The sequence below is a fragment of the Gossypium hirsutum genome, chromosome A01 (assembly GCF_007990345.1).
Source record: "Gossypium hirsutum isolate 1008001.06 chromosome A01, Gossypium_hirsutum_v2.1, whole genome shotgun sequence".
NCBI lineage: Eukaryota > Viridiplantae > Streptophyta > Magnoliopsida > Malvales > Malvaceae > Gossypium > Gossypium hirsutum.
The window spans coordinates 37,188,944-37,261,032 of NC_053424.1; the positions used below are offsets into that span (position 1 = coordinate 37,188,944).

At 34.0% G+C, this 72,089-nt stretch overlaps 1 protein-coding gene and 1 non-coding gene across 3 annotated transcripts; one reads left to right on the forward strand and one right to left on the reverse strand.

Moving 5' to 3' along the window:
* Window positions 1-27,748: 27,748 nt before the first annotated feature.
* Window positions 27,749-36,667, forward strand: LOC107917777 (probable ubiquitin-like-specific protease 2B). 2 transcript variants are annotated; one of them, XM_016847085.2, is made up of 16 exons: window positions 27,749-28,109; window positions 28,948-29,258; window positions 29,345-29,435; window positions 29,526-29,575; window positions 29,866-30,063; window positions 30,156-30,231; window positions 30,510-30,618; window positions 30,796-30,852; window positions 31,011-31,142; window positions 31,330-31,530; window positions 31,627-31,682; window positions 31,759-31,852; window positions 33,666-33,756; window positions 34,391-34,510; window positions 34,853-35,275; window positions 35,550-36,667. In XM_016847085.2, the coding sequence occupies exons 1-16, from the start codon at window positions 27,971-27,973 to the stop codon at window positions 36,489-36,491; spliced, it is 3,090 nt and encodes a 1,029-aa protein (XP_016702574.1). In that variant the 5' UTR covers window positions 27,749-27,970; the 3' UTR covers window positions 36,492-36,667. The 2 variants fall into 2 exon arrangements, with proteins under 2 accessions (XP_016702574.1, XP_016702575.1); XM_016847086.2 differs by having other exon boundaries at window positions 28,948-29,225.
* A 23,024-nt stretch (window positions 36,668-59,691) lies between these two features.
* LOC121207622 (small nucleolar RNA R71) lies at window positions 59,692-59,798 on the reverse strand. The gene has a single exon (XR_005902718.1). It is a non-coding gene; the product is annotated as a small nucleolar RNA R71 (small nucleolar RNA).
* Between the last annotated feature and the right edge of the window lie 12,291 nt (window positions 59,799-72,089).

The window sequence follows — 72,089 nt, forward strand, 5'->3', positions numbered from 1 at the left end:
ATGAATATTCACTTTTCAAGCATATATTTTAACATCTTTCAATTGTTAAAGCTCATATCTTCCCATACTTCCATAGTCATTTTAATAAGCAATTATTTCAATCATTCCTCTTTCTCATATCCGATAAATCACAATTTGTGTGAATAAAACATGCTATATCATGGCCCTAAAGCCAATCACATGTTCCTCAACCAAATTTATCACGAATTTCATACGTCACAAGTATAGGCCAAAAAACACAAGGTTTTCACAAAATCTTTCTCGTGTAAATCATGAACTCACAATTTCATGAAGTCAATGCATATAGACTTTACTGTACCAATTCGTAATACTTACATACTTTTTCTCTTCTTTCCATTGAATTTCCCATTGAACCACTTGGAATACTAAAGGATACTCAGGAATCTCGTACACACAATACCATACTAGTGTCATATCCCAGATATGGTCTTACATGAAATCTCGTATCGATGCCAAAGCCTAGCTATGGTTTTACATGAAGTATCGTACCGATGCTATATCCCATATATGGTCTTACATGTAATCTCAGTAACCCTAATGTCATGACATTTGTATCCTATCTATTCCTAAGGTTCAACCGGGGCTTTCTCTGTATCGAATATCTGTCGATCATTTCCGTAGTATCGTACTTAATAGCATTCATATTTTATTTCAATAATATAGCATTTACCACAATTATGTCAATTAAGTATTTATACATATATAATTTAATGCTTATTAAACATACGAACTTACCTCGACATAAAAATGGCGAAAAGGGCCTAACCGTCAAATACTTGTTTTTCCCCTGTTCTAATTCTGAACCTTGTTTTTCTTAATCTATAATATCACATTTAACTTAGTTAAACATTATACTATTCAAATCAGCCCAAAATCACATTATGGCAAAAATTACATTTTTGCCCCTAAAGTTTGACATTTTTGTAATTTAGTCCCTTGGCTCGTAAAATGAAATGTACTTAATTTCTTCAATACCTATGCCTAGCCAAACCTTATACATGCTTATAGAAGCCCACATTTTTTTTATTCACATTTTAACACCTATTTTATAACTTTTTTATAAATAGGTCCTTTTAGGCATTTTTATCAAAAATCACTAAGCAAAAGTCGTTTATCAAACAACTAACATGCATTTTCTACCATTAAACATCAAAATACACAAATATCCATCATGGGTAAAATTTTAGACTTTGATTATGTCTTAAATTAGTGGTAGAAATAGATAGATCATGTTACAAGGATTTCAAAAACATAAAAACCATTAAAAAGGGGACTAGAACAGACTTACAATCGAGCTTGAAAGCTTGAAAAACCCTAGGCATGGTCTTCCCTTGTGAATTTCGACCATGGGAGGAAGATGGATAAAAATTGGCTTTTAATTTGGCTTTTTAATTCATTTAATTACCAAATTACTAAAATGTCATTAATGAAAAACTTTAGAAACATAGCTAACCATGTCCATTTTTGTCCAACAACTTAACCAATGGTCTAATTACCATTTAAGGACCTCCAATTTAAAATTTCATAGCAATTAGACATCTCCAGCATGTAGAACTCAAAATTTGCACTTCTTTACAATTTAGTCCTTTTGACTAAATTTAGTGCCCAAACGTCAAAATTTTCGAATGAAATTTTCACAAAATCATTCCATAAAATTTTAGAAGATAAAAATATAATAAAAATAAATTTTTATACTTCAAATTTGTGGTCCCGAAACCATTGTTCCGACTAGACCCAAAATCGGGCTATTACAACAATTGTATGCTAAATTTAGCAAGAGTGAATTTTGGCTTCGAGAAGTTGGTTTTCTTGGACATATAGTTCTTCTGAAGGCATTAGAGTGGATCTAAATAAAATATCAGCTATTGTTAACTGGAAACCCCCGAAAAATGTGTTTGAAGTCAAAAATTTTCTAGGATTAGTCGATTACTATAAGAGGTTTGTAAAAGGATTCTCGATGATAGCTTCGTCAATGACACGAATATTGCAAAAAGATGTGAAATTTGAATGGACTGATAAAGGTCAGCAAAGTTTTGATTGGTTGAAAGCCCTATTGACTGAAGCACCAGTTCTGGTTCAACCTGAATTAGGTAAGGAATTTGTAATATACAATGATGCGTCATTGAATGGTTTAGGTTGTGTCTTGATACAAGAAAGTTAGGTAATTGCCTGTGCTTCTAGACAGCTAAAACTATATGAAAAGAATTACCTGATACATGATTTAGACCTAGTAGCTATTGTATTTGCACTAAAAATCTGGCGACACTATTTGTTTGATAAAAAATGTCAAATATTCATTGATTATAAAAGCTTAAACTATTTGATGTCGTAGAAAGATTTTAATTTTGAGATAGCATAGGTGGCTTGAATTGTTAAAAGATTATGATCTGATTATTGATTATCATCTGGGAAAAGCAAATGTGGTTGTAGATGCTCTAAATAGAAAGTATCTGTTTGCTTTGTGAGCAATGAATACCTGATTGTCATTGTTTGATGATGGTTCAATCTTGGTTGAGTTGAAAGCTAAGCCAACATTTCTATAGCAAATCTATAAAAACTAAACCGGTACAGTGTGAATCGATTTCTGATTCAGAATTTCAGATTGGATCCGATGATTATTTATTATTCAAAGGCAGAGTATGTGTACCAAAGAAATCAGAGCTTATACAGAATATTTTGCATGAAGTCATAATGGTACTATGTCTGTTCATCTGGGGAGTAATAGAATGTATAATGACTTGTAAAAGATGTCCTGGTGGCCGAGAATGAAGTGTGATATCTCAGAATTTGTATCTAGATGTTTAATATGTTAGCAAGTAAAAGCTTAACATCAGGTACCTTTGGGATTATTACAGCCAGTTATGATACTGGAATGAAAATAGGAAAAAGTTACTATGGATTTTGTATCAGGGTTACCTCTATCTCCGAAAATGAAAGATGCTATTTAGGTAATCATTGATTGTTTGACGAAGTCTGCACACTTTATTTTGGTACGTATCGATTTCTCCCTGAACAGATTAGTAGAGTTATATGTTTCTAAGATTGTTAGGCTACATGGAGTGCCAGTCTCCATTATTTCAGATAGAGATTCCCGGTTTACATCCCGATTCTGGAACAAGTTGCAAAAGGCTTTAGGTACACAATTACATTTCAGTACTACATTCCATCCTAAGACTGATAGCGAATTCGAACGTGTAATACAGATTTTAGAATATATGCTTCGATGTTATATTTTGGAATTCGAAGGTAATTGGGAAAAATATCTACCATTAGTCGAATTCACATATAATAATAGCTATCAGTCAAGTATAAATATGGCACCATACGAAGCTCTGCATGGTCGTAAATGTTGAACCCTGTTGATCTGTGGTACGTGATATTCGTAACAGGTTTTAAAATTTTTTTAATGAATCGTTCTTGAGAGTAACTTATTATCACGATTAAGGCAAGTGTACCTATCGAACAGTAGTATAGATAAGCAAGACCGGATTGTCGAACCCAAAGGAACTACGAGTACTAGTATTTACTTCTTTTTTATTATCTAGACTAAAAATTAAGAGGTTTGGTTATCTAAACTAATTACTAACTAAGAATGCACAGAAAGAAAACTTGGGAAAATACTTTTAGGAAAAATCGATTGATTGAGACAATACCTAAGGAAAAATCCACCTAGACTTCTCTTGTTATTTGACTCTGAATAAGAAGATTTATTCATTTGACTTGATCCGTAGAAATCCCTAAGTTATATTGTTATCTCTATCGATACTAATAACGTCTAACCCTAGGTTGAATAATTAAAATCTCTTTCTAATTAATACCCTAGAATTGCATTAACTCGATCTATGGATTCCCCTATTAGGTTTCACCCTAATCCGGCAAAATCTTGTCACCCTATCTCTAGGCGTGCAATCAACTCCGCTTAATTACGAAAAATTTACTCTTAGACAGGGTCTATTCCTCCTCTGAATAAGAGCGTTAACTTGAATGAATATCCTGGAATATTAAAACAAGAATTAAGAACACATAATTAAGAACAAATCAAATATTTATCATACAATTCAAATAATAATAACAAGATCCGTCTTAAGTTTTGTTCCTCTTAGGTATTTGGGGGTTTAGTTCATACTTATGAAAGAAAACATCTCAAAAGCATAAAGATAACAAAACATAAGAAAACCCAAAAACTCTTAAAGGAACTTGAAGGGAGATATTCAGTTTTGATGATGAATCCAGCTTCTAAGATGGATCAATCAACTTTCCATGAGTAATTCCTTGTTTCCTACTCTGTGTCCACCTCTTAAGTGCCTCCTCAGGTGTTTAAATAAGCTTTTGGATGCCTAATAGCCCTAAAAATTGGCCTTTTCCGAATAGGACTATACTTGGGCTTGGCAGGGACACGCCCGTATGACACTTCCGTGTGCGATTACTCCATCCCGTGGTCAAGGTTGTTGAATAGGCACGAGCGTGTAGTCTACCCGTGTAGGACGTGCTTCAATCCTGCCAAATGGACACGGCCATGTGACACGCCCGTGTGAGGAAGTCCAGGCCGTGTTGATTTTCCACGTGGGTCCATTTTCTCCATTTTCGACCCGTTTCTCACTCTTTTTACTTTCCTATGCTCTCCTAAGTATAAAACATGAAATTGAAGGATTAGGAGCATCGAATTCACCAAATCTAAGGAGAAACCATTCACAAATGGGCTAAGCATGGGATAAAAATATGTATAAATTACGGTTTATCAATTTGATCTGTGAAACTGAAGAAAAACTGAAAGTTATTCGAGATAGTCTGAAAGCAACTTCTGATCGTCAGAAATCCTATGCGGATCTTAAATAAAAAGACATAGAATTTCAGGTGGCTGACAAGGTATTTTTAAAAGTTTCTCCTTGGAAGGAAGTTCTTCAGTTTGGTCATAAAGGAAAAATGAGTCCACGATTTATTGGACCTTATGAGATCACTGAAAGAATCGGACCTGTTGCGTACCGATTAGTATTACCGCCAGAGCTTGACAAAATTCACAATGTTTTCTACATGTCTATGTTTTGATGGTATCGGTCAGATCCTTCACATGTTATCTCCCCGACAGAGGTTGAGATTCAGCCTGACATGACTTACAGTAAGGAACCGATCAATATTTTGGCATGTGAAGTAAAAGAATTAAGAAACAAAAAGGTAGCTTTAGTGAAAGTTCTCTAGCAATGGCAGGGTATAGAGGAAGCTACCTAGGAACCGGAGGCAACAATGAGAAAGCAATATCTGAACCTCTTTACTGGTAAGATTGTCGAGGACAAAAATTTTTAAGGGGGAGAGTTGTAACTGCCCGTTTTCAGTGAAATCGAAACAGTGGTTTCGGGGCCACAAATTCGAGTCCAAAAAATTTATTTTCAAATTATTTTATGGTCTACCGTATGATATGAATATCGTATAAAAATTTCGTTAGGAAAATTTTACCGATTACAAGTCTAATTAGATGGAACGGACTAAATTGCATAAAATGCAAAGTTGAGTTCTAGTAGCTATAGGTATCAAATAGCTATGGAATTCAAAATTGGAGGTCTTTATATGGTAAATAGACCATTAAGAGGATTTAGTAGATAAGTATGATGATTCATCCATGGAAAATTAAATAAAGAAAAGGACTAAATTGGAAAGATGTAATAATAAAAGATGATATTTTAATTAAATAAGAAATATCATCATTTTATATCATCTTTCCCAAATAAAATACATGGAAACCCTAGCTAAGAGAAGAGAACTCAAGCAAGATTATTTGGCTTAATTGGGTAAGTATCTTTGTCCCGTTTTTAGTAATTTTTATGTTTCCGAGATCTTAATAGCTTAATTTAGCTATCTCAGGTATTAATTTGCAAAGTTATCAAAATACTAGGGTTTTACCATGGATGAATATAGTTGAATTATGAAATTTTATGGTAGAAAATGAAAGGTTGTTGATAGATAAACAACTTTTGTAAAGGGAATTTTGATGAAATTATGATTTAGGGACTAAATTGAAAGGTTATAAAATTCATGGAAAAATTATAAATTTTGTGAAATACATGGGCTATTATTGTTTCATGTAAAAGTTGGCTAGGCTTGGAATAAGGATTAAATTGCATGAATTTCATTTTCCGAGCCTAGGGATGAAGGGCAAAATGGTAATTTTGCCTAAGATGTGAATTGGACTGAATTGAATATTAATTATATTAAATTGAGCTAAATTTACTCGTATAGATCTGGATAGACCAAATATGGAGTCAGATCGTGGAAAAGAAAAAGTGTCGGATTAGTAGATTTTGTGTACACGAACAATTGTTGAGGTAAGTTTGTGTAACTAAATTGTGTATATATATATGTTTCAGTTTAATGTTGTATATGTGAATTGTATAAATGTCATATGTATGAAATTGATCACATATCCGATAATGTCTGATAAATAACAAATCTCATTTGGATAAATGAGATTCGATGGATACAGGGTTCCCGAATTGGTTGTGGCCTTACATATGTTGTGAACACACCATAGCTCGAAAGAGCGTCCTGTTACTAGCTCTTATGAGCATCCCGATATATGGCCCACTCAAGCTTCCCGTTATATGGTTCTTGCGAGTTTCCGGTAATAGCTCTTCGAAGCATTCCGATTGGTTATGATCCTGCATGTGTTGTGGACACACCACATCTCTTATGAGCATCCCGATATATGGCTCTCCGGAGTTTCCTAATATGGCTCGCTTGAACTTCCCGATATATGGCTATCCAGAGCTTCCTAATTAATGACTCTTCGGAGCTACCCATTATTGGCTCGCATGAATTTCCCAATTATGGCTCTTATGAACTTCCCGTTATACAGCCCAGAGAAGCTTCCCATTACATGGCTCACCTGAGCTTCCTATTATATGGCTCGAGAGAGGACTTCCTGATTATGTGCTCAAATGAGCACTCTCGAATATGAATTGATGGATTTCAGATTTGTACACTTCATGTGTACTACCCTTGTATCCATCGATATTTTAAATGATTCAACGAGTAAAGTTCTGATGTGAGATGATATGAATTCAAGATAAATTACTATGATAAATACTTGAAATACAAAGATATGATATGTACATGTTCATGGACACTTGAAGTGATAAATACATGTATGTGGAAATTGAATATTGATGAGATCATTCATGTTTCTTGGTATTTATGTGAATTACTTTACTAACATGCTTGATGAGGATATGTGCTAGGCAATTGGCCAAATAGGTTTGATCATATTTATTGCTTACCTTAAATGTGATTTAATTGGTAAGTTAAATTCTTGTTATACGAACTTACTAGGCTTTAAAGCTTACTCTATTTTTATTTCCTCTGTTTTATAGTAACTCAAAAGCTCAATTTGGTTGGAAGCTGGTCGGAGCAACATCACACTATCCCTCGGCTCATCTCGATACATTTAGTAAATCAACTTTGGTTATAATGGCATGTATAGGTTAACTTGGCCAATGTTGGCATATAAATGTTTTGGTTGTAACTAGCCATTGGAGCGGCTTGTAATGGACATGTTTTGATGTGGATATAAAAAGCTATATTGTAACACCCTTTACCCATGTCCGATGCCGGAACAGGGTACGAGGCATTACCAGACTTAGTTGTTCACAAACATGCAAAAATCGAGCTACAAAATTTCTTTTAGTTCAAAAATTTTCATACATATGCATAATGTCCCATACACGGGCCTACAAAGCCCTAAACATGCATTGAAAGTAGGTAGGAACTAAACTGAGAACCTTAGAAAGTTTTGAGAAAACTTAGAAAATTTCTTTCCATGAAACAGGGTCACACGTCCGTATGCCTTTTACACACCCATGTCCTCAGGCCGTGTAACTCTCTGTTTATGACGTCAGCATGCAAATCAAACCACACGGCCAGGCTGCACGCCTGTGTCTCCAGGTCGTGTCCCTCACACGATTGAGACTCACGACTATCTCTCAACCCGTGTAGTCAACCCTTAGGCTATTTTCCAAGCCTTTATGTTACCCATAAACCCTTACAACCTTATATATATTAAAACCACAAATCATGGCATAATTTTAGTGATTAAACAACTTTTATTAAGACATATTCATAACATTAACATGTCCGCTTACAAACAATGCATCTACTCATATAGTACCAAGTCTAGTTCCTAAATTCATATTCATAAGACTTGTCATTTTGATGATCACTTTTACCATTATACTATGGTTACCAACTTATCCATCAAGCACTCATGTTCAACCATTATCACGTTGTTTTTATAACGTGAAATTACTACATGGCTATGACCAACTCAATTGTTCATAGAGCATTCATCCAACACACATGTCATATTACCAACCAAGCATGGCAAACAAACAAAACCACATCATAAACATTAAACATGACATGAATAGATAGGTTTACAAGCCATAATCAATATGAACCACATCTCATGGCCATATACATATAACTCAATATAAGCCAATACATTTGGCCAAAGCATGATAACACATGTCAATAAACTAGATCCTTATACATGCCACTCACTTGAAATTTCTAATATATGCTCCATTATTTTGAAGGTAGTGACTTGATGGTGTGATGCTGCCTCCGACGATCTCCAACCCTGAGCTAACCTGACAAGCTAAAAGAAATGGAAAGGAGGGAGTAACCTTCACGCTTAGTAAGTCCATCTGAAAGTAATAAGCAATTTATCAATATGCTTCCACCAATTCTTACAACATGATCTCAAGGTAATACTATCATAATTACCTTTTTACCTATGTTCAGGTCAAGCTATTTTCTCGAGTCACAGTCACTAAATTGTTTATATCTGGAGCTACGGAACTCAAAATTACGGTTTGATAATTTTATAGAAACTAGACTCACATATATTCTTACCATGAAATTTTCAAAATTTTTGGTTTAGCCAATTAGTATAGTTTATTCTTCAAAGTCACCCCTATTCTGCTATTTGACAGCTTCAACCATTCTGTACTAAAATTAATTATCTTCTCACACAGGATTCGAATGATGTTCCCATTTGTTTCTTTTGAAAATAGACTTATTAAGGATTCTAATCATAAAAATTGTAACCCATAATTATTTTTTTACAATCTTTAATGATTTTCCCAAATCAGGACAAGGGATTTTAAAATCATTCTGACTCTGTCTCACAACAATTTAAATATTTCATAATATGAAACTCCTTTGCTTACAATGTTTCTTCTATGTGAAACTAGACTAATTAATATTTAATTTCATTTTTTATTCAGCCTCTAACTAAATTTACACAAGTTTTGGTGGATTTTTAAACTCAGACTACTGCTACTATCCAAAACTGTTTTAGTATAAATTAATGATACTAAGTTTATCACACCTTATTAATTCATTTTCACCACATTGGTAAAAATACATGTTTATACATCATAAGTATAGACCTATAATCACAAGGTCATTACAAAATCATTCTCATAGGCATGACTTACCTATTTACATCCTTACCAAATGTACACCATGAACCGAAATCATTTCTCATAAGTTTGGCATACATACATGTGTTACTCAACATGCTCATATACTTACTCATATTCATTCCTTATTAATCATACAATATGAATTGAATTCACATCTCATCAATTTCATGTAAGTACCTGTACCACTCACCACATGGTCATAAGTTCTCTCGTTTCGATATATACCACAAATCTCCCGTTGAACCATTTGGAATACTACAGGATATTCAATAGCCCCAAACATGGGATAAGATGCCGACGCCATGTCTCAGACATGGTGTGACACTGGCTAGCACATCAAAGTCAATGCCATGTACCAATAAGGTCTTACACTCACTTTCATATATCGAGGCAGATGCCATGTCCCAGACAGGTCTTACACTGGTTCTCATCTATCAGTGTCGATGCCATGTCCCAGACAGGTCTTACACTGACACACAACAAGCTGACGCCATGTCCCAAACAGGTCTTACATTAGCTTGTATATCTTGAGGCTGATGCATGTCCCAGACATGTCTTACACTAGCCCTCGTCTCAATGTCGATGCATGTCCCAGACATGTCTTACACTAGCACACATATCACCCAATGTCATGGCATGAATATACAAATCTATTCCTAATGTTCAACCGGGAGTCTTTATTACATTAATTTCTCAACATGCATACTCATATTCACAATCAAAACAATTTATGCAATATCAATTCAATCACACTTCAAAACAATATAATTGTATTATTAACATACAACTTACTCGTTTCTATGGAATATCATATTCCATCAAATTTCTAATGTATTCTATCTTCACATGAATGTTGTTAACGTTTGGATCACTTTCGTCATAGTCAATATCACCAACATATAATTCAATATAACCAAAGCAAGATAGATTTCAAGTATATTAACAATAACATGAATAACATGCTTATTTAGTCACATGGACTTACCTCGAATGCAATTTCGGCTAATTACTCCATTTTAGTCCATAACCTCGTACTTTTCGATTTAAGCTCAAATCTCGATTTTCTTGATCTAACATGATGAAAGTCACTCATTTAATCATTACATTAATTAAAACATTCTTTAATTCATAATTTTGCAAAATGACTGTTTTGCCCTTATACTTTACAAAAGTTATGATTTTGCCCTTAGGCTCTTAAATCGACTTTTATCGAATTTCCTCCTTTACTAAGCCTAGCCGAATTCTTTTTATAACTATAGCAACTCACAATTTCAATTATTTCACACATTTACAACTTATTTTACAACTTTACAAAATAGCCATTTTTAGGTGTTTTCATGCAAACTTCCTTCGCAAAAGTTGTTTATTACTCAACCAAGATCTATTTTCTTCCATAAAATTTTAGCTAACAATATAAATGCTCTTATGGAAAAACCCTATACTTTCATCCATTTTGCAAAATAGTCCCCTCAATAGCTAGATTAAGCTTTAGGGGTTCCAAAAACACAAAAATTATCAAGAAAGACCACCAAGAAGACTTACTTGCAAGAGTTTAAGGTTGCTGAAATTTTTAAGCGTCCATGGCTGTTTTCTTGAAGAGAAATTGGTGGAGAAAGAAGGAGAGAGATTAGAAAATGACAAATTTTCCTATTTGTTCTATTTTATTCAATTTTATCACCTAATTTTACCAAATTGTTGACTTGTCTATTTCTTTGTCTCCAATGGCCGACCACTTCTCTCAAAAGGGTCTATTTGCCCTTGAAAGACCTCCACAATATGATTCATAGTCAATTTACACCTTTAGCTAATAAAACAAGACTTTTTCACTTTATGCGATTTAGTCCTTTTTCACAATTAAGCATGCAATCGCTAAAATTAATTCACCAAAATTTTCATGCACCCTCACGATCATGCTATAACCCATAAAATATTATTAAAATAATTTCTTTGGCCTCGAAAGAGTGGTTCCAAAACCATTGTTCTGACTAGGCCCAAAATTGGGCTGTTACATATATCATGCTTGATATGTGTTTGAAATGGTTGATTGATAGAATCTTATTGGTATATTAATGATTAAATTGAGTTAGAATATTTGGTAAAATATGCATATATGTGAAATAGGTAAGTAGGTAAGTTTGTATACTTGGTTATAAGAGGTATTATATCATTTATAAGACTTAATTTTGAATGGATTTGAATGTCTTGAATTGACTTGAGAATATGTTTAAGAGTTAATGTAGGTGGAAAACAAGTTTGGGTGAGAAATATGGCTAGGAAATGACTTTATTTATTCCATACAGGCTTGTGTCTCAACCATGTGTGACACACGGCCTAGCACATGGGCATGTGTCTTGGCCATGTGTCCCTTGCATCTTAAAATTTTCAAAATAGAATACTCAAAATTTATCCCCTGCATCTTAAAAATTTCCAAACAGATGCTCAAAACCATCTTAGGAGCATACTGACTATGGTGCACAAACTCTGCCTCATAGTTAGCCATAAGCAAGCTACCTTGCACAAGATCCAAAAATTCTTACTTACGAGCTTCCATATACTGCTCGCCCATGAACTTACTTCTAAAAACCTCAATGAAGTAATCCCAAGTTAAACGATCAGCTGTCATACCTCTCTTAACCGTATTCCACCAACCATGCACCTCCCCATCAAGTAGTGACATGGTACAACCCAACTTTTCCTCGTCAGAACAGGACATCTGTTTGAGGATCCTTTCAACTCTTTCCAACCAATACTCAGTTATGATTAGATCAATCCCTTTAACCCCAAAAAACTCTTTACCATCAAACACCCGAAAATGTTCAAGCGGTAATTCATGGTTCATTGGTGCAAGATTGACAGATGTTGGAGCAGGGTTAGTACCAGCAATCCACTAAAACGCTCTAATTATCGCTTCCATCAAAAGGCCTACACCCTCATCAAGTATATTCACTCTATGCAGCGGTACAGGAGGTACGAAAGATGTACCATCCTTTTGAGCACTAGCTTTAATATTGACACGTCTAGAAGGCATACCTAATAATCTAACATACACACAAACAAATAAACAAATAGTGTGAGTGGCAAGGTGATGATCCAAGTCTCGTTCCTGCAAGCAAGTTTAGGATTAAAGGCAATGCTTTTTGGGTCCTACCCTATATGCATCACAATCAAAAGGCATCTTATACGATTCAAACATTCAACATAGTTTAATCACTTAGGTTTCCAAGATCTATGGGTTGCGAAACCCCAATCAACACATCAACAACAATCACCGAAGTCTGAGAGTTATTAAACCTAGAGCTTTGATACCACCAAATGTAACACCTTATATCCAACTTGGTGACCAAACCCGAATACAAGATGCCACGCCACCGTCTTATGTCATATACAAGTAAAAGATCAATCTAAACGAAACGTCTTCCATTTTAGTATTTGTTTAGGTTTTAAATTGATTATACTTGTTAGTTATCAATGTTACATGCTAACCATACATCAAGAAGTCTTATAATAATAATTAAACATGCATAAGGTCCATTTGACAAAATTTCCCAAAACTGATACATAGGTATTGATACTAAAGGAGTGGTAATGATATTTTCTTTAAGTGGTATCGGTACCATATGAAAACTCATTACCAAACTTGCATTCTATTTCTCACCAAAATTCCCAAACGTCGAAAACTATCAATACTTTTCGCAAAGTATCGATAAATTTACCCCGAGTACCGATACTTGAGCTAAGGTATCGATACCAATTCTATATTCTAACTCCCTACACTATCAAAGTTACAGAGTTATCGTTTCATAAAACCAAATATCGATACCTCTGCTCTAGGCTATAAAATCTCAGCATACATCAACATTAAAACCATTCAAACTTAATCCTAAAGAACATGCTTTATTCACCTAGTTAAAAAATCATCAAAATATCCGAAATAGTAGTCCCAATATCATGTTCAAGTCCACAAACTACAAAACATAAATAGCATGCAACCAACCCAAAAATTGACGTAGCATAATCGATATAAAATCTACCACATTGGTCTATCACATTGTCGTTATTCCTCAAACATAAATAAGCATATAACACCAACTAATATAAGCTAATTAACCGACTTGGATCATCCCTTGAAGGCCACACCACTCACACCGACACTACTTATCTACAATGGTTAAAAAAGAGTGGGTAAGCTTAACAAGGTCAGTAATTCCTCAGAATATCCACTACTCAAACAATTCATCATGCATCAACCAAACAACTTATAGCATTTTTCCAAAACATCTTCAACTTAGAGTCATAACTTACAAATTTAATCATCTTTCATGTATCCCTTTTACATATTTATATACAAATATTTAGCTGCATATTCCGATGCCAATTAATCACATAAAGTCACATAAAATCCCATTTAAACACAGTTTATAATAATTTGCATAGCATCCACATACTTGTTTAGGCATACATCACATTGCACATATATACTACTCTTTTTAAGATAATTTGACACTTGAGCTATTAAACATAAAAGTGAGCTCTATCATCACTCATTGGATACATGAATCTCCAACACACCATACATAAACTCATAGAGTCAAACATATCCCATAGTTATAGCTAACACTCTCCAACATACCAAACACACATATCCTGGTGAATGGAGCTTAGCTCGCATTCCCTTATCTCTCCTAAAATTGTCCTTGGGCTTCAATGCTCTAAATATCACAACACATATAAGTGAGTACTCACAATCCTATGGCATGCCAATTATATCCAACGGTCTCATTAAGTCACAAGCCTAAAATATCTATACTATCATTAAATATTACTTTATCGATTATTCATACATATTTGTTGTATAACCATATCATTAGCACATTATACACACTATCACATGGCATGAATAACATACCTTCATATTTACCGTCACAATAGTTATCATAACATGTTCATATTTCATCACATCATAATCCTCCTTATCACAATTCACAAACATATTCATCACGCATTTAACATGGGAAAAAGAAAACTTACACTCAAAATTTAGAGAAGGGGCTTAGGTTACCCCTAAATTCCCAAATACACAATGAATCTCTTGCGAACAGCTATTCCAAAACACTCACCAAAATATATGCTTTTGTCGAAAACCACAAACTTAGAAAAGCTTTTCTTTGCCTTTATCTCTACTCATTGAAGGTCCTATTGACTCTAATGCTTCAATAAGACAAACCACACAAACACACAGTGAACAATTAGCCATCAACTTCATTAAAATAGTCACAAACATAAGCTTAAGCTACTTTATCTTCTAACAAAAACTTCCATTATAGAAAACTTTAGATTGAATATCTCGACCTACACTTAATCTTTTCACTCGAAAAGAATTTTGTTCATCTACATATTCATCTACGGCTAGCTATCAACTTTTAAACTACAAAAAACTGCACTTTTTAAGGAATCAAAATATTTTGACAAGTTTTGGCGTTTATGATGAAAATTCATTAAAGCTCATGAATTTCTTAACGAAACTTCAAAGTAACTTTAGAAAGCTTCTAATTAGGTTAAAAATAATTGAAAATCACTTTAGAACCAAGTTTTTATCCACAAACTCGAAATTCACAATTAAAGACACGATTTTTAGTTTTTATTTAAATTATGCGTTTCAATGGCTAAAAATTTAGTTTAAAGGACTAGATATCATTTAAAACTCATAGAAAGTTGAATGGTTACGTTCAATGGAAGAAAACTGAGCTTTGACGCAAATCTCAAAAACTTACGTTTTGGAGAATATGGTGAGGTTTGGGTGATTTTCTTGGTTTTTATGGAGATTTAAGGTTCAAGGGTGTTAGAATTCAAAGGTAATTAGTAATTGAAGATCAAAAGAAATTAGAAGAGTAAGAGGAGAGCAAAAATGACACAAACAAAAAGAAGAGAAAATTTAAACATGAAAGCAAATTGGAATTGAGGTTTATTGGGTTAATTTTAAAATTCTGGTCTATTTGCTTCATAAAGACTCCCAGTTTTGACTATTTTACAATTCAGTCCTATTTCAAAATCAAGGATATTTAAAACTCATTTTCAAAAATTGACTTGATTTTATGAAAACCATTGTCGAAAACATTATCGATTACCAAACTTATAAAATTTCAAGTTCATATAGGCCAAAATACCTAAAATACCCCTAAAATTCCTAACCCCTATTTTGAGGTGTGACACTATATGGGATTTAATTGTGATGAGAAGATGATTCTTGACTTGTGATTATCCACTGAATGTATCAAAGTTTAGCATTTGTCGTAAACTATCGTGTTAAGTGATTTTGGTGTGTTATCGGGGGTATATGTAAAACCTTCAAGCTTGGCAAATGGTGCCCAGGTGTGTTTTCAGAAGGATGATATCCTAGGGGCTAGGCACTTGGTGCCAAGGCTTGTTTTTGGTTTGATTAGCTCATTTGAGTTTTCTGGCGTGTTTCGGGTGGATGATCGCATACTCGTATATGTTAGATTGTTCATCGGGCAAATTTCTAGTAATAGATTACTTGTTATTGAATTATATAAATGTTTGTATAATTTTCTGATTTTATCATGACTTGATATCAAATGGTCTCATGTGATTGAACAAATTATACAACTCATATATGTTTATATAAACTCACCTGTTAAATAATGGTGGTTGACAAGATTGTTGTTTATTAATCATGATAATGTATAAATGTTACATTTATACGGTAAGTTTTATCGTTTTAACTGTTGAACTTGCTAAGCTCTATTGAAACTTACTTGTGTCATTTTTCCTGTTCTTTGTAGATAATGTTTTGTGGAATTAGGCAATCGGATCAACATGAAGACCACACTATCCAGATATCTATTGGTAGTTTTTGACATGTTCACCTTTGGATTATATGGCATGTAATAGGTGTGTCTTCTGTATGTTTAAGATACTTATTACAAGCTGTACACATTGTACTTGTATGATGTTGTTTAAGTTGGATTTTAGCTTACTTCTGTATATGCCTTTAGTTTTGGTTTGTACATGCTTTTATAAATATGTCTTTGGTTATTTGGTACATGCCTCATGGAAGAGTTTGAAATATGGTAAATTAGGATGTGGATGGATTGAACAAATTGGTAGGCTTAGCATATGTTTAATGTATGGACTTGTGATATTTTAATGCAAGTTGTTAGCTTTGTAATGTGGATTTGGTTTGATAATTGAATTATGGTGGCAATGAAGGCATATTGGTTAGGCACATAGGTTGAATGTTTGGTATGTTTTGAGCATGTTTAAATGTGTTTTAAAGGTATGAAAATGGTTTTTTTTTGGTTTGGCTTGGTACCTAAGAATTGAGTGAAGTGTTGCCATGTTTAGGAACTCACTTAAGGTGCACACGGCCTGGGGCACGGGCTGGCACATGGTCGTGTGCCACACACGGTCACACCACATGGCCGTGTGTCATCTTGATTTTAAGTGTAGGATTTTCCATATGGCATCAGGCTGTTACACGACCTAGAGACATACGGTCTGGAACATGGCTTGTAACACAGCTGTGTGACCTAAATTTTGAATTTACACGGTTTGGCCACATGGTCATGTTTCTAAGCCACACGACCTGGACTCTGTCACACGGCCTAGCCACATGGCCGTGTGACCTTGTTTCCAAAATTTTCAATATTTTCATGCTTTTATGTTTTGTTACAAATTAGTCTCTGATTGTTTCCAAACTATTTTTAAGGTCCCATAAGCTCGATTTAAAGCCTAAAAGTGCATATATGTTCTGCTTAATGTTTGGATTGAATGTTTATATTTAAATTAATATTTGGATGGTTTTGTGAGTCATTTGATTGAATGTGTGTCATAATACTCCGTAACCCTAATCCCATAACAAGATGGGTTAATAGTGTTATAGTTTGATTGCCCTAATTTGTGTACAGGAGCCTCTTATTTATAAGCTAAAATATGTGCACCTTATGCTCCCCTGGTACTAATAAATGTGAGATATCAAACAGTACCTTAAAATCTTGTCAAATACGGTTGCTGACGTCATCATTGCTTGTGACCTACGTTCAAGCTACGTCTCAACACTTGAGTTGCTATGTCTCAACACAAGGTTGCTATGTTGCAACATAAGAGGCGTGTCGCACCATAGACTTTACATGTCATGACACAACAGTCCTTTTGTGGGCTTGGAAGTGCCTATCATGCTTTCGTGGCTCTGGAAGCTTGTGCAATACTCGTCCCAAGTTCCTACGTCAATTGGGCCTAGAATTAAGCATTCTGCACACTTACATAGCCTATTAGTCATTCTCAAACCTGAGTTTGCCTTATGGGTTATTGAAACATTAGAAAATGCGTAAAAACGCTTATTTTACTAATAATTAAATCCTAATCTACTAATACTAAAAATGCAATAATTAATTATAAAATGCCTAGAAAACAAGCTCGTTAAGTGCCAAAATATAATTAAACTGCCACTACAACTGGCGGCAGGTCAGTAATCAATGTTCCTATTACATTATATAATCAATTTGCATATTATCATTATTAACTCACATATAAAACTAATGCCACATAGCATAGTCCAAAGCATTTCCATTTCACATATCATGTTTTAATTGAATCATACTACTTCCTATTTTATTCAATTTTGTCCACTATCTCGATATTCAATATCAATCACCACAAATCAATTCATATGACCCTTATATACTCACCTCGATACTCAATCATGCAATTAAGATGAATATAAAAACAATTAAATTGATCTTGAATCATAATAAATTTTGTGTCACTTGTCGACAACTTTCGCTTTTCCTTTCCCTCTCAATGGCCCGACGTCATCTTTAGCTACATATGATAATACGACAAATAAATAATATCAATTTTCATCCAATTCACATTTAAATACAAAGTCAAGCATATTTTTCATTTTAATCAAGTTAATCCCTAAACTCGGGATTTGTATTTTTTTCAATTAATAGCTTTAGACCAAAATTTGATTTCATATTCTTTCATTAGGGACCTTATATTTTCAATTCCTAGCATAAATTCATAACATGTTTTCAATTTATTCAATTCGGTCTCTAATGTTACAAAGTTAACAACAAAGTTTATTAAGCTTTACGATTTAGTGTTTATCATAATCTAAACTTAATTTCAAGTTTATTTCATCAATTTCTAAACAATAGAAACTTATTAAAAATTCAACAGTTGAACAAATTGATACATGGGGTAGCTAAATCAAGCTCCCATGATCATAAATCTATAAGAATCAAAGAAAAATAGCTTAGGACTTGCTTGAATAGGTGGTCGAATGTTTAAAGCATCAACAATGGTGTTTCTCTTTCGTTTTTTTCTTCAGTGGACAATGGAGAAGATGATGAGTTATCATCTTTTCTCCACTTACTTTCGCATTTATACCATCGTTAATTACCAATTAACCTTAATTAATTAAGTTAATTATGTTTTATTTTATTAATTATACTATTAATGTAATTTAAGTGGTCATCATCAATATCATCCACTAAGTCATGTTATAAATTGGTTTATTTATTATTTTGGTCCTTTAGATAATGTTTATCTAGTTCCCCAAGCCTTTTCTTAATTAAAACTCTATAACAATTAGACTTTTACAATTTAGTCCCTAAGCCTTAATTAACTACTTTTTCGGCTAAATTACTTAACTGAATTTTAATATAATTTTATATTAACTCCATAAATGTTCCTATTATATATTTACAGACTTAGTTTATAAAAATGAGATTCTAAAATCGTATTTTCTGACATCACTGGAAATCGGGTCATTACACAATCTATATTATTTCATATCATCCTTTGCATATTATCACACTTTCATAAGTTACCAATCACATAATACTTACCAAATCATAAGACAAATAGAGGTACTACAACGAAACTACTTTGAAACAAGCCATACACACACACACAAAATTGAATTCAAATCATGAAAGCACAAATTGGGATCGCTACTCATTTACAACTTTTGCCTTTCCTTTGTCTCGAAATGGCCTGACATCGTCTTTAGCTATGTACGATAATTTAATTATAGAAATGATATTAGTTTCCACTCAATCACATGAAAAAAATATAATTTAACATAATTTGCATTCTATTCATTTTACTCATTATATATGAATTCATATTTTTTATATTTAATATCAAATCAAAAACCAAAGTTCAAATTATTTCATTAAGACCTGGTACACCTAATCTATAGCATAATTTCTTAATAACTTTCAATTTATTCAATTTAGTCTCTGATATCATAAATAAACTATATAGCTTAATTGAATTTCTAATCATTCCCAACATTTTTCTCTACTTTTCAACTTAGTCCTAACATGCTCAAAACTCATAGTTCAAATTCTAATCAAAATCAAGCTCAATTTCATCAATACCAATTAATGGCAACTTGATAAACATTTATCAATTGAAAAATCTAAGGCATGGGTAAGCCTAATCAAGCTTAGATGATCATGAAAACATACAAATTTCAAAAGAAAAACATGTTTAACTTAGGGATTTTGGACTAAATTGTAAAGAAAGCAAAAAAGGAAATTCTTTCTTTCTTTTTCACTTAGACAATCAAAGGAAGAAGATGATGGCTTTAAATTCCATCCACTATCATATACTATAAATGCTAAGATGTGTTGTTTAATTAAGCTTAATTAATCATTATTAGTGGTTTAATAATAATATGTTAGTTTAATTAATCAAGCTATAATTAAGATAAATGGATGTAATAATATCATTCCACTACTATCCTTCAATAATGGTCAAATTTATAACACCCCAAACCCGACCTAGATTTTATGGTCGAATCTGGCGATGTCACACTAAAGTGTTTTTTGAAATCTAAGACTTGTCGTTTAAAAAGTCCTTTCTTTAACTCGCCTCTTTGTGTAGGTTGAAAAGCTATTTCAAAGCCTTATTGTTTATTCATAATGTGGTTGTACTTATAAAGGTTACTTTTAATAAAATGTTATTAATTTTGGAAACAGTTTATTAATCGCAGCAATTTTGAAAACGAGTTATATATCTGTGGTGGTCTTGAAAATGTTTTGACTTTTTGGAAACTCACGTTTTCCTATCACTAGCAGTTATAAACCAAAGTAACTAAAAACCCAAATTCAAAATATAAAATTAAAGAGGCCTTATTACATAATAAAACCTAAAATAAAATCTCAATTATAATATTAAGAGAAAACTTCGTGGAATGGCCACCTCTGAGTCCTCGTCGCTTCGGTCCATCTAAGCTTTGGGATTCCATGCACGGTTAACAGATGGGTTAGTTTACGAAAACTCAGTGTGTGAAATCCCATAAAAGCATACAGTCAGAGTAAACACAACTTAGGTTTAAGCCCTCAATTTCAGTTAGGGCCTTAGCCCATTCCAGAAACAGTAGCAATCTGGGCCTGAGCCCATTACAATCACAGTATCAGTGAGGCCTAAGCCCCAAACAAAATCAACACAGTATGCAATCAAAAAATCCTACCCAATCCAGCCTTTACACACCATCTCCGTACCAATCCTACACACCATGTGGGGATTAAATCGACCCATCTATCCTTACACACTAAGTCATACCGGTTACGGCACTAAATCAGTATTGCAGCAAAGCTGCCAGTATAGTAGACTTAAAGCCATCAGTAGGTCCACAGTCGTCTTGCACGACCCGTGCGACCATATCAATATAGTACACTTCCTCTAAAATCATATATCCCACCCCACCCCATGCAATGCAACATAATATCATACATAGATGCAACATACATATAACATGGCATGCTCAAATACAGTCATACACATCGTAGAACAAATCTATCAGTTTACCTTACTAGGGTATTCCAGTCATTTTACCCTGTAGGGGTATTTTAGTCATTTTATCACATAAGGGCTCAGGTACACTTACTGACCCAACAGAAGGTCACAGTCGTCTCGAGCGATCTATGCAACCTTAACAGTCAAACAATGAAAATGGGCCCAAGGCCCATTATGCAGCCCATGTGGGCCCACACGCTTGTATGGCCCACATAGCCCAAATTGGCCCTAGTCGTGTGGTTTACACAACCTAGCTCAATAGTAACCACACATTTGTGTGATTGCTTTCATGTGGGGCCTACGGGCCCATTGGCCCTACATGGCCCAGTTTGGCCCAAAATGGCCCAATACCAATTCAGCCCATGAAGACATTCATGGCCATCTCATCGATCACACGGCCATGTTTTGTCACACGGCCTGGCACACAGGCGCCCACACGTCGTAAGGTATCGACAACCCACTTTTTGGCTTTTCGACTTTCCAGCCTTTGCAGTTTCACATCTAATGGCAATGTTACACACACCTGTTTACGAGAACTCGCCAAAGTCCATAACCCCCAACCTATATTCAATCAAGACCCTTGTTTAGTCTTATAATCAATCAAGGTTAAACACCCCCAGTTAAAAACTCATTTCAAAGGCATATCGAAACTCACCTTGATTGAATGAGTGTGGTATCAGTCTACCCAAAACGCTGACAAAGATTGCTAAAAACAACCTCCTTGATGGTTATTTGCATAAAAAGTGAATTTAATATTCAAGATTGCTTATACATATGAGTTGAATCCATGTATCAGCCTATAGAAAACGCAAACCCAAAACAAGAGAAAAGCATATTCGGTGAATACCAATCCAAGCCAACATATTCCAGTTCAGATTCAATCACTACGAACAGTATTACCTTCGGTCAAGAACGGATGAAAAGGTTCCAATCGTTTCCACAGCGCTAGAGAACTCCTCCACTCTTCGCGAATTACTTAAGACCCAAAAGAACATCATAACAAAAGAAAAAGAAGATAAGAATTGTCATCTAGAGAAATAGAGGAAAAAAGTCGAAAGAGCAGAGATACCCAGACATACCAATCGATATTCAGCCAATGGAAACTGTTGAGTGAAAGGGAAGAGAGGTTAGAATTGAGAGAGAAAAGAGATGGTATCCACCACGGCTTGAGAGAGTGCAAGAATAGAAGAGAATCAGCAATGAAAGACAAGCAATATTCGGCTAACAAGGGAGGTAAGGTTCGGCTACCCAAAACCAAAAATAAGTAAAGGCAAAGTACTAATTACTTTAAGGAGAAAAGTGAGGGAGAGAAAAGAGGTTGGTCAAGCAAAGCACAATATTGGAGGGTAAAAACCCAATTACCCGAATGGACACTAATGGTATTCAGCTACCAACCACACAATACTCAAAAGAGAGAAAAGGAAAACAAGTGATAAACGTTTCTAAAATGGAGAGCAAAATTCAAACCCTATTTCGGCACAAGAGTAAAGGTCCTATGACCGAATTTGCACAATGAGAAAATGCCACTTTTGGCCAACTACTACTATCCCCAAGTTCCACTCCCTAAATCTCTCTTACAATCTCTCAACCTACCTATTTGAATCTCTTTCAAACTCCTCCACAAATTCGGCTAGTAACAAACTTATTCAAACTTATTCAAACTCTTGGTGTTTCGGTCAAACACAACTTCCTCCCAAAGCCACCCGCAAAAATAAATCACTCCCTTGCACACTGTAGGATTCAAACTTCAAACCTCCTAGAACCACTCTACACACCATTTCCCCTAAACCAGTAGGCATTTTATGACATGTTTTACCCACATTTAGTTAAAAGCCTACTGTCTAGAGACATTGCTTATTCCTTTAAAAACAAAACTTTTTGCACTTGCTCAAGCTTGAACCCAAGACTTCTTAGACACTTTCCAGCACGCTTAACCACTGAAATAAATACAGATTTGTGTCACTTCCTTGCACAATTAAATATTTATGTGTAGTCTCTTAACTACACCCACTCAAGACTTAAAACTTCTAGGCCCAAAATTTGGGGTGTTACAAAATTACTCCAAAGTCCTTAAGTTAATTACTTATTACATCCTCAAGCATTTTCTAAATTAAAACTTAATAGTGATTGCACCTTTTACAATTTAGTCCCTAAATTTTAATCAATGATTTTCTTACTTTAATTTCTCAACCACTCATTAATATATTTTAATACTAACTTCCTAAATCTTTTTATTCGTATTTTCATTGACTCGATTTACGGAATTGAGTTTTAAAATTGTATTTTCTGACATTGTCTAAAATCGGGTAATTAAAGAAATGATTGATTCTTCGTGAAACTCATGATAGTCTGTTTGCTATAAATCCTAGTGGTGCAAAAATGTATCGTGATCTTTGAGAGATGTATTGGTGGCTGAGTATAAAAAGAGAAATTGTTGAATCTGTTGCAAGGTGTTTGACTTGCTAGCGAGTTAAAGTCGAACATTAGGTTCCCTTAGGTGTACTTCAACCTATTTCGATCCCCGAGCGAAAATGAGAACAAATCACAATTGATTTTGTTATGTGATTTCCAATTTCACCGAATAAAAGAAATGTTATTTGGGTCATATTAGATTATTTAATGAAATTTGCTCATTTTTTAGCGGTGAGAACAAATTGGTCACTTCAGAAGCTTGCTAAGGTGTATAGTCATGAGATAATAAGACTCTGTAGTGTGCCATTGTCGAGTAATTCAAATTGAGACCTTTGTTTCACATCAAGATTTTGGAAGTAACTGCATGAGTTTTTGGGTACAAAGTTGAACTTTAGTACTGCATTTCATCCCCAATCAAATGGCCAATCGGAGAGTGTTATACAAGTGTTGGACGATATATTGTGAGCTTGAATTATCAAGTTTGAAGCTAGTTAGGAGCGTTACTTACCACTAGTGGAGTTTGTTTAGAATAACAGTATTTAATTAAGCATTTAGATGGCTTTGCATAAATTCTTGTATGGTTGACGATGTCAAACACCCTTATGTTGGTCGAAATTGGGTGAAAGAAAGATGGTTGGATCAAATTTAATGTAAGAAATTGAAAAAAGGTATGATTAATAAAAGACAAGTTGAAAGCAACATCAGATAGACAAAGTCATATATAGGCCTAAAATGGAAACAAATTGAATACAATGTAGGTGAGAAAGTGTTTCTAAAGGTCTCTCCGTGGAAAAAAAATTATGCTTTGGTCGCAAAGGAAAATTAAGTCCTGGTAACATGTCGATTTGTGTTGCCACAAGAATTACAAGAGATCCACAATGTATTCCATGTGTCAATGCTATAGAGATATTGTTATGATCTCTTCCATATGATACATGTAGAAATGATTGAAGTGCAACCTGATTTGACCTATGAGGAAGAACTAGTAGATCTTAACTCAAGAAGTGGAAGAGTTGGGAAATAAATGCATGTCGTTAGTAAAATTTCTATGGCAAAGCCTCAACATTGAAGACGCTACTTGGGAGTCAAAATAGACAATATGATTGCAATATCCCTACCTTTTTTAAGTAAATCTTGAGGATAAATTTTCTTGAAAGAAAGAAGAATTGTAACAATCCAATTTTAGCTAGTGTTGAAAAATACAGCTTCGAAGCTGAATTTTGTAAAAAAAAATTAGTGAAATTACTAATAAAAGGACTTGCATATCTATTACAAGATTATATTCTTGAATTTTCAAGTTATTTAATCGAGAAAGTCATTGATTATAGTATAGAGACTAAATTGTAAAAGTGTAATCGCTATCCAGCCTTAATTTAGAAAATACAAGTGGACTTATATAGCAATTCAACCAATGAATAAATGGTTATTTAACCATTATTGTCACTTGGTTAGTGGGTTGAGAAGATCCCATCCATCCATTTCCATTTAGATGATAATTGTTAAATCAAAGCCATCCATTTTAAGTTAATTATACTTAATTATATCACTAATCCTATTTTATAAGCTAAGTGAGTGGGAGAGAGAAAACATTTATCATCTCCTTCATGCTATTGTCGTCTATAGCTTAAGAAATAAAGAAAAAAGTTTGAGAGTTTTTTAAGCCATTTCTGATCCGAAATTAACAAGGTAAGCATGATCTTTTCGTTGATTTTTTATGGATTTTAGATCATGTGAGCTTGGTTTAGCTGACCCAACTCTTAGACTTTTCAGTTAGGAAGATTTGTTCAAGTTTCCTTATTTGAATAATTAGTGATTTGGAAGCTTAAAACCATGGTATGGTAAGAACTATGTTAGGATTATGTTAAGCTCATGTTAGAACATAGTGGAAAGTATTATTTTAAGTTAGAATTTGAGTTAAGCTTGCCAGTTAATTTTATGACATTAAGGACCAAATAGAATAAAATGAAAGTTGTTATAAACTTATGTTACAGGTTGATAGTATGAGGTCTCTAGTGAATATATACAAATTCAGATTTTGATTTGATAAATAATATCAAAAGATTATTTCAGAAATTTGGGCTTAGAAGAATTAAAATGAATAAATTACATTTGATGAATTATTGATGTACTTTTATGAGTTTCGTGTGAAACTGATATGATTTATACAATTGAATTTATCGTATGTAGCTAAAAACAACATCGAGATGTTGCAAGATAAATGGAAGATGAAGGCCATAGATGAGTAGTTCTATCCTGATTTGCGCTTTCATGACTTTGAATTCAATACATAGCCTATTAAGTACTAACTTGATTAAGGTAACAAACGATACTTGTCTCATGATTGGTAAGTATTCTGAGCTATAGTGAATTGCTGTAATGTGATGACAATATATGTGATTGTATGCATATCATGTTTTGAATAAAAAAATATGAGTACGAAATGAACGTGTTGAATGGAAAAATAAAGGTGTGATAATATGAGTACGAAATGAACGTGTTGAATGGAAAAACAAAGGTGTGATTCAATATGTAAATGGCATGTGAAAGCATGATAATGATATGTAAATGATTTGTGAATGATATGAATTTACCATGTAAATAGTATATAACATGTGGAACATGTATGTATTAAAATAATGAATACCCTATTAAACGGTCTCGAATAGAGTCAGGTATAATTGGCATACTATAGAATTAGTTATATACAGATTACTTTGGTTTATACTAATAAGGCATGGAATGCATATTACTTCGGACCTACTGATGAGGTGCTAAGCACGCATTGCTTCGGTTTATACCAATGAGGTGTGGTGCCAGTGTTGGAGCCAATTGGGGCTGGCAGGGGCCATGGCCCCCCTAAAATGAAAAATTTTCCATTTAGGCCCTTTATGATTTATCAAATTTTAAACTAGTAATGGTAAAATTGCACTTTACCCCGAAAAATGATAAAAGTTTATACAATTAAACCATTTAAAATCCATTAAGTTATATAAATTTTTGGAAATTTTTTTATTTATGAAAAATATGCTATTTACTTCTTTAATGGTAGTAAAATCCCTCCAAAGCTTGAGTTATTCGTTTACTACATATTAAACTCAAATTTTAATAAGTATTTTTTAATTTAATTTAGAAATTGTATTAAAATCTTATTTAATACAAACTAAATGAATAACTTAAAACTTTGAAGAGACTTTATCACCATATGGTTTGATGGAGCTATTAAAATCAACATAGGTTCCACTTCGGCTGTAGGAGTTTTGAGAGACTAAAATGGTGAATAGATCATTGGGTTCAATTGTAAAATAATGAATAACTTAAACTTTGAAGAGACTTTATCACCATACGGTCTGATGGAGCTGTTAAGATCAACACAAGTGCCGCTTCAGCGGGAGGAGTTTTGATAGACCAAAATGGTGAACGGATCATTGGTTTCAATTGCAAAATAATGATATGTTATGTTTTTGAAGCTGAATTATGGGTCATTTTAGATGGTGTGATATTGGCACAAGGAAGTCTTCGTGATAGAATATTGATACAGATCGATAATTTGGAAGTTATTGGGGCTATCAAGGAGTCCTTATTGAAAGAAGGGGAACTTGTCCATAGATTAGGTGCCTAGAGAAGTTAACAAATAAGCTAATCAAATTACCAAGTTGGCTTTTGATAGAAAGGAAGTATTACAGTTATATATAACTTCTCCTATAGTTTATTTTTAGTTCTTTGTAATCACAAAAAAAAAACATTTTTTTTATTTTTTGAAACTTTTCATATTATTAAAATTTCTTTTTGAATTTTTAAATTATAATTTTTAAAGGAATTAGGATTTTTATTGAAAATATATTTTAAAAACTTAATTTTTATAATTTTATGTACTTTTTAAAGGTAATAACCAAATTGAAAAAAACCGTAAATATTGTCGGTTAAAATGGTTATTCTATCAAGTTTTTCTGTCATCTGATTGATTCGTGTTATTTACTCTCTGAACATGCGCGTTGCTTAATCATCCTAAAGCCAACACGTTTCAAATCTTCTTCCTTTTTTCCTCGCTCGAGCTGGTTTTCTTCAATCTAATTCGTTCGTTTACACCGAAATTAGGGCAGTGCCTTTCCTCTCCTTGGAAAATCGCGGGTAATTGGTCTCCTGTACGTTTACTCACTGAGTTTCTATTCCCGGCTCACCGAGTTGCCAACTCGTTCATTCAGTCTGACTTATAGTCGTCTCACGCGCCAATGAAGTACGGTCTTGAGGTGTTCGACTTCAAGGAGGAGGACGAGATTTCAGAATTGGCAGCTGATAAATACTTGAGTAAATTAAAAAGCCCTAATTTCGATGACGCCGCGACTCTCAAATGTCAATTTCTCGAATGTGGTAGGTTTATAAAACAAAGAAATCTTATTCTTTTTTAAATAATTTTTTGGGCGCTGAAAAAAGGCCCTTAGAAAACCGATCGATTTTTCTGTCTAATTTTAAATACACAAAATCCTTACCTCCTTTTAATAAGGCTAGGGAAATGAAAATGAAATGATTGAATTGTAGTTAGTACTTGTATAAATTTTATTTTACCATATTGCAATGAGGTTGTAGGAACCAGTTCGCAATCACTGTTTGGATTGAATTCCATAATTTAGTCAACGCCACTTCAAAAAAAAAAAAAAGAAAAGAAAAGAAGTGAATGTTAGCTCTGAGTTCACTTCCAATGAAGCAACTAGAATTTTTCAGAGTCTGTGGTCATTAGTAGATTGATTGTTTAGTTGTAATCCCTTATTGAGTAACGGTGATCAAGATGTGGAGATATGGTGAATTACAAGCTCTATAGATTGCTTGATCGATGTGAACATTTAGATGTGTCTAATAAGATGATACTCTTTTCTTTCACTAGCATGAAAACATATATTCCTGTTTGGATTGTTTGGATTACTTGTTTTCTGGAGATATGGTTAACTATCCTATAATTTGCTATGGTTTTTATTTTTGGTTTTTCATCTTTTCTGCATGTGTGTATGTGGGATTGGGCTTTGAAAAGTATGAGTTATATTCTCTTTGTTCAGCAATGGATGTTGAATTCGGGATGGTTAAAGTAATATTATATGAAAAATTTATTAAAAAATTGGAATTATAAGATAACTGTAGAGTTAGATGCATGGATGTTTCATATTTACTTAATCCCCTGCTTTTCTGATAATAATTCTTTTACCTTTTCTTTAAGTTGCCCGTGGTACTGCTGTTCAGAGAAAGGGAATGGACAATATTCCTTGTGTAGATGTTGATGCAATTGATGGTGATTATAGTTTTGATGGTGCTACTCCAGCTGCCTCACTGGGGGCTGTTGAAAAGGAATTTTCCAAGGAAGGAAATACTGACCTGGATGTTTCCCCAGAGTCAAAGTCCACATGTTCTGAACAACAGCCAGACTTACAAAATGATATCTATGAGTTTGAGTTGAGAGACTCATTTTCTGAAGCACCTTCACCTGGGAAAAGACAAGTAAACGATTCCCTTTCTAATTCTCCTTTAACGGTACTTTTCCAGTTATTCCTGAAACTACAATTTGGATTAAGTTATTTATGTTCTGGCTTGCGCTTATATTGTTTTAACTCTTGCAGATTGAGCCAGTTGATCTGGCTTCAGATGCTAATGAAAGCATGAGTGAAAGATCTCCATCAAGTTCTGCTTCTGACGTAGCAGTGGATAATGGTATTCCTTCTGATTTGAAATTTTACGTTCAATTCCTTATTGTTTGTAGTGGTTTTTTATTTTCTAAATATTGTTATCTGCATTTTTCAGTTTCTTTGAATGGAAACATGTTAGATCATTGCATTGGCGATATCCCTGTGGTAATTTCCTTTCCTTTTAAATATATTAATAAATGAGAATGGGCTAGGTGGTATGCAGTGTTTTTCATCTTTAGGGGGTTCATTCATATACAATGTAGTCTATTGTCTGAAGTTAGCTCTCTGGGCAAGAGTTTCTAAATACCCTCTTGACATGTTATTTTTTCTTTAGTTGACTGTTAAAACAGTTCTAAAGAAAATTATTAGCCTATAGTATCGATATTATTAGTACATGATATTGTGAAGGCTTATCAGATTTGTTTCAATTATCCTTTTTTTTCTGAAATTTGCAGGATAACATAGATGGGACAGTTGTTATATGTTTGGATTATGTTCTATATCAAGATAATTGTTACATAGGGGTATCAGCCATTTTTTCTCCTGATGGCATCAAAATTGAGTGCTCAACTATGAGTGACCACCATGGGACCTTTAGTTTCGAAAGGGGCATTGATGATATTATTAGCATTCATTGTCAGTGGTTTCAAAGGGTGAGTCCTACATGGCAATGTTTAAAGTTAGTGCCTTTGTGCAGTTTCCTGGTTTTAACAGTATACAGTTTTCTGTATGGTCTGCATTGTAGGTCGGATATATGACAGTCAATCTGAAAGTCCTATCAAAGGGTGCCGCAGAGGCTGAGAGTGAATGTAAAACTTCAGGTTAGTGGTCTTACATAGCTTTTTTTATTTTGTTTCGTGTAATCTTTTTTCTTATTTTCTTTGATCTATAATATTTTTGTCTATACAGATGAAGACAATTTTTGAGGATATGGTTTGACATTGTTCAATTGTTTTTCTTTGGTTAGAGTCTTGGCCTAGGATAACATATACTTTGACCTAGGATAACATATACTTTGACCATCATATGGTAATTAGCTATCAGCTATTTTTTTCCTTCTTTTTATCTGACTTTATTTGCTCATGTATATATTTTCCAGCTATTGAGGAGTTAAAGTTTGCAGTTTTTGACCCCAGATGGTGTGAGAAACAGGAAGCAATCACCTCATTAAATGTTAAATACCTAGCCTTGTGGAGTACTTTGTTTGAGTAAGCTTCTTAATTGATGTTTCTTTTCAAAGTCATCATTCAACTCTAATTGGCCATTTATGTTGATTTTCTTGTTCTTATTTTTGTTTCTTGGACAAAGACGGATATTTACATGCCTGTCATGATATTATGATGTTAAATCTAGAGCAGGGCTAAAATATTCCTTTTCCTTTTCAGTCCACTGATGGAAATGGATGGGGATGATTCACCAGTACGCAAGTCTTATTTTCCCAAGTAAGTTCTGGAACTTCAACCTTCCCTCTCCAGAAAAAAAAAAAGGGGTCAAAAGTCTATGTTTTCTTTTTGTTTCAAGTGTGTTCCCTGATTCATGTCCCTGGTTGGATGTCATGTAGTCTTGCTTATGCTCTATACCTACAATACCTGTTTTGCAGTTTTGATGAGCCTTTTGAGGAGGTTATATATCCGAAAGGTGATTTTGATGCTGTTTCCATTAGCAAGAGAGATTTTGATCTGTTACAACCAGAGACATTCATCAATGATACTATCATTGACTTCTACACCAAGTAAGACCATTTTAATTATTTTATACTTGTGTATGTTTCTATTCTTAATGCTCAAGTTTGGAACATAAGAAATTTTATACTTGTGTATGTTTCTATTCTTAATGCTCAAGTTTGGAACATAAGAAATTCTAGGGTTTAGCATACACTATCTTGTGGTTTTAGAGGCTTTAAATCATATTTTTGACAGGTATTTGAAGAATCAGATACAGCCTGAGGAAAGTCAGAGGTTCCATTTTTTTAACAGTTTTTTCTTTCGGAAACTTGCTGATCTTGACAAAGATCCATCCAGTATTTCAGATGGAAGGGCTGCTTTCCTGCGAGTTCATAAATGGACTAGGAAATTAGATATTTTTGGAAAAGATTACATCTTTATTCCTGTAAATTTCAAGTAAGAAACTTGTTCTCAGAATCATTATTTCCTTTCTAGGAAAGACATCTAAGAACTTATGAGCTAATGTCAAGTGTATGTGCATATTACTCACAGCCTTCATTGGAGTTTGCTAGTCATATGTCATCTTGGGGAAGTGGCTAGTTTTAAAGGTATATATTCTGGTTTGACTGGGAAAGGGCTTTTGGGAAATATGCCTTTTATTCATGCATATTTTTTATATTTCAGATGAAGACCTGGTCAATTTATCGAAGGTACCATGCATATTGCACATGGATTCTATCAGAGGAAACCATGCAGGTCTTAAAAATCTAGTCCAAAGGTATCCTAATGTTTTTACACTTCATATTTTTATGGATTCATAAATATGTATGGACGCAGGTTTCTCTTCTTAGTTTTCAAAGCCTTTACTGACACATGGTTGCTTTTCTAAGTTGAAAGTGCTGTTTTTTTCTAGATTATTAATTTCTGCTTTTCTTCTCTTAAACTTTCATATCCTATATCTTTAGGATTATGTGGGAACCTTAGTATAATGCACTTGGTCCTTGTGTGTTTTCCTCAAACATGAAACTGAGATTTTTGTTATAAATGTTATGGATTAGGGTGCTGTCAAGCAAATATGTATTAGTAGTAGTGATTAGTGAAAGTAATTAACTTTTCTGGTGTGGCTTAGGGCTAGCAGATGAATAAAAAAGTTGGAACTTTGAAAAACGTAGGGTTATAAAAAACCTCTCGTTTTGGTCTATCAATTCAAAGAAAATAACAAGAATAATAATTTTGGCTGTAAAGCATACATTACAACTTATTTATACTAGACTTTTCCTGCAAGTAAAGTTACTAGGCTTTCTTGCAAATAAAGTTTTATTCCTAGCCTTTAAACCCTAAAGTTAGCTAATAATCCAGGCTGACAATAATATATCTAATACTTAATAAAAATCTAAAATAATAAAATATTATAAAATAAATAAAAGCTTCTACATCATTTTCACTCTCACTGAATCATTCCATACATTGTACTAGATTTTGGACATCCACACTTGTATTTTCTTCCTTGAGTCCGCTTTAGGGAAATTATATGCCAGCTGTGACAATATGAGCAATTAACCATTCACTGTTGGTGAAATTATTAAATTTTCCTTGTAGTGTTAAAATGAACTAGAGCTTGTTAAAAATTCAAGATTGTCTGTAGAAAGGTTCTAGATAACAAAACCTTTGGAGGCAGAACCATATCTGAACCCATTTGGTTTTCTCATGCATGCATATAATTTTGCTATGCATCTAATGTGAAACTTGAAGTTCCTCCCGGCAAAGAACCGCTTTTGGTGTTGTTCTGCACTTGAGTGCGAATAGGTGATCCTGTTCATGTATTCTCTCCTCTCCTCCTTGATACACTTCACTCTCTCCTGCCTCCCTACAAAATAAAAATAAGAAAAGCCTCAAACCAATGTGTCCAGAGATATTGAGATTCTTCAATCTTATTATTATTATTTCTATTGTTATTGTTATTAGTATCATCCTGATTTGCTTGGTAAAGCAGTATTTTGCACAATATATTGATTGTGTAATTTAAATCCTGGCCAACTTTGTTGCCACTAGATTACCATTTCTGGTCTCAGTTTGTGGAACTGGCTTTCGATGAGCAGCAGTCCATAGTTCTCTTCCTTCCAACGGTTAAGCATACATAGCTTCAAAAGCCTCTAATTGGATGCTTGAATTCCTGAATGACTTTTATTGCTTAGTTATTTAGTACTTGAGTAAATGCATCGAGCTTCAGCATACTCAAAATTTGACTTTTTAAAGTACCCAAAAAAGAAAAAGAAGACTCCTTAAATGGCTTCCATGATTTAATTTGCAGCAAAAGCTAGCCATTAAACAAAGGGGTCCAAGCCATATTTGTATTTACTGGTCTGTTATAGGCCTTTCAAAAATTGATCACTTCTTATTGAAGAATTTCTTCCTATGCATCATGCTGAATCTTTTTGTCTGCGTCTTTAATTTCAAGCTTGTTTGGGTATTTAACTACGTCTTCCTCCCCCCCCCCAAAAAAAAAAAATCCCTCTTAATTAGCTAATATGCATTTTTGAATGCTACATCAAGTTATTTCTTGACCTCAATTTTGTCCCTGAAAATGACAGTTACCTTTGGGAAGAGTGGAAAGAGAGGCACAAGGAGACATCTGAAGATCTTTCTTCAAAATTCTTGAATCTTCGATTTGTCTCGCTTGAGGTACTGCTAGTCTGGGTGTAATGTTTAGCTATTTTGTGATACAGTCTTGGAATAAGAATTTCCTCAACAACTCTGGGGGATTCAAGAAGCAGTGAGAATTGGTCTGGATATTATGGTTTCTTGTCCCATTTGATTCTGCGCTTGATATTACGGGTCTGGGGCACCGTTTTAGTCTATAATTCAAAGAGATAATACTTTGGTTGTCTTGCCTCTACTTGCTTAATTACATGATGAATGTAATTTTTCTGTAAGGATGTTTTACATTTAATATCAGCTTGCAAAGAACAAAGTTGTTTTTCACTAGAGAAGTGAAGTTGCGGTACACATATTTGCGCTTATGTTTGCCTTTTTCTTTTTCTTCTATGATTGTTCCTGTCATCTTTCTGTGTCTTGATGTAGATTATTTATTTCTGTATTTACATTTTGTCTGTATGCTTGCATGCAAGGTAGAGAATTGGCTATTCTTTATTAGTTGGGGACTGCAAAGTTGAAAAAGGAAATAAGGAAAATTAAGAAACTAAGTTTGTCATGCATTGCATCTCTGTAACCCTGTTGGTATTACACTTGATCATTGCTTAGTCCTTGTCCCTCTCGTATGATGCATTTCTCTAACAAATTGTTCATTTATTGCCAGCTGCCACAGCAGGAGAATTCATTTGATTGCGGCCTTTTCTTACTTCACTATCTAGAGCTCTTTTTAGCTGAAGCTCCTCCTAACTTCAATCCATTCAAAATAAACAAGTTCTCTAAATTTGTAAGTCATCGGCATAGGTATTTTGGTTCATGGTGCAATTGATGCATGTGCCTGATATCATATTATTTTATAATTTTAATGAACTTGTACCTTTTTATTTTCATATATGTGTTTGTCCTGTTAGCAATGAAGTGATCTAGTTTTGAGTTGACATGTAAATGCTTTAATATGAACATGTTCTGGAGTTTGGTCTCGGGACCAGGAATGAAGTTAAAAGTTTCTTCAAGATAACCTGATAACAACCTGTTGACTATGTTGCGATCATTCTTTATATTTGTTGTATGTTCTGAATTATTAGCCATAGTTTTGATACTATTTTTTTCCCTTTGTTTTGTCTCCCAGCTTAATTTGGATTGGTTTCCACCTACTGAGGCATCTCTAAAGCGTACTCTCATCCAGAAGTTAATTTTTGAACTCCTTGAAATTCGTTCTCCGGATATCAGTTCATCTCATTGCAGTGATGAGAATATTTTGTCTAAATCTTCAGAAAATATTGAAAATGAAAATGGCGTGGAGTTGATTACAGAGAGTTTCAGTCCAGAAGTAGCTTATCATGGGAATTTGGATTCCCAAGTGGGTCAAGGGATTGAAATGACTCTGTTAGCATCATCTTCTATGAGAAACACGGGGAGTGTTAATGATTCTGGCCTGGTTCTCAGGGAATTTTTTGATCCAGGAGTTACAGCAGGGCCTTTGCTTGGGCAATTTCAATCTTTTGACCACCCTCCATATTACAATCTCAATGGGGCTATATCACCAACAGAGGTATTGAATTTCATCATTCTTGTGATAATCTACCCAGTTAGGTCTTAAATGATTTGGTGCACTGGTAACTTGTTTCCTTTCTATACCTTCTGATGCTATGTTAAAGATGGATACGCACCACAAAAATGAGGCTAAACCATTTACTGTGAGAAATTAGCAAATAGAGGGATTTCTACGATATCATATCTTTGTTCTAAGTTTTCTTAGATTTAACTATTATGTTGGTGAAGTTTTATTTCCATATCCAAGTACAAATAATCTGTTTTATTTACAGGAAGAAGGGCAAACGGGTCAGCCATTTGCTTATTTAGCTTCTGGAGAAACTGGTTTCCCACAGTTTTCTGTTATCACACCTCAAGCTTATGAAGCTCCATATTCATCAAGTGGTTTTGCCATGGGCAGTACATGGAATCCTGGAATTTCCATGCAAGGAGAGCATAAAGTTGACACATCTTTTGAAACATCTTCTGCCTCCGGTGATGATGAAGAAGAAGATGTTGGGATCATCGAATGTAATCCCAGCCAGATTAAAATGGATCGAATTGAAAAGCTGGATACAGATCAGGAACAATCTCATCTAGTGGAAAATGTAGAGTGTCAGAGGAAAGTTTTCATGCCTGCCTCCATTCGGGTGCTGGAGACATCTATCACTGAAGTTTATGGAACTTCTGAGGACACCATCAAGATTTGCATTAGCACTGAGAATGCAGAGCTTTGCTCCAAAGATGATTTCCCTGTATTGTTGCATCAAAATCTTGGTGCAGCAGTGAACCAGTTGGATCAGGACCCTCAACTCATTGAAAAGAATGCTGAAATGGTTCAGAACGAGGCCAGAGGTGACGATGTGCGAACACTTGGTGAAGACCTTCCATCTGAAGATAATCCAACACCATCATCCTATAAAAGTCCCAATCTGCTGTTGAACCAGTTGGATCAGGATTCTGAACGACTTAAAGATAAGGAGGCTAGTGGTGATGATGTGCAAACAATCAATGATGACATTCCGTCTGAAGATAATTCAACTGTATCCTCGCATCAAAATCCAAGTACAATGTTGAACCAGTTGTATCATGATTCAAACGTGGTTGAAAACAAGGAGACCATTGACGATGATGTGCAAATAACCAGCGATGGCATGTTGGTAGAACTAGCAGGGCAACCAGTAGCGAAAAGGATGCGGTTTACGACTTCCTTTGAGGAGAAAGTGGACTCTTAGGGACCTGTCAAAGTGGATTTTTTTGTTTGTTTCCGCCTTACTTTACTAGTAATTCAATCCTCAACCATGTATTTATTTACGTACGTGTTGCAATGCTGTGAATATTGTTGGTGGCTTTATGTTGATTTATGACTATTAGAATGGGGCAGTAGAAGATTCGTTTGTCCTTTTGGATAGATATCTTAGCGATTTTAGCTTATTATATTATACCATATTAAGTAGAGATACATTAGCTTATATTGACGTGGTTTTACAGATTTGCGTAACTTTTTAAATGGTTAATATTTCAACCAACTTACTTCAAATTTAACAACATAACTGTGTTGTGCATATAAAGTTTCAAATAGACAAAAAAGTCATTGTTATATTAATTGAAAATATTGTTTTTTGGTTAAAAGTTTTTTATGTTCAACAAATAATTATATATTTTTTAACTTAATGTTTGATGCGTGATTTAAGTAAATGGAATGTTAATATGATTGTCGAATTAAGTAAATATCAATTGTATAATAATAGCTTAATACTAAAAAATTGATTATTTTTATGCTATATTATGGGTTAAATATAAAATTGGTGTCCAAATTTGTCCACTTCTCTTAAATTGGTTCTTATGGGTTTTTTTTTTATTTTAGATTGGTACTCGAACCTTTTTCTGTCAACCAAATTGATACCAGAGTCTAAATGTGTTAATTTTTTTTTGTTGAAGTAGCAACGCTGGCCAATCGCGCACCATCATATGATGTCCTCTTGTACTTCTTTTTTTCTTTTTCTTTTTTCTTTCCTTTTTTTTCCCTTATTTTCTTCCTTTTTTATTCTTATTTTTCTTTTTCTTTCCCTGCTTCTACACCTCATCTTTCTTCCATAAAAAACTCATGATTTCACTCTTAGCCAGGGGTGAAGCTAGAACAATTGTTTAAGAGGGATCAAATGAAATTTTAATTTTTTATAGTCTATATCTTTATAATTTTTAAAGGATTAAATTAATTTTTTATAATTTTAGAGGGGTCAAAGTGTAATTTTACCTTTATTAATTTAAAATTTTAAAAAATTTAGAGAGCCTAAATGACCATTTTTAATTTTAGGGGGGTCGGGGGCCATGCCAATCCCCCTAGAATCGCCTTTACTCTTAGCCCCAAAATTTTCCCTCACTTTCTCACCATCCAATCAACACTAAAATCATATCTCTTAAACCCCTCTCGTTTTTCTCCCCATTTTCCAACCACCATCAACCAACCTCCACCACTTCCCCTCCCCTTTCATTTTTCTCCCCATTTTCCAACCACCATCAACCAACCTCCGCCCTTCCCCTTCCCTTTTCAACCTAACCCACAAAGACAAAATCTGCTAGAAATATCTGAGTTCTTTCTTCTCTTTTTTTTTTGCAGTGACACGGTAGAAACATTTAAGTTCCATGTTTGGTCAAATTCACTAAAATTATATATTGTATTATTATTCACATTTATATTCGTGTTTGAAAATTCAATTTTTCTACAAATAAAGTTGACTTCAAATTTCAAATTTTAATTTTTCATTAAATTATTTATTAATCAAAATAATAAAACCAAAAGAAAATAAAATAAAAATTGTTGAACTCAATCCCTCAAAAAATAGAACCTACCAGTTGGAAGAAAATTAACATCACAAAAAAAAAGAAAAAAACAATCAATATCCCCAAGAACATTGAACCTAAAAAATTTCCAAACCCCAACTAACATACTGGTGGCAGCTCGCAGTTGCTAGCTCCACCACCAATGATGGCATAGGCGAACGAAGGACATGGTGGTTTTGGTGGTCTTCAAAAAGTTGCTTTGACCAAACCTTGGGCAGAAAGAAAATGCCGAAGAAAACTTAATTATTGACCCTAAAGGTCCCATGTATGGGAATGCTTTCTATTTTTTTAACAGGAAGAAAACAAGAAGAAACAAAGGCTTTAAATGGTGAAAAATCAGCTCGAAGATCAATTTTATGAGCATATTTTGTGTATACTTTTGGTTTGGGTTTAAAGTAATTAATGGTGAAAGTCAGATGGTAAACAAGAGCAGCCATGAAAACTAGTGGGAGTTGATTGATGGTGGCTAAAAATTGATGAAGAGAATGAAAGGAGTTTAAGAGATGTGATTTTGATGGTGATTGGATGGTGAGAAAATGAGGAAAAATGTTGGGGTTCTTGATAAAAGAACGAAAGAAAGATGAAGAAGTGTAGAAGCAATGCCAGAAAAAGGAAAATAACAAAAGAAAAGAAAAGGGAAGGAAATGAGGGAAAATAAAAAGAAAAAGAGGTATAAAAGGACGTGGTGGCGTGTAATTGGTCAGCGTTGCCACATCAACAAAAAATTAAGGTGTTAGACTCGGGTACCAATTTAGTTGACGGAAAAAAAATTCAAATATCAATTTGAGACAAAAAAAAATCATAAGTACCAATCTAAAAAAAGTGAATAAGTTCAAGTACCAATTTTATATTTACCAATTTTATATTTAACTCTTATATTATTTATAAGTAAATAAAAACATTTAACCAATTCTTTCCCCAATTACGTAATAGTTCTAAATTAAAAAAATTTAGACAGCAATAAATTGTTTATTCTTGATGGGTTTTATGTTATTCGCTATCTTATAATTTCATTTGGGTTATTCATTTGATTTTTTTTATATAAATTTAACACGTGCATAATTTATGTAATACAAAATTTAGTATATTTCTTTAAAAATAATAGTGTCTCGTAAAAATCTTTCATATTTGGTTGAAGTCGAAGCTTTTATCCAAGGGTAGGAATAAAAGTGGACTCTAAATAGGTAAACGTATCATAGAGGTCCTTATATTAAGAGTTGGATTGTATTTTGCCTCCTCTAGTAAAAAATAAGTAAATTAGTCCTTATAAGTTAGATAAAAAAGCAAACTTATTATTTTGTTAAAAAATTTCATTTATTTCTACTGTTAAAAATTGGTTTATGTATATTAGCAAAAGATAAATGTGTCACACCAAGTATTGTAGTCTAGTTATTTTGTTAACCAAGTCAGTTGTTAACAATACAAATGAATGAAAATTTTAATAGAAATGACTAATTTACTATTTAATTTAACGTATAGAAACTAATTTACCCATTTTTTGAATAAAAAGAATAAAATGTAATATTACTTCTAATACAGGGACCTTGATAATACTTTTACCCTCTAAAGATCATTCAAGAGTAAAATAATCTTGGTATAAAGGTTCCACAATACACTCGGACGGGCACCTCATACGAAATTACAATAAAAGGATCATTAAACAAAGAGGACACATTAAAACCAACATATTTAACAAGCGTACAGGCTACCATGTTACTAGTTCTAAAAATATGTTGAAATCGAATCACAATAATGTTAGAACCATAAAACTCAAATCTAAAATTAGAACCGTAACTTAGGATCTATCATGTCAAATTATCAAGAACAAATTAAGAACAAAAGGAGATGTGGAAGCATATCTAATCTATTGATATCTTGAAATATTTGAATCTCATTGTTTTGATCTTCCAAATTAACACACAAGTATTATAGAGAAGGTGACTCTCTTTTTTGAAAATGTTAGAAAAGTTACATATGCGTAATTTGAGGACTATAACCCTAATATGTAACTTCTGCATATTAATCTTAATTTCTAATCACCCATCATCAATTAGAAATTAGTTATTAGTGTAACAACTCGTTTCTCAGTGGTGTCGGAAACAGTAGTTTCGGGGCCACAAATTTGACAAGTAGGTTCGTAAATGTTATTATTTAATATTCACGAGTCAAATATGATATTAAAATAAATTTTGCATTGACAAGTTATGTTATTTGAATGAATAATTAGGTTCAAGTGGTATGATCCTAAAGTCAAGTGGATTTAGAAAATGAGGTATTTGGATTTCGTTTCTATAAATGAGTTGTAAATATTTTATTAAATATTTATGGAGTGCTATTAAGGTCATATTAAAATTTGGTCAGAAAATTTTAATGTTTTGTTCGTTAATGGAATAAAAAGGACTAAAGTGTAATAGATGTTAAAACGCATTTATTATTGAATTATGTGATTAAAGGAAATAATTAGTAAAGGTGGGAGGTTTTATTATTTAATTATGCCACTTCTAAATTGCATGGACGGTTAAAGCATGAAATAGAAAATGCATGTATAATTGAAGGGTAAATTGATAATTTAATAAAGAAATAATTAGTAAAATAAAACAAAGGTTGATTGTCATCTTCCTAATTGTTTTTGACTGAATTTGAGAAAGAAGAAAATCACCATTAAGGTTCAAGGTTCGGCCATCGCATTTTCTTTGAATGTAAGTTCAATTTGAGCTTATTTCTTGTCATTTTTATATTTTTGAGATCGTCGTAACTAAGTCTAGCTAACTCATAGCTTCGTTTTTGAAACTCTTGAAAATTTTAGATGATACCATTGAAGAGTTCTTGATGTTTATGATGTTAAATAATAAATTTGAGTGGTTAATTGTTGATTATAAGTATTTTATTAAGTGATTTTTTATAATTTTAATGTTTAGGGATTAAATTGTTGAAAAAGTAAAGTTCTAGGTAAATTGTGTTAATGAGGAGAAAAGTGGGCTGATATGGAACCTTAAGAAAATTGGTTAACATGAAATTGTATTAAATGTGGTGAAATTTCAAGTTTTGGATGTAGGGACTAAATTGCATAAAAGTAAAATGTTGGGGGTAATTTTGTAATAATGTTAAAAGGACTTAATTGCATAAAATGAATTAATTTTTCTATTAGAATTAGTGAATTTAATAGAATTATTATTTTAGATTGAGAACGAGTGGAAAATTGAGGAGAAGAGAAAATTACCAAATAGCCCTTGTACTTAGTTATTGTTGCAATTTAGTCAGGTAAGTTCATATGAATTGTAATCATTATAATGTTAATTAAATTAAATATTTACTATGTTGTTTTTAATGTAATTGAATCAATATATATGTGAATGTATCCACATTATGACGAGCTGACATATATTGAGTCCAGGTTAAACCTTAAGAATTAGGATACAAATGACGTGTCATTTATATCATGGATAAATGAATTGATTAACTTGTGAATTTGATGTTGTTGTTAGGCTTATATCAAGCTTATGGTTACGACTGATTTTATGCTTAAGTTTATACGAACTTACTAAGCATTCGTTGCTCACTTGTTTTCTTTTCTATGTTTTATAGGTCATCGAAAACTCGATTTGGATGGAAGCTCTTCGGAGAACTACCACACTATCGAATCAACTTGGTAGTTTTTGAGTGTTGTGACTTAGGTTTATAATGGCATGTATAGGTCTTTTGTATTGATGACTCATGAATGCATTAGATGGCTGAATTCTTATGCTTATGTCTTAAAGTTTATGTTTATATGATGGATTGGTATAGCTTGATAAGCAAGGTCATCTTGATCACTATTAGCGATTGAAAATCATGATCTTATGGTATGTTTTCAATGGTTGGTGATAGTTAAATGTGGTATGTTTTAGTACCTATATGGACTAGGTTGGTAAGCATGAAATGTAGCTTATGGATATGTTTAGATAATTGTCGCGCATGGTCATATGGTATGATAATGCTGGCTTTGGAATGGTCATTTTGTAAAGTGATTTAGTTACATAATGGAACTAGGTATTCATGCTTGAAATGTAACACCCCTTACCCGTGTTTGACGCCAGAACAAGGTACGAGGTATTATCGGACTTAATCACTAATCATCGTATAAAAACGAATTCATAATTAATAACATAATCAAGAATATCTACATTAAATGATTTTATACAATAGGGACCTTCAAATAACATAGGTCAGTATTTTAAGCCAATTCCTAGCAACTTACTAACAATTAAACGAGTCTCCATACATGCCAAAGACTTAAAATACTTAAAACCTTTATATATCGATCAATAGTTTGATAGTGTGATTTAATCTCCGGCGACCTCCAACTCGAGCTAACATCTGCGACACTATAGGAAAAAGGAAAGGAAGGGAGTAAGCATTATAGCTTAGTAAGTAAGTATGTAAATATTAATAAACAATACATTATCATACTTTAAACAAAGTCACAATATGTTCCCGGAATATTACCATCACAAACACACATACTTTCACTATTACAATCATAAACAGGTTCAAAATAAGCTATCTAGTAGAGTACCAATAACTAAATTATTTATTTCTGGAGCTACAAAACTCCAAATTACAAACTGTTAATTTTCCTTGAAACTAGATTCACATATATTCTTACCATAAAATTTTAAAAATTTTTGGTCTAGCCAATTAGTATAGTTTATTTATTTAAGGTACCCCTGTTTCACTGCTCAACTGTTCGACCACTCTTCACTACGAATAAATTTAATCCTTGTACAGAATTCAAATTATGTTCTTGTTTATTTAATTTGAAACTATACTCATTAAGGATTTCAAGCATATAAATTATATCCCCTAATTATTTTTGTACAATTTTTAATGATTTTTCCAAGTCAGAACATGGGATCACGTAGTCATTCTGAACTAGTCTCTCAAAAACTTAAATATCTCATAATATAGAATTCCTTTGCTTGTTCTGTTTCTATTATATGAAAATAGACTCATTAAGCTTTAATTTGATATCTCATTCAATCTCTGATTCAATTTCTACTATTTTTGGTAAATTTTTAGATTCACGTCACTGCAACTTGATAGTTTTATTGTCAATTTTGATCTTTCACACTTCAATTGTATTCATCACTTTCCCATAACAATCTTTCCAATTTCCAATCACATACCGAGCTCATAAGTTACACACGTATATATTTACACTTATCATCACAAAGTCATACACAATTTCATTTAATCAATTTCCCAGTTAAACGCTTCGGAATAATAACAGATACGCAATGGTATCGCACACAGCCCACCTTTAAAATCGAAGCTCTCTTGTACACATAGTGGCCTTCACTTAGCACCACTCATGTTACTTAGCTCGATTGTACACATAATTTTGGCTCTCTTGTACACATGGTGAACACTTACTACCACCCATGTAACCTAGCCAGTTTATCTCGTAGCTCTCTTGTCTACATGGTGTCCTTCACCTGGAACCACGCATGCGACCTAGCTACATATATCCCGTAGCTCTCTTGTCTACATGGTGTACACATAGTATCACCCATGTGACCTAGCTACATCATAATGTCTCGTAGCTCTCTTGTAAACATGATGTGCACTCAGCACCATACATGTGACCTAGCTACATACCATCTGTATCATCCAATCTTTCCGAAGGTTCAACCGGGATTTCTCTCTCTTTCTAATACTTGATCCATACTTCCAATAGTCAATTATGATTCAAAAATCAGCTACAATACATAAAATATGCTGAAATACAAAAACATAATAAAGATAATGTATTATTTACATACAAACTTACATACTTTCTCATTTCCATGCCGAATTAATATTGAACATTTAAATCATCATAATTATACTTACTTTCAACACCTCGGCAATCATAGTAAATATATCAATTTTACATTGAAACATGCATAAATTAATGCTTATTATACATATGAAATTACCTCGATACTAAAACGGCCATTTTACCAACTTTCCCGATTTTTGATTTTTCTCCCATTCTAGATTCAAATCTTGTTTTTCGGGATCTAAAACATCATATTTTACTTATTTAATTAATGTACTATTCAAAACAGTCCTTAACTCAAACTTTGGAAAAATTACAATTTTGCCCCTAAACTTTTGCATATTCACACTTTTGCCCCTAGGCTCGGGAATTAAACTTCATCCCTTATTATTATGTTTTATGACATGCTGATCATTTTTCCCTTCTATGGTAACATCAAATTCTCACTCTAACTCATAGTGATGAACAATAACAACTTTTACCAATTAAGCCGTTTTACTCATTTTTGCTTAAAACCACTTAGCAAAAGTTGTTTAACATAATTTCAGTCTTCATATTCTACCATAAAACATAAAAATAAGCACATTTCACCTATGGGTATTTTTCCAAATATGAACCCTAGCTTAAATTATTGCTAGAATAAGCTTAATCAAGTTACCAGGATTCTAAAATCGTAAAGAACTTGAAAAACGGGGCTAGAACGGACTTACTATTGAGCTTGGAAAGCTTGAAAATCCTAGCCATGGCTTCCCCCATTCTAATTTCGGCCTCCATGAAAAAGATGAGTCAATTTTGGCGTTATTTTCCCTTTTTATTTCTTTTAATTACCAAATGACTAAAATGCCCTTAAGGCCTTTCTTTAAAATTTTGTCCTATTCATGCCCATTTTTGTCCAAAAAAATATAATGGTCTAATTACCATTTAAGGACCTCCTCTTTATACCCCCATTTCAATCAAGTACTTATGAATTAGAACACATATTTTGCAACTTTTGCAATTTAGTCCTAAAAGTCCAATTAAGCACTTTATCAATAAAATTACTTAACGATATTTTTACACAATATTTTAATCAATAAATAAACCTTAAAAATTAATAGGAATAAATTTTTGACTTCGAATTCGTGGTTCTAAAATCATCGTTTCGTTTAGGCCCTAAATCGAGCTGTTATAGCAACTTCTGCAAATAAGCCCTAATAGGCAAATTAAATATGTAATCTATAAAATTTCTTATCAATACTCTAACACATGCATCTAATCACTTAGTAAATCATAAAAATTAATCAAAATAAACTTTTCTATCTCATATTTGTGGCTTCGCAACCACTATTCCATTTAGGCCCTATTTCGAGATGTTACATGAAATAATACAATATGGATATGTTAGATACATGTTGATTGGATGCAAATGTGATGTTTTAAAATGGCACATTGGTTAGTTGACTTAGGATGTTTGAAATCGTATTTTAATGTATGTTTGGGTGATGTTAGGTCCATTTAAAGTGTGTATGAATGGGTTGAAAGGTTGTGTATGGATTGGTTTTGGAAATGGCTTAATTGTAGGTAAATTTGGGTCCACACGGCTTGAGACACGGCCATGTGTCATCTGATGATTTTAAAGGGTACAAGTCAGTGAATTGCACGGTCTAGCACATGGCCTGACACACGGGCGTGTGGGGCAACTCAGTGAGTTACATGGGCTGGGACATGGCTGTGTGTCCCTGGTTCGAAGGTTAAATGGCTCGAGACATGGGCATGTGTCTTAGTTGTGTAATGCACATGGCCCGGCCACACGGCCGTGAGACCCATGCTTTGCAAATTTTGCATATTTTCCCTAAACTTTCCAAATTGTTTCAAATTGGTCCCGATTTGCTTCTAAGCTATTTTTAAGGCCTCGAGGGCTCAATTTAGGGACAGTATGCATGTGTATGAATGATTTATGATATGATTTAAATTATTGAATGTTAAAATGTTTAAAGTTTTTGATTGAATGGTAATACTTCGTAACCCTATTCTAGCAACGGATATGGGTTAGGGGTGTTACAATTACAGTATCTACACATATTTGACCAATACTTTATTTAATAATTGAAGAGCAATAAGCTTTAACCAAATTAGATCACTTAATTTGGGTAACCTTTTATGATCGTAAATAATAACATGTAATTAATCTTATTATATATGTGATGTCCATATTATCCAACAATCTTCCACCTGGACCATATATATATACTAATTATCATATAATTACATGTCATTATATTATCTTATGAGATCTAAACTTTACTATCATATCCAAAAGGTATTTTGAACAATCTTTTCCATTAATTATGTCAACATAGAACCAATACGATTTTTGTTACATATATCGCAACTAAATCCATCTCTAATCACACATATTAACACAACCAAATGAAATACATCAAGCATGAATGTGTAACATGGAAATTACATGCAATGTGATATGAACATGCCTATTTCCAACTGGTCCTCCTTAAATCGTAGTGAGATCAAACCTTACTAAAATCAAAGTGTGAAAAAATCAAATAAACCTTATTTCTGCAGAAAATAACTTTAATATCCATAAACTAAAATAATTGGAAATGTGTTTATAAAAAAAAAAGAACATTTAAAATTACAAACTCTCATTAAAATTGAATATCCTTGAATGAAATTACACTAATATGAGCATTGTGCTTATAAAAACCTTGGGTGGTAGCCCCTTAGTAAGCTGATTTGCAATCATGGAGTTTATCCCAATATGCTTTTTAGACACCTAACCACTATGAGTTCTTAATTTAACAACCATGAATTTAAAGTATATATGTTTTGACTTTGATGTGATCATGTTGTTATTGGAATAAAAGCAACTTGTTACAATTTGCATATTAGTTAAAAAATTTTGCTTTCATATTCCATTAACATTGGAGTCTGTATACCCGAGGATCTCTAATTTATCAGACCTTCAATATGTGAGCATGTAATGCTTTGTTTTCTAAAGATAATGCATGAACCATTTGGTTGCTTTCTAATGATCCACACCCAAATTGCTCAAATTATTTGCAAAACATCCTAACAATGCACAAATATCCAAATGCCTACAAAGTTGAACATATATTAGACTTCCCACTACTGAAATGTAAGAAATCTTATGCATTTTTGTATTCTCAAAATCATTCTTGGGGCATTGATTGAAACTATTATTACTCCCACTGTAACACCCTCTATCCGACCCACTCACTTGACTCGAGTATTAGGTGCTACATTAACTCGCTTGAGTTAACCAAATTCTATTCTGGTTTTGTAACACCCCGAATTTGGGCCTAAAAGTATTGGGCCTTGAGTGTGGGTCCGTATGGAGGTTGTATATAGGTATTTAATTGTGCAATGAAATAACATAATTAAATGTCTGCTTTGGTGGTTAATGGCCCTGAGAAGTGTTAGAGAAATCTTGGGTTCAAACTTGGGCTTTAGCAAAAATTTTGGTATTCAGTGAAAAAAACTTGGATCCTTGGATGAGGGTTTTTAAATTATTGTGTTAAATAAATGACACAAGAAAGCTTGTAGTCTAGTGGTTGTGGCGTCATTAAGGTTGTATGGGAGCCTGGGTTCAAGCCTTGGCTCTTGCAATTTATTTTGGTTTTTTTAAGGGAACCTAGACTTTGGCCTTTAGACCTTATAATTAATTGGGGATAAAATATGACACAAAAAGCCTTGTGGCTTAGTGGCAAGTAGCGTGTGGAGCATCTGAGGGGAGGCATGGGTTCGAATCCCATGGCAAGCAAGGAGCATTTATTTTGCTAACAGGGGGCGGCAAGAGTTGGTGTTGAATTTAAACTCTGATGTTGGAGGGATCCCACATCTGGAAGCTAAAATAAGAGTGGTTGCGAAGCTGGCTTTAAATAGAGGGAACCATGAGGAGAGTAAAGGTACCTTTTCTTGGCTGATCCCTTTCGCTGTATGGCATGCTCGTTTGGGTTGGGCGTCGGCTAAGAGTGCTCGGAGTGTGGATTAACTCCAGTCTCCTATCAGGTGTGTATTAACTCCAGTCTCCTATCAGGTGTGTGTTTCTTGCTACTCTAGCTGTAGGATGGCTACTTCGGGCCGCGATGGGCCGAAAGGGGTCATGTGGGCCTAATGGGCCTACGGGCTCAATTGGATAAGTTGTTTGATTGTGTAGTAAATATTGGACTAGGCTAGGTGAATCTCATATTTGTGGCTAGATTTGGGCTAAAAGGGCCACACAAGCGTATGGGCCCATTTGGGCCGAGAATAGGCTTTAGGCCCATTCGTATTGTTATCCCTGTTTAGAATAGTTTAGTTTACCAAATTACTGAAATGCCCTCGATTTGTAGAATTATCATTTTACCCTCGATTTATAGAATTATCGTTTCACCCTTGATTTACAAAATTACCGTTTTACCCTCAATTTATAGAATTACCATTTTACCCTCGATTTATAAAATTACCGTTTTACCCTCGATTTACAAAATTACCATTTTACCCTCAATTTACAAAATTACCATTTTACCCTCGATTGTGAAATTACTAAAATACCCCTGTAGGATAGAATTACCAAAATACCCCTAGTTTGTAAAATTACCAAAATACCCCTAGTTTGTAAAATTACCAAAATACCCCTAGTTTGTAAAATTATCGAAATACCACTATTTTGTGAAATTACCGAAATACCTTCAATTTGTAAAATTACCAAAATACCCCTGATTTACAAAATTACAAAAATACCCTTGACTTTCTAAAATTTATAGAATACCATTGGTTTACAAAATTACTGAAATACCCTTGGTTTGTAGATTTACCAAAACATCCTTGTAGGATGAAATGACTAAAATACCCCTAATAGGTAAAAAGACCGTAAAGCCCCTGTAGGGTAAAGTGACCGTAATACCCTTGTATGGTAAAATGACGAATATGCCCTTATATTCCGTATGACTGATGTGCTTAGGATTTACATATATTGATATTGGATTAGTTAAGTTTGAGTGACAGGTGGTGGTTATCGTAGGTGATTGATTATGGAAACGTTTCAACTTTAACCCATAACAGGTGTGTACTAACCCTCGTAGTAGCTTAGATTAATATCTGCTGACAAGCCGAAATGCTAAAATACCTGCATTTCGGGAACTTGTAATGTTGCGTGTGGGTATAGATGCAATAAATACGATAAGATCGGTGTTTGGATCAATGGAACGGGTAAGAACTCAATTTTGTGCACGATGGTAAGTTGGGCCTCAATGGGCAGGAATTGGGCCAATGGGCTTGAATTGGACCAATGGGCTTTTGGGCCCATTTGGGTAAAATTGATAGAAAATGGAATTTGGAAAAGTTGCATGTTAACACGGTTAGTATTGTTGTAAAATTTGGGTTAAGCAGGCTTAGTGGGCTAAATCAGCATTCGTAGGGCCCATTAGGGGTTTTGGGCCCAAAAGCTTGAATTTGATAAGTGGGTTAAAGATCATTGTTTAAACACTCGGAAATATTGACAATTGTAATGAACATGGAAAACCCTGATTTTTGGTAAAATTATGAAAATACCCTTATAATATGAAAAATGACTATTTTGCCCTTGTGGGCAAGTGATTGACTTGGACTGTGTGGTTGACGGATTTGATTGTGAATATATGTTGGTGATATGAATGACTTGACTGTGATTGTTTGATTCAAATATGGGCATGACATTCTGCATACATGACATATTGCATGGGATATGGGTTATATTGATGGAGGAAGTGCTAAAAGGGCTCTGCCCCAGTTTACCGAAAAGGGCTCTGCCCCAGTTTATCAGAAAGGGCTTTGCCCCAGTTATTAAAAGAGGCTAGGCCTCCAGTTATATGATAAAGCAGCTATGTTGCCAGTGGAGAGTTTGGTTGGGTGGGTTGAGTTATTCCCCACATGGAGAGCTTGGTTGGTATGGGTGGAGAGTAGCGGATGATGGGTCGAGTAGTCACCCCAAATGGGCTTGCATACATTCATTGACATTACATGTGATATTAAAATGGGCTTGCATACATCCATTGACATTACATGTGATATTGAAATGGGCCTAAGGGCCATACCATTTACAGTAAAGGTGTCGGCCCAGTGATATGATTTATGAAAAGGCTTCGGCCCAGTGATATGATTTATGAAAAGGCTTCGGCCCAGTGATATGATTTATGGAAAGGCTTCGGCACAGTATATGTCAAGACTAAATAGGGCTTTGGCCCAGATTGTACTGATACCGTGTTATTTACTGTTTGTTTGTTATTGGGATTACACACTGAGTTTTCGTAAACTCACCCCATTTCTAACTGTGCAGGTAATCCCTAAACTTAGATGGTTTAGAGCTGCGAGGGACTCGGAGATGGCCACACTACTGTTTCTGTTTCTTTTAATTGCAATAAGTAGCCGATTTATTTCTTTATAAGTTTTATCTTATTAATATTATTATTTGGTTTTGGGTTGTAATAATGCCATTTTAATTATTTTTATGGGATTATTTTATCTTATACCCTATATTTTTCTAATAACAATATGAGTTAGACCTAGGGCGCATTTCCAAAATGATAATTGTTTTCAAAATAATGCAATGATACAATTAATCGGTTTATCAAAAATATCTACTTAAATGAATTCCAACTCGTGTTTCTCAAAACCTAACCTAGCACCAAAGTGTGGCAATGGTTGTGGGCATGTCTAGGATTGGATCCAATCAAGAGCTTGGTACTTAAGCAGCCTTCTAGGCTCACCTCCTCTGTTTCGGATACCTACCTGGTGCATAGCTTCCATTCACTTTATTAACTTAGCAAAGACTATCTTTTAAAACACTAAGAAGGACGTTGAAAGAGGCATGGGTTTTCTTAAAAACTTCAATATGACACGTCAGATCCGGCCATAACGTCTGGGCCGGGTTTGGGGCGTTACAGGTTTAATTACAAATATTTATACAACTTGTATTATACTTGAATTAAAAACTTGAAGAATTTGGTCCATCATCTGTTTACAAATTTCTTTCTTTAATAAAGACTCTACACTTATCCCTAAGGCGAAGCCTCTACAGGTGCCCCTTTGTAAACATGCACATTTCCACGTTTTGCCTTGCTCCCCGCAAAGTCTGGCTTGGTCCCTCTCAACTTCTAAGTCTTTAATTAACCTACATATAAGAAGAAACTTATAAGCTTAAATGGACTTAGTGAGATCCTCATATATAATTTAAGAAAATGTGAGGCGTTCAAGTCAGAATTTAATTCCTTAGTAATTATGTTCAATACTTCTAGTGGGTGACGCTTTGGTGATTACCCAAATGTTTACTGCTTCTGTGGTTTTTATTAGAGTTGAATGTCCTTATTGCCTTGGACTACTAGGGCTCACTAGCAACGCTGAAACCCTTGATCTGTCAAAATATCCTCAAAGAAGGCCTTTTAAAATATGTAGTTCCTACCTTGGGAGCTTAACGAAATCCTTACCATTCTCCTTAGCTAAATCTGTCCTTCGCCTTCCACTATCCTTTGCCAACAGGCCTTGGGCATACACTTCCTCTCAACTAGACCCGGTTCAACCTATTAAACCCTTCTGCTAATGTTCTTCCATTATCTTCATGATTGCGTACTAGTGTAGACTTAACCATGCTTGTTTACATTGCATGGGATTCGTAGCTTCCCTAGAAAACTAGCATATGTGTATACTATGACTACCCCTCCCCTATTTATTGAAGAAGCCTCTCTTTCTTTTTACCCTATTTGGGGTTAATCCATAACCTTAGTATTTCTTACTACCTTGGTGGTTTGTATCTCTAGATACACCAACTCATTTCTCGTTGTGACTTATTGCTCTAGTCACATCGCAGATGCTACTTTCACCCTAAACATCCTTCGTGAATGGTGGACCTTCCAATCATGATCCTCATGTCTTTAGAACCTGGAATCTACCTCATTGTGACAGTTCTAGCAAACTACCCTTTGTTTACTATTGTGACAGACTATCTATAATGCCATAGCGTCATCCAACTATAGTCTTACACAATGTACCCCGTGTTTACTGTCCCGACAGACTATCCCGTGTTTATTGTACTAGTGGAATATCTATGATGCCATAGCATCTTCCAAATATGGTTTTACACAATGTATCCCCTATTTACTGTCTCGGTAGACTTTCGGTGGACTACCTATGATGTCATAGCGTCTTCCAGCTATGATTTTATACAATGTACCCCGTGTTTACTATCTTGGTGGACTACCAAAGGATGCCATAACATCTTTTAGCCATAGCCTTAGCCCTATTTACCATTCTGGCATGCTTTTATATGATGCCATAACATTTTTCACCTATGGTCTTAAATATTTGTATGTGAGCATAACTGTACCATTATAGAGTTCGATTTGTTCGATTTAATATCTTTCAACTATTGTCTTACTCATTTTTATCGTTAAATCATCACATGATGCCATAACATCTTTAAGCTATGGTCTTACTAATTTTAAGCGTATATCCTCTGATTGATCGCATGGCCTAGCAATGATCTTTCTTATTTGCTTTTCCTATTGCATTCCATCTATTCCTCTATCCATCATTTTAACCTTGCTGCTCGAACACTACAACGTACCCTACGTAAGGGTAGAAGCTTCACACATTTTGCACTTAGTAATATCAAATGACGGCATCTAACAGAATCACCCCTTTTTCCCATTCCTAACTCTGCCTAACCCATTGATAGTTCCACTTCCATATCATGCATACTATGCAAAACATCGTTAAGTAATGCATTATGCTAGATAGATATTCAACAATCATCTATGATTACAATAAAAAATTAGCATGGCAATTTCACACAACAACATTTAGCAACTAGAAGGAAGAATACAAATACTCACATTATGTTCTTATCCTTGAAAACTTAACTAGTCTAAATGCCAAAGCCTTCTTCTTCTTAGTGGCTAAGCATGACAACCATATATTAGTTAAGCTAAAGGTGTTCAACCCTTAAAACCCAGAATCCACAATTAACTATAAGTTTTTAGATTTCTTACTCTACTTCTTCTCTTCAATTTACAAGTACATAGAGATAAAGAAGCTTACCGTTTTTTCAATTTCTCCATTACCAGACTTAAGTTCACACCTCTGCTATGACATGCAAAGCTTTATTCATCCATATTCCTTTTCTTCTTCAAAACGACTGAAAAAGTGTAGAGAGGAGAAGATTTATATATAGAATTGAAAAGATTTTCTCTCCACTCATGCCTATATATGCTCTTTGGGCATAGTCTTCATTGGTCATTTCCACCATCCATTCCTAATCATTTTGTTTCCTACTATGGAACCAGTTGATTCCAATCTAACTGAACTGGGGTTGAGATCAAATTATTCGAAATTCAACCACTAAAATTTTCTAATCTCCCATTTTAGTCCAAAAATTTACTAACCCATTCAATTTAATCTTAGATTTCCCGAATTTTGGGTCAATCAGGGTACCCAGGTGTTACAACTCCCCCACCCTTAAAGAAAATTTGAGGATGAAATTTCCTTTCTAACCTAATATATTCAAGGCAATGTCCACTTTTAATTTCTTTTATATTAGAAAACTCTTTGCATACCTAAGAGTAGTAGCTTCTACTTTTCTTAGGAATATGTTATGCCCTAAACCCTAATTTTTGTCCAGATCCTATTCCACTTATCGGCGACTCTAACCTGACTCTTTACAGGGAAATCGGTAGCACAAGAATCATTTTGTACTTATTGTATAGAATTCTTACTTACATCATCTGCCATTCGTGTCCCCACACATCACTAATAGGGGTTTTTAGGGTCAACATGGGTCGTATGGCTGATACTCGATAAATGACTAGCTCTGGTAGATGCTTCCACTTTTTTTGGTTATCAACAGTTTTAAGAAAAACCCTCTCCGGCTCACCAAGTTTCATTTACATATTTGAGAATTTGAATCGTTTACTTCAAATTTCCCAACTTCCCTTAGACGTTTGGCTACATAAATCAATACGTTGGGAGAAAAGGCCATTCATCTTAAACTACTTATCAACTCCTTACTGACTATTGTAAACTGAAAAACATATAGGATTTTTCCTATATAATTCATCACATTTTTACTTAAATTTGTTGTTAAAACCACGTAATTGTTTAATAAATTAATTAAATATATGAAAAATATGAAATGGAGACATAGGGATTATTAAAATGTGATTTTAAGCTTTATTTTATAGTTTTCATGCAGAAAATGGCTTCTTTTATATTAATTTATGCATATTTTATTTTAAAGCTACAAAGTGGGCCATGAATGATTAAATTAAATAATAAAATATAAAGTTATATTTAATAATTTACTTTAATACATTTCATTAATAAATTGGGTTTTAATTAATTAAGTAAATTGGTTAATTAAAGTGGTTAAATTACATTCTTTGGTCCTTCAAATTATCTACTATTGCTGGACAGGTTTGAGAGCTTTATGTTTATTACAAAACCATCCAAATGGAGGACCAAGTCAACCCAAAATTCAACTGCGAGGGGATGTTGATAAATAAAATTTTGGTTTAATTACAGAAGGTCCTTGAAGAGTTGAAGAAATTGGAGATTTACTCGGAGATTTGCAATTGACCGAGTCCTGATCCTGATGATGTTGTGGCACTTAAATCAAGCAAAAATCAGCCACATTTCCAAAAGTCATGGTCGACCACCCTTGGATGAATTTGCAAAAGATGGACACTACTATTTTTTAGCAAACTAGCTCCTTTGCCTCACCTATAAATAAGACCCCATTTCTCACTTTTCTAATCATCCCTCAGTCATTCATCATTCTCTCCTCTCTCAACTCTCTTAGCCCTCACGCCTATCATCATCTTTGCATAAAGAGCCTCTTAAAGAGCCCTTGATCGGCCACCTCCGAGAGCCATCAGCAAAGAAGCGAAGCGAAGGAATGAAGGAGCCCTCGTCAGTTAGAGTCTTGGGTGACAACCACTTTGATTTAGGTTTAATCTTTCTTTTCTTTAACATAATTCAAGAACGTTTTCTATGTGTTTACTGTTCTTTTTTACAACAATGATAACTTAATTTTATTTAAGCTAGGATGATTATTTTGATTGAATAATATTTACTTGATTCATGCTTATAATGTTTGTGCTTCTATCGATCATGTTTTCAACTAAAATCAACTCTGTATTTCATTCATACGTGATTGAAATGCACCTGAATTAGCTGAGCGACCATAACTAGAGACGGCTAATGGACTCATAATTGAAATGTGCATGCTCAATTTAGATCCTAACCCGATTAAATTGTAGGTTACATAACAACCCTAACCAGGCTCTGTTATCTACATAGTTTTTAGATTTGTGTGATTAAACTGTTTAAAACCTAACACGTCCCTGTAACCTCGCACGAATACTAAGAAACCCTTAGTAAATAAGGATCAGTAAAATGCATATTTACAAAGTAAAGGATTCTGAAAGGACCTAATGTGGTTTCCAAACTCATGAAAGATTGAGTTGCCATGGAATGTTTTGTTGAATATTGATAAGCATGTTGATAATAATTTGAGTTTAATTAAAGTAATTGTCCTAGCTTATTTATGTTGTAATTGTTGCTTATTGTGTTAATTCTGCTAAAATCTATTTCATTCATATAGTTGCATGTTAGGATAAATCACTTCAGGGATCATTGCATTTAGTTTAATATATTTTAATCATCACTTCTCAATTATACTATTTTTTATTTATCAAATTGTTAATATAATTTTACAAATTAATTGACTTAGCACAAATACAATCCCTGTGGAGATGATAACTCAATACTTATTACTTGATAACGACTGTGTACACTTGCACAAACCCGAGCGTTACAAGTTTTTGGCGCTGTTTTCGGAGATTGTCAATTGTTACCATAGTCATTTTTTGTGAAATTATTTATTCTCAATTTGGTTATTTCTAACATTACTAACTTATTCTTTTTAATTTTGTTATTTTCTTTTCAGGTGTTTATGAGCATAGATCGGATTATCGATTTATTCCCAGTAGACCTTAAAATTGAGCAAACTTTCAGAAAAAGAAGACGTGAACGAATAGCTCAGAGACAATGTAACAGCCCGATTTAGACCCTAATTGGAACGGTGGTTTCGGGACCACGAATTCGAGTCAGAAAAATATTTAAAAATTATTTACTGTATTTATTTTGTGTGACTTTATATCTGTGAAATTTTCATGATTTAATTTTGTTGTTTAGGTGTCCGATTAAATAAAAGGACTTAATCGCGTAAATTGAAAAGTGGGTAGTTTATTTTGTAAAGGGCTTATTTGTTACTGGCTTTCTAAATGGGAGTATTTATGATGAAATTATCCCATTATATATGATGTTGGACGGTAGTGGACATGATATAAGTGATTTTATAATTTATTATTAAGGTTAAAAAGGTAAAATAATAATAAGTAATATAAATGTTATAATATATGATAAATAAAACAAAGTACTCATATTATTATTTCCACCATAGCCGAATATAAACAAAAGAAATAGGAGAAGTTAGGTTCGACCATCTTCCAAGCTAAAATCAAGGTTCGTTCTTTGTCAGTTTTTAATAATTTCTACGTTTTTGAGATCGTTGCTTCGAGTACTACAAAACCCATGCTTGAATTTTTTATTTTGATGAATATTTTGAGTTGTACCATTGTTGATAGCTTGTGATTTTTGTTGTTTGATGATGAAAAATGGAAGATATGTTTTAGATTAACATATTTTGTATTGGAGTTTTTGATGATTTTGAGTAATTAGGACTTAATTGTAAAAATAATAATTTAAGGGACTAAAATGTGAAATTGATAAAATATATGGACTTTTATGAGCATGGGTACTATTTGGCCTAACATTGGTGTTGTGAAATTTTGTGTATTTTGTGTTTTGTGCAATAGGGACTAAATTGTAAAAATTGTAAATGTTAGGGGTAAAATGGTAATTTTCCTATTTATGTGTTTTTGGATTAACTTGAATGAATATATGTTTGAATGAGCTTAATTTTAATATGTTTAGATCAAAAACCAAAGAAATCAGATTTGGATCGAGGAAAAACAAAAGTTGTCGACTAGTAGCCCCGTCTCGTTTTACGACGTCTGAGGTAAGTTTATAAGCAAATAGATGTGTTTATTGGTAGTTTAATGTTAAAATTACTTGCTGTTATGAAATATTAGAAACTAAATATATTGTGCCCGAATGTGAATAAATGTGGCTATTACACTTTCGAGTCCGATTCGACCGAGATACGACGTTCAAAAGCCCCGTATGAACCTTAGGAATAGCTGGGATACATATGTCATGACATAGGATACCGATATATGTGTGCGAGTAAGTCCATGGCATTGATTTGTGATTCCGATATGTGTTCACGAGTAAGACCTTGTCTGGGACAGTGGCATCGTTTGAGGTTACATGTAAGACCACGTCTGGGACGTTGGCTTTGTACAATTTATGTGATTGTCCGAGTATCTTATCCAATTTCGAATGGTTCATCGGGCAATGATAAGCTATGTTTGAAAAGGTAAAACGAGCTATGTGCCAGGTATGAATTAATTTGTTACCAAGTCAAGGTAAGTAAGTAAGTAATTAGTATTTGTTATAATGTCTTATTGAATAAGTGTGGATGGTGAATTTATATTATAATAATCGAAATTGATAAGGATGTACATAAATGTACTGTTTTTGTCTTCGAATGATATGTGGTATGTTTATTAATAGTACCAAGTATATTCGACCATTTGGATAATGTACATACGATGATATATTATGATGCTTGAGTAGAAGTGATGAATATATGTGAATTTGATTGTTTAATGATGTCTTGGCTTGTAAATGAAGTATGAATTATTTATGTTGGTTTTATAGGTATTCAGCCAGGGTGAGAATTTTGTATAAAACGAAATGTCATGAATGAATGTGGTAGTTTGAGACTAAGCATACTCATATTAGTATAGTAAGCATACTCATATTAGTATAGTTCGGTTAAATTTACTATGAGATAGTTATATTATTACTTGGTTATTTGCTTATAGCTTACTAAGCTATAATAGCTTATCATGTGAATATTTGTTTCTGTTTTTATAGATTTTTTGGAAGTCCAGCTACAAGTTCGGGATCTTCTATGAAACTCATCACACTATCCTCTATTTTGGGTACTTTTATAAGTTAAATTAAAGAATATGGCATGTATAGACTAAAGTGTGTTTTGGAAATGCTGAATTTTTGGTTGTGCATTAAAAGCCATGCGAAAATGGCTTGCCATATATATATATGTGTTTATATTCAGTTTGTATGTGCTTAGTTATGATGTTCATGCTTTTGGTTTAATATATGTGCGATTATGCTTGATTGTGGTGTGTATTATGGTAAGTGTTTGGTGTAATGGAAATGACTATATTAGTAGGCTTGGATTCAGTTTTGGGTTGAAATATTGCTTAAGTCTTTTGATAGATATGTTATATAATATGGTAGTTTAACATCTTTGTGATAATTTGAAGGTGTATTTAAGTATTTATATAACTTGTAAGGTGTTCTGTGGTTCGATTACATGTTTGCAATCGATGTAATTATATTAGGGTTTGTCATGAGTTTGTCATGTAAAAAATAGGACATATATATGCAAAAATATGATGACTATTATAACTTATGCTAGAATTTGTGTATATGTGATATTCGGCCACATTGTTGTAGTTGAATTTAAATTACAATTTACGTGCATATAAGATGCATATATTTCAGACATTATGTTAATTAAGTCTTTGCATGTTAAACTTGTGCAATTATATGAGTTTATAATATGTCTGATAAGTACATGTGCTTGGTGATACAAGTCCATTTGATATTTGTAAATCAGTAATTAAGTATAAATGGATTATGTAGTAAAGTTGACCCTGAAATGAAATGAGTTATTTATGATTGGATGCTTGCTGTTCAATTGAGTTGATATTTATAATTGTATGAATTTTTCATGGTCATATATATATTAAAACCGCAATCATGAATAAAAGAGGTGGTAATAAGACCTAGTTCAATTTTTATATAACTAGTATTTATGAAGGACTTTATTAATAACAATAATATAGTGTTATTATTTAAAGAATGTAAATGTTGATATGATATATGTTTTGTATGTTTTCTTTTAAAATTAAGTTTTAAGCATTGATGCAATTTAAATCTTGAACGGTATTGAATGTATGATTTGCACTAGTAATACACATGTGCTTATGACTTGAATTGCTATGAAATTTTCGGAACAGTATATTTGTTTAGTAATGTCTTGTAACCCCATTTCAGCAACGGATACGGGTTAGGGGTGTTACAGATAGAACGAGAGGGACCTTGGAAATCAAAATCAAGACCAAAGTAATAATGCCGATCACGTACGAAATCCCATCTTCATTGCTGATAATAGGGATCAATGCATCAGACAATATCTTATGCCACTCTTCGATGAGTTAAATCCAGGAATCAGAAGGCTAGACATTGAGGCAACCCAATACGAATTGAAACCAGTGATGTTTCAAATGCTACAAATGGTGGGCCAATTTATTGGTATGCCCACAGAAGATCCTCATTTCCACCTTCGATTGTTTATAGAGGTGAGTGATTCATTCAAGATAGCTGGTGTGACTGAAGATGCATTGAGGTTGAAGTTGTTTCTGTGCTCGTTGCAAGATCGAGCACGAACATGGCTCAATTTATTGCCACCAAGTTCTATATCTACATGGCAAGAATTATTAGAGAGATTTTTGGTTAAGTATTTCTCGCCTAGCAAGAACGCTAAGTTGAGGAATGAGATCACAACTTTCCAACAATTGGATGACGAGTCTTTGTATGAGGCTTGGGAGCGATTCAAGGAGTTACTTGGTAAGTGTCATCATCATGGGATTTCTCATTGTATCCAATTGGAGACATTCTATAATGGTCAAAATGCACATACATGATTGATGGTAGATGCTTCTGCGAATGGTGCAATTTGTCTAAGTCTTATAATGAGGCTTATGAGATCATCGAGAGGATCGCGAGCAACAACTATCAATGGCCAACAAATCAAACAGCTTCAGGAAGACGTATAGCTGGAGTTCATGAAGTTGATGCTCTCACTTCGTTATCAGCTCAGGTATCGTCTATTTCCTCTATGTTAAAGCAATTTACCGCTAATAGTGCTAATAATTTTGCAGCTCAACCACCAAGTCCGTTTGACGTAGTTTCTTGTGTGTACTGTGGGGAAGGTCATTCTTTCGAGAATTGAATCCCGAGTTAGTGTACTATGTGGGGAACCAACACCAAAATAGGAGTGGACAAGGACCCTAGTCTAACTTCTATAATCCTTCATGGCGTAATCACCCCAACTTTTCTTGGAGCAACCAAGGAAATGGACCAAACAATAATTTTATGCAGCATAGACTCAACTAATCTCAAGGGTTTAATCAGCAAGCTCAAAAACCACCTCAAGCTGAATCATCAAAGAGTTTGGAGAACTTGTTGAAAGCATACATGGAAAAGAATGACGCTTTGATCCAAAGCCAAGCAATAACACTGAAAAATTTGGAAAATCAAATGGTTCAGTTAGCTACGAAGCTTCATAATAGATTGCAAGGAACCTTGCCGAGCGATACTGAGAATCCAAGAAATTTGGGTAAAGAACATATCAAGGCAGTGGCATTGTGAACTGGTAAAATTCTGGAACCTCAATTGATTGAGGTCGAAGATAAGCCCGTTGAGAAGAATCAACCAGCTGTTGAAATTCCTACACCAAAAGAATCAGAATCTGCAAAGACTGACAAGGTAAATCCTAACTTAGTGAATTCAGATACTTTAACATCTTCTTTGGAAGTAGATTTACCTACTCAGAAGAGTTTTCCAGTTCAACCAAAAGTTCCATCACCTCCATATCCAAAAAGATTGTAGCAACACAAGCAGAAACATGAGGTGCAATTCAAGAAGTTTTTAGATGTTTTGAAGAAATTACACATCAATATTCCATTGGTGGAGGCTTTAGAACAAATGTCGAATTACGTGAAGTTTATGAAGGATGTACTATCCAAGAAGAAATGACTAAGTGAGTATGAAACTATCGCCTTGACAAAAGAGTGCAGTGCGTTCTTGCAGAACAAGCTGCCACCAAAATTGAAGGATCTAGGAAGCTTAATGATTCCCTGTAACATTGGTGAATCTTACTGTGGTAAAGCTTTGTGTAACTTAGGAGAAAGTATAAACTTGATGCCTAAGTCTATTTTCAAAATGCTAAGGATAGGAGAAGTAAGACCTACAACTATGACGCTTCAACTAGCGGATCGATCTTTAGCATACTCCGAAGGAAAGATCGAGGATGTTTTGGTAAGGGTCGATAAATTTATTTTTCCTGTTGATTTCATTATTCTAGATTTTGAAGCAGACAAAGAAGTGCCGATCATCCTTGGTAGACCTTTCTTAGCCACTAGAAGAACATTAATTGATGTACAGAAAGGTGAACTCACCATGTAGGTTCAAGACAATCAGGTAACTTTAACATTCTTAAAGCGATGAAATATCCTGATCCAACAGAAGAGTGTTCAGTTATGGAAGAGTTAGAAACCTTGATTTCTATGGAAAGAAATTTTGAAGAAGATCCATTGGAGAAAGCCTTAGTGTTTGACCCTTTGTAGGATAAAAAAAGTGAAGAAAACATGGTTTTGGTGGAAGCCAATTTGAGAAATTTTATTCAATCTATACGGTTTGAACCATTGGAGTTGGAAGTCAGAGAATTTGTGCAACCCAAATTATCAATCGAAGAACCACCTACACTCGAACTAAAGGTACTTCCTTCCCCTTTGATATACGTTTATTTAGGTGACTATTCCACTTTGCCGTTGATTATTTCAGCAGAGCTGACAAAAGATCAAGAGGAGCAACTCATTTCTGTTTTAAAGAAATTTAAGAAAGTAATTGGTTGGACCATAGCTGATGTTCAAGGTACAAGCCTTTCATTTTGCATGCACAAAATTATTCTAGAGGAGTTGAAAGAGCTTGAATTGATGGGAAAATGAGGCTCAATCCTATTATGAAGGAAGTTGTGAGAAAGGAAGTGATCAAATGGTTAGATGAAGGAATCATCTATCCTATTTCAGATAGTTCATGGGTAAATCCGGTGCAGTGTGTACCGAAGAAAGGTGGAATTACGATTGTTGAGAATGAGCGTAACGAATTGATCCCAACAAGAACTATTACCAGTTGGAGAATTTGTGTTGACTACAGAAAGCTAAATAAAGCCACTCGGAAGGACCATTTTTTGTTGCCTTTTATGGATCAGATGTTAGATCGATTGGCAGGTAATGAATTCTATTGTTTTTTAGATGGTTAATTCGGGATATAACCAAATAGTTGTAGCCCCGGAAGACCAACATAAAACAACTTTACTTGTCCGTACAGTACGTTTGCTTTTAGTCGAATGCCTTTTGGTTTATGTAATGCACCTGTAACATTTCAACGATGCATGATGGCAATATTCACTGATATGATTGAAAATTTTGTTGAGGTTTTCATGGATGATTTTTCTGTTTTTGGTAACACTTATGATATTTGTTTGAGTAATTTGGCTAAGGTACTGACGAGATGTGAAGAGATGAATCTTGTGCTTAACTGGGAGACATGCCATTTTATGGTTAAGGAAGGGATTGTCTTAGGGCATAAAATTCCAAAGAAAGGAATTGAAGTAGACAAAGCAAAGGTGGATGTAATTGAAAGATTACGGGCCCCAATGAATGTGAAAGGAATCAGAAGTTTCTTAGGCCATGCTGGTTTTTACCAAAGGTTTATCAAAGATTTTTTAAAAATTTCTAAACCGTTGTGTTTGTTGTTAGAGAAAGATGCAATGTTTGGTTTTAACAAGGCATGTTTAGAAGCTTTTGAAGACCTGAAAAATGGTTAATCTCAGCCCTAATAATTATTACACCTAATTGGAGAACATCTTTTGAGTTGATGTGCGGTGCAAGTGATTATGCTGTTGGAGCTGTGATGGGTTAAAGAAAAAATAAAGTGTTCCACCCCATTTACTATTCAGGTAGAACCTTGACAGGAGCCCAAATCAATTATACGGTAATTGAAAAGGAACTATTTGCTATAGTCTTTACTTTTGACAAATTCCGCTCATATCTTATAGGTACCAAAGTTATAGTATTTACTGACCATGCGGCCATTAAATACTTGCTCACGAAGAAAGATGCAAAATCGAGGCTAATTCATTGGATACTTTTACTCTAAGAATTTGACCTTGAGATCCAAGATAGAAAAGTTGTTGAAAATCAAGTAGCTGATCATCTGTCGAGGTTGGAGCAAAATGAGGTAACTCGATCACATGTTCCTATCAACTAGAATTTCCTAGATGAATACTTATTTGAGTGTGCAGATAATATAATCTGAAAGTGTGTAGCTGAAAGTGAGATTGTTGAGATCTTATATCATTGCCATTCATCTCCAAGTGAGGGACATTTTGGTGGTGCACGTACTGAAGCTAAGGTTTTGCAAGTAGGTTTCTTTTGGCCTACACTATTTAAAGATGCTTATGCCTATGTGAAGAACTGTGATAGATGCCAAAGGAGCGGAAACATATCAAGGAGGAATGAAATTCCCTTAACAAATATTTTAGAGACTGAATTATTCGACGTATGGGGCATTGACTTTTTAGGCCCGCTTCCTTCTTTGTATGGGAACAAATACATCTTAGTTGCTGTGTACTATGTATCCAAGTGGGATGAAGCTGAAGCGTACCCTACAAATGATGCTAAGGTAGTCATGCGATTCCTATATAAGCACGTGTTTACGTGATTTGGGACACCAAGAGCTATTATTAGTGATGAAGGTTCTCACTTTGTGAACAAATGGCTTAAGTGGTTGCTTGACAAATATGATGTGAAACACAAGATTGCTACTGCTTATCACCCCCAGTCCAATGGGCAAGTTGAAAGAGTGAACCGTGAAATCAAAGGTATCCTTGAAAAGGTAGTATGCCCTAGTAGAAAAGATTGGTCTTGAAGGCTCGATAATGCATTATGGGCCTATCGAACAACATTTAAAACACCGTTAGGAATGACTCATTATCTGTTGGTTTTTGGGAAGGCATGTCATTTGCCATTAGAGTTGGAAAATAGAGCTCACTGGGCTTTGAAGAAGTTGAATTTTGATCTTAAGCAAGCTGGTGAGAGAAGGATGTTACAATTGGATGAGTTGGAAGAGTTGAGGTTGTTTTCCTCTGAGAATGCAAAAATGTATAAAGAAAGATAAAAAAATGGCATGATAGTCATATACGACCTCGCAAGTTTAAAGAAGGTCAGAAGGTTTTGTTGTTTAATTCAGGGCTGAAGTTATTTCCTAGGAAGCTGAAATCCTGTTGGAAAGGACTTTATACCATCTATCGAGCTTATCCTTATGAAGCTATTGAATTATATGACAATACGGAGGTACGTTTAAAGTCAATGGTCAATGTCTCAAACATTATTGGGATGGTGATGTTGAGCTAGTTGAATCCATGTTCAAATTAACAGACCCTTGATTTTTCATAAACTTGTTTTGTAAATAAATAAATAATTAGGATTTATTTTCTTAATTTAGTACATTTAATTAATTCTGTCTAAGGAGATTGGAACTTAAGCGGGACAACTATGACCCCTCCAACCTTTCTTGGGAATTAATTTAATGTAATTTATTAAGAAGAAATTTTCTAATTAAGATTTAAATTTTTTAGTTTCATTTGTTTTGTTTAAATTTTAAATTTTTATGTTAATAAAAGGAGTCAAATTTGGCCCAAGTACTAATCAGTTTTTTTTAGTGAGATAAAGTCTGAGTTTGAGGCCCAAGATAGCAAAAAGAGGGAAAACTCCACACCTATTGCCACTACTTCCATTGCTTGCCACCTAAGTAACCCTAATGTAGCTAAGTTTTGCTACATGTTGCCCTAATTTTTCCCTATGTAAACCCCTTTTCATTCTACTATTTTCCATATCCCTCAAAGCTATTTGCTTAAACCCCAAAATCCATAAACTTTTCTCTTGTGCTGTCGACCTCAAATCCTGAAAAAAACCTAGTTCTCCTCCCTTTTCTCGAAATCTCCTATAACTGTCGTAAAGAGATCACCGGAGCATCAATGTCGCTGCTGCATATAGCCGCTATCATCACCGTACACCACCATTGCTGCCACACTCTGCCTTTACCATTGCAACCTCGCCGTCGCAAGGTTCGCCGAAGCATATCCTACCCACTTACTGATTTCTCTTTTTCCCCTGTAAGCAGAACTTTGCCAAATTTTTGGGAAAATACCATGTCTCACAAAAGAACTAGATCGTCGAAGACTACTTCTGAAAACCCGATTGTGATCGATAAAGAAGTGAAAGAGAGATTTGATTCAATTTTCAAGAATTAACCTATGATGCCAGAAAAAGGTTTTAACTTGAAGAGTAATGATTTAATGGCTATCCCTATGCCAATTAGAAAGACAATCAATGCTCTCAAGTGGGAACGATTTTGTGATGCTCGTTCGCCTCCCAATGATGAACTGGTTCGAGTGTTCTATGCAAGTTTGACCATACAAGATGCTACTGAGGTCATTGTCCTGAAGAAAAAGGTACCTCTTACTTCTAAGTCCATCAATGATTTGTTTAACTTACCTGATATTGAAGAAGATGAGTACTACCCTATGATGAACAACATAAATTGAGATTTTCTTCAACAAGTACTTGATGTTGTCATAAATCCGGGATCCCAATAGATTATAAGAAAGTATGGAAGACATTCTTGCCGAAAGGAAAACCTAAAACCAGTAGCAAATGTATGGTTTTATTTTGTTCGCTACAGTTTTATGCATATCTCACAGAGTTCCACCATCTCGAAGGAACGAATGCTCTTGTTATATGCAATCTTGACAGAAAAGTCCATTAATGTTGGGAAAATTATTCTCAAGAAGATTTATGACTGTGCTAAAAAGAAGACAGGAAGTGCTTATTTCCCATCATTAATCACTTCACTTTGCTTAAGGGCCCGTGTTAAAACACAAGCGAATTTGAAGGGGAAATATGTCCAAGGGTGCATTACAAGTCATGATCTTGAAAGGCTAGTAGAGAAGGTGCATGAGCTGAATCAAAGTGAGCAAGAAGAACCAACTGAGCCAGATACCGAGGAATCAACAAATGAAACTGAAACTGAATCAGTTATAGCCACAGAAGGAGAAGAAGAATCTAATAAGGAACCAAACAGTCCTAAACCAGTTGAAGAATCTAAAAACCCTGAACCAAGGGTTGAGCCAAAAGAAGAACCAGTCAAGCTAAGTGTTGAACCTGAATATAAAACTCCCATGCCAACTTTTGCAAGTACTTCAAGGAAATTAGAGTTGTCAATGTTGGTGGATATGTGCAAGTTCATGCACAATCAACAACAAACTTACTGTAAATATGCAAAAATTAGAGATGATTCGATTCAAAATACTTTTAAAAATATCTCTAACACTTTTGTTCCTGAGTTCCCAGATGCTATCTTTGAGACATGGACAGAAGATACTGATTATAAAAGCAGAAAATGAGCTAAAGAAGACAAAGGGTGTAACGCTCTAAAAAATCCTGAAATCCAAAAATCTTGAAATCCAAAAAGCCCGAAATCCTGAATTTTCTTTATTTTTGATTTTGATAAAAATTGTGTTTAATATTCTTATCCAAGCAATAATTTTAGTAGGTCTTAGCTAAGGTTGAGTTTGAATTAAGGGGTAGAAGAAATTATAATTTAATTATTAAAAGAATCAGGGCTGACAAGTAGGTGGGCTTTTGAATAAATGAAGAAACAATCGGACACAAAAAGAGCCTGTGGTGGACTGGCTAAGTGACGCCACATAAGGTGTTGTAAGGTGGCGTTAGTAGCTAGCAAGGGGGTCCAAGGTTCGAATCCTAGCTTAGTATTTTAGATTTTAATTTTGGCCTTCTAGAAGGATGGAAGTGGCGTGAAGATAGACTCCAAGGGGAGTGTTCAGAAGAGAAAATTAAGGAAATGATTAAGGGGTTATCAGGGAGAAAAATGAGGAGATAAGAAGTGAGGAGTAAGTGGAGCCGAATTGGGAACTTGGGCTTGAAGAATTCAGCTATAGGGCTATAAATAGGTGCCGAATGGGAGGGTTGAAAAGCTAATGACGAATTTCCCTTCAGTTTGTGCCAGAAATCCTATTCTCTAAAAAGCCAAAATCCTTTTTTTCTTTTCTTTCTTTGTGCCGAATTCTTATCCCTCATCTACTCAATTTTATTTGCTTTAGCCGATTCTTCTTCCTCTCTACTTTGGTGCTGAGTAATCAATTGTTGCCATTCAAATCTCTAAGAGCCGAACACCCTTGGTGCTACCACTACTCTTTCCACCTAGTCGATTCTAGTGTTAGTGTTCGCTCTCCCAATCGGTTTTTGATAAGTATCGAGTATTCGGTCCCTCACTTCTTTCTAATCAAATTTGGTAGGGAATTAGTGTCAGATCTCGATTTTGGATTCCTTCTGATTTGCTCTTCAGATCTGAGAAATACACGTGTTTAGTGATCAAAGTAAAAGCTAGTAAAGGCTTGGCGTTCAGGTAAGGTTAAGGTGAGATTTCAGCTTTTGGTAAAGTAATCGATAAGTACGTGTGATTAATCTTTGAGTGATATCGATTGTAGGTTTAGGCTAAGGAGATCGCATGACGCTTGCTTACCAGGTGTGTACATACACTGCACACACATTATGTATCGGCAAAAGCCGAAATACCGAAAAGTCGAAATGCCGAAAAGCCGAAAGTTTGGCTATGGTAGTCTTGCGAGTGCACAAACACTTGTAAGAAGGGACCGATAGGTTGCCTAAGGCTCACGGGCAATTCCGTGGACTTGGGTTGTGATTTGGCCATATGGGTCAGAATGGGCTAAATGGGCCCGATGGGCTGTTGGGCCCATAATAGGCAAAAACTGAATGTTGATGCTATGTGATAGGAACTTGTATGTGAGCATGAATATGAATGTGATTGGGCCTAACGGGCCATATAAATGTGATTTGGGCCTAATGGGCTATATACAGGTGATTTGGGCCTAATAGGCCATATGAATATGATTAAGCTTAATGGTCCAGATACAGGTATGTGAAATTGTTTGGGCTTTGTAAGGGGTTTTGGGTCTAGTATATGATATCCACATAAGACTTGATTAATATATTGTGATCGTGGACAAGTCAAAGGGTTAAAGTGTGGCAACGGGTATATGCATGTCTAGGATTGGATCTAGGGAGAGCATGGTACTTAAGTGGTCTTAATGACTTCATCTTAGCTCACGGGACTCGTTAACGGGCCAAGGTAAGTCAAAACCGTAATTAAGGGAAAATTACCAAAATGCCCCTAAGGGCGAAAATGACCAAAATACCCCTAGGTGTAGAATGTAAGTTTTATGGATGTAACATGCATACATAGGATATTCTGCTTAGGTTGCATATGGGTGGGAATTATGGAACGGAGGAAGTATATGAGGATCGCATGGTTGCTTGACAATCGTGGATTCACCGACGGCTTTTCAAGCCCAATATGTAAATGAAGGTAGTTCCGCAACTGGGCTACCATGGTGTGTGGGCTGGGTGGGTCGATATTTATATCCCTACATGGTGTGACGGGGGACGAAGCTGGTGTGTAGCGGATGGATAATTTGGATGGGATTGCATTGCATGATTGATGAATGATGTTTTTTTTGAATGCTTGTTTTTGCCGAGGGTTGTACACACTAAGTTTGCGAAAACTCACCCCCTCTTTTATTTTATTTTCAGGTGATGCTCAGTAGTTCGATGTTTGGAGGGACTCTGGGTGGTCGGCTAGCAAGATAATTCGGACTTGTTTTTTTTAAGCATTTAAGTTTTTATTTCTTTTTAAGTATGTTTTAGACCAGATTGTAATAAGGTTTTCATTGTGTTATTATTACTTAAATTATTATTATTATTTTCATTGTAATTATGAGAAGTTGAACATGGATTTCTTAAATTATAGTATGTTTTCTACGTTTCCGCAACTAAGTTTTTTTTTCTTTCAAATGTTTTAAACAAGGCTTTCGTAACTGAAAGGTTTCTTTTTAAGTTAATTAGGGTTTCCTTTATTTTAAGAAGGGTTTTCAATGAAAACACGATTTTCGCTAAAACACTTCAATGTAATGCGCCAGATTCGGCCATAACATCTGGGCCGAGTTTGGGGTGTTACAAAAGGAATGAGTCAGAAAAATAAAAAGAGGGATTCTTGTCTTTTTATTTATTTATTTTAGGTCTTTAGGAATTTGTTTCTTTAGTAACTAGGATTTAATTTCTACAAAATAAAACATAACAAGCCTGAATAAATGCTTCTTTAAAAAGAAAAAGATTAAGTGATGTGGTAATAGGAATGAACATGTCTAGGATTGGATTTTGAGGAAAGACTTGGTATTTAAGCAGTCTTAATGACTCACCTCTCTTTCTTTTTAACTCTACCTCGTGTTTAGTTTTCATTCATTACTTTGTTCTTGCAATGAGGACATTGCTTCTTTTTAAAGGGGAGTAAGGCAAATAATTGCTCAAAATCTTTAAAATTTTCAAGTATGTTTCAATCATTTCTTTCATGAGTATGTTTTAATAAATGACTATTTAGAGAAATTCTTTGTTAATGAGATAGCTTGTATGCGAGCAAGAATGATGATTTTATCTGAGTGATTGTATGTTATCATGAAGAATGGAATGATTGTATGATCTTAGTCTTAGGTAATGTTTGCCATGAAAACTTAGTTTCTTTTGAGGTTAGACATGCATGAAGGTTTATATCTTTGGAATTGACTTAGTAACTTTCTTGAGGCGAAATCCTAGGAGACATAAAAATCTAAAATGATATAGACACTAATTCTTTAGATCGTTTGAGCCTTTTCAAGCCCACCTTATGATATTAGACCCTTGAAACTATAATTTTGAGCTTAAAAGGCCTGTTTATTGCAATGAACCTACATTACAAGCCATATCTCCATCTTTTGAAGTAATCCTAATTTTGTGCACCTGTCTTAACTAAAGTTGTCTTGGTAAATGACATTTGAGTAAATTTTCAAAGGATGTACATGTTCATGCTAACAAAAAAAGAGAGCAAAGAAAAGTTTGGTCAGTTTCCACAAAGAAAAATGTATGAGCATGAGTTCAAAATAAGTTTGGGGGTATTCCAAAGGTTCACTGAAAGAAAAAGGCTATATTTCGAAAAATCCAAGACAAAGTTAAAGGTTAAGATTTTGAAACCGAAATGTCCCATCTCTTACATCCTTACCTCTAATTGAGCCCCATTACAACCTTATAAAAGACCTATTGAGTTGATGATTATGTTACCTACATTAGTGGAGAGGAAGTAGTAAGTTCAACAAATGAAGATCATAAATAAGTCTTATGATTGTTTTGCTTGATTGATGAGAAATTATGTTGAATGAAGAATATTATCTATAGCTATGACATATATACATACTATGATTCATGTTAGCATATCTTGAAACTTAGTATAAAATTTTCAGAATGTTTGCGTATGATTTACTTGTTAATAAAGAAGATCTATGAGCATGAATTTATTAATACATGATTATGGGGCAAGGATTGATGCTGCTTACACTTTTAGCAATTTTGCCTTAGCGAGACCTTGAGCTATGCATGAACATTACTCGGGATGAGCAATGATTTAAGTTTGGGGGTGTTTAAACTGAAAAATATATAGGATTTTTCCTATATAATTCATCACCTTTTTACTTAAATTTGTTGCTAAAACCAAGTAATTGTTTAATAAATTAATGAAATATATGAAAATATGAAATTGGGACATAGAAATTATTAAAATGTGATTTTATGCTTTATTATACAGTTTTCATGCAGAAAATGGCTTCTTTTATATTAATTTGAGCATATTATATTTTCAAGCTATAAAGTGGGGCCATGCATGATTAAATTAAATAATAAAATATAAAGTTATATTTAATAAATTATTTTAATATGTTTCATTAATAAATTGGGTTTTAATTAATTAAGTAAATTGATTAATTAAAGTGGTTAAATTACATTCTTTGGTCCTCTAAATTATCTACTATTGATGGACAGGTCTGAGAGCTTTATGTTGATTACAAAACCATCCAAATGGAGGACCAAGTCAACCCAAAATTCAACTGCATGTGGATGTTCATAAATCAAATTTTGGTATAATTACACAAGGTCCTTAAAGAGTTGAAGAAATCAGAGATTTACATGGAGATTTGCAATTGACCAAGTCCTGATCCTGATGATGTTGTGGCACTTAAATCAAGCAAAAATTAGCCACATTTCCACAAATCATGGCCGGCCAACCTTGGATGAATTTGAAAAAGATGGACACTCCTATTTTAGCCCTTACGCCTATCATCATCTTTGCATAAAGAGCCTCTTAAAGAGCCTTTGGTCAGCCACCTCAGAGAGCCATCAGCAAAGGAGCGAAGTGAAGGAATGAAGGAGCCCTCGTCAGCCAGAGTTTTGGGTGACAGCCACTTTGATTTGGGTTTAATCTTTCTTTTGTTTAACTTAATTCAAGAATGTTTGCTATGTGTTTACTGTTTTTTTTACAATAATGATAGCTTAATTTTATTTAAGCTAGGATGATTATTTTGATTGAATAATATTTATTTGATTCATGCTTATAATGTTTGTGCCTCTATTCATGCTTATAATGTTTGTGCCTCTATCGATCATGTTTTCAATTAAAATCAACTCTGTATTTCCTTTATATGTGATTGAAATGCACTTGAATTAGCTGAGCGATCCTAACCAGACGATGGCTAATGGACTCATAATTGAAATGTGCATGCTCAATTTAGATCCTTACCCGATTAAATTGTAGGTTACATAGCAACCCTAACCAGGCTCTGTTATCTTCATAGTTTTTAGATTTGTGTGATTAAACTATTTCAAACCTAACACGTCCCTATTACCTCACACGAATACTAAGAAGACCTTAGTAAATATGGATTAGTAAAATGCGTATTTACTAAGTAAAGGATTCCGAAAGGACTTAATGTGGTTTCCAAACTCATGAAAGGTCGAGTTGCGATGGAATGTTTTTTCGAATATTGATAAGCATGTTGATAATAATTTGAGTTTAATTAAAGTAATTTTCCTAGCTTATTTATGTTATAATTGTTGCTTATTGTGTTAATTCCTATTTC

What these genes read in the sequence shown, in the direction of transcription:
- LOC107917777 (XM_016847085.2), top strand. Translation starts at nt 27,971, where the DNA reads ATGAAGTACGGTCTTGAGGTGTTCGACTTCAAGGAGGAGGACGAGATT. An exon ending in TTGTGGAGTACTTTGTTTGA is followed by an intron (nt 30,619 to 30,795) that starts GTAAGCTTCTTA and finishes TTTCCTTTTCAG; the next exon opens with TCCACTGATGGAAATGGATG. An exon ending in CGCAAGTCTTATTTTCCCAA is followed by an intron (nt 30,853 to 31,010) that starts GTAAGTTCTGGA and finishes CCTGTTTTGCAG; the next exon opens with TTTTGATGAGCCTTTTGAGG.